This window comes from Spinacia oleracea, chromosome 3 (assembly GCF_020520425.1).
Source record: "Spinacia oleracea cultivar Varoflay chromosome 3, BTI_SOV_V1, whole genome shotgun sequence".
Taxonomy (NCBI): Eukaryota; Viridiplantae; Streptophyta; class Magnoliopsida; order Caryophyllales; family Amaranthaceae; genus Spinacia; species Spinacia oleracea.
The window spans coordinates 27,784,173-27,856,261 of NC_079489.1; the positions used below are offsets into that span (position 1 = coordinate 27,784,173).

The window sequence follows — 72,089 nt, forward strand, 5'->3', positions numbered from 1 at the left end:
CTTTATTGAACCTCGTTGCGAACTCGCTTTTTATCGTTTCACTAATCCTAGAAAGATTGTTAATAGTGGCACCATCTTTATCTATAAATTTTTTGATAGTGGCTTTATTTTTTCTGATTGTAGCATGAGCTTGGAAGTATTTATTTATTCTTTTTTTAACAACTTAAATTTCTGGGTTATATAAGGGGGGCATGGAAGATGAGAGGTTGATGGTTAATTGGGAAAAAATGTTTATTTTTCTTGTACTATTATTATTTTTATAAGTCAAGAATTTTAAAAAAACTATTAAGCATTAACTTATTGATACTAATATAAATTATTACTACGTATTGTTATTGGTATGAAACAATACGTAATTGATTAATCACAATTATGTTAGCTTATTGATTAGTGATTATCTAAACTTTTATTATGAGTATCTTTTGAGTTGTTTATGTTCTTTTATATACATGAATTTAATTTCTTTTGAGTTTTCTCTATTTTAAGACTCCGTATAAGTAGGGCTGTCAAAAACTGACCCGGTCCAACCGATTTCTGACAAAAATCGAGGTGACCCGAAAAAAATTACACATTGAATCCGCATAAGCATAATGGCCTCTTACAATTACATTATCCGATTATAGCCGAACCGATTATACCCCACCCGTAACAGATCGATGACCCGATTTGACACCCCTACGTACAAGTAAGTATTAATATTGGATTAACATCAAAATGAGTAAAACAAAAAAGAAAAGAAAAAAAAGAAAAACATGAGGAAGATAATGGAGAAGGTTTTATGGATATTATAGTTAGGTTTGGGGAAAGTTTTGTGCCGAAAAAGATCGGTAAAAATAGATACATACTTTGTTGGGAAGGCGGGCTTGTTTATGTGAAGAAAAAAGCAATTGTTTCTAAGATCACAGTGCAATATCTTAGGGAAGTTGTTATACATGGTTATGTGTTTCATAATGTGAAAGTGCCAAGGAACTATAATATCTGGTATAAAGTGAAGGGGGGGGGGGACTTTTACAACCAGTAAAAGAGTAGTAGTGAATGATGAAGAAGTTAATGGGTTTTTGGAGACGTTAAATAAGGAGGGTGTTATTGAACTATTTTGCACTAGTGAGAAGATACTTAAGCCCCAAGAATATCCTACACCAATATCCATCGTTCCACCTAAAAGTCAGGCCATCCAACCCCCACTAAATATCACACCAGAAAGAACCTCTCCTAGGGTTAAAACAGTTGCTAGGAAAGAAAGTGCAAAGGGTAAAGTGAAACTGAAATTGCAAGCAGCAGGGGGGTCAGGTGATTTCAGAGGGAAAGGGGAAAGGGATTGCAGAGGGTACGGGGAAGAGAGGAGCTAAGAAGAAGTTGTTTGTCGATGAGGAGGTGATTCTAAAGATGGAATTGTGTCTGAATCAAGCACCGATTTCAGTGATCTTAACATAAGTTGGGAGGTAGGGGAAGAGGAGGGGTATGGAGATGGAGAAGAATGTTTTAGGAAATCTACAGGGAACATTCTAAATGAGATTCAAGGTAGTTTTGGATCAAATTCAGAAGATTCTGGTTGGGAGGTAGTGAAGGATCCTAGGTTTTCACAGATTCAAGAAAACTTAGATTGTAATTAAGTGAACATCCAAACTGAGATCGAGGGTGATTCTGGTGAGCTTAGGAGTTTGTCGGGTGATTCTGATGAGGAAGTGGAGAACAATCCATGGTTCAATGGAGAAACTGATTTCAAAAAGCCTATTAAGCTAGTGGAAAGACTTAAGTTCAGAGATGTGTACGTACTTAGAAAGGCTTTGAGAAATCATGCAATTGAGCATAGGTATAACTACTACTTCCTACATAATGATCGTACTAGGATTACTTCTTGTTACCGAAGTAGATGTGGTTGTGTTTATAACAAAAAAAAAAAAAAATGTAAGATGCCTAAGTGTACTTGTGTGGGGGGGTGACGTGTTCTTTTAAGGTTCATGCTGGTAGATTAGTGAAGAAAGAAACGTGGCATATTAAGAGTTTGCAATTGAATAATATTGGAAGATAGATCCCAATCAATGTAAAATTTTTTTTGCGAAAGATAACCAAAGGCAAGTTTCCAGTTGACTGAGCATTTTCGGTCATTGACTTGCACGTGAGCAACATGTGTGGCTTTATTTTGTTATAAAAGGACCTTTTATAACCCAAATTTTGCGAGGAAAGACCTTATATATATAATTTTTTTTTGCGAAAGACAACCGAAGGCAAGTTTCCGGCATTGTCTGAGCTTTTTCGGACATTGACTTGCACGTGAGCAACACCCAATTTCTTGAACGGTACTCCAAACCCTCATAGTTCCAAATTCTCTCTCCCACCAAATCCATCAAAAATTCTTCAACAATGGCGGCATCAACCGTGGTGCTCGACCCTAAACCAGACCCACCACCACTACAACCTTTAGAACCACCAGTAACTGACTCATTTACTCTCTACGGCCGATTGAAATACCTAGAAAGACAAATCTCAGAAACTTCCATCTTTTTAAACTCTGAACCAAAGAATCCCCATTTTCTCCAACCAAAATATGGCAGGTCAAGAAGAAGAGAACACATCCGAGCTAAAATTGGGCGAAGATAAATTAGATTTTTCCCAATTTTCTAAACTTCTGGGACATTTTATTTGTTGCTTGATCAATCAAAATGGTTTTTGATTTAAGAATTAATGAAATCGACCCCTAATTATCTGGAGATTGAGTAGATATTAATTCATTCTTATTTCCATTCTTATTTCATTTTCATTTTCTTTTATGCATCCCTGTGTGAAATTTGTAGGTAGCATTTATTCCAATTCGTTTATCACGAGCTCAATGGTCAAAATACTGGAGAATTTCTTGGAATCACTTGTTAAAATGACACAACCTCGATGAAAGATGCAATTTCTAGATTACAATCAGTTTCTGAAGAAGACGTATTTTCAATATAAAAAAATGCACTTTCTAGAACTCGCTTAGATTCAGAAGTAGATAGAGAGAAATTGAGTGTGGATAGCAAAATAAAGCCACACATGCTGCTCACGTGCAAGTTAATGGCCGGAAAAGCTTAGTCAATGCCGGAAACTTACCTTTGATTGTTTTTCGCAAAAAAAATAAAAATAAATTAAGGTCATTTCACACAAAAAATTGGGTTATTTCTCGCGAAAAAATTCAAAAAAAAATTATATAAGGTCATTTCTCGCAAAAATTGGGTTGTAAAAGGTCCTTTTATAACCAAATAAAGCCACACGTGCTGCTCACCTACAAGTCAATGCCCGGAAAAGCTCAGTCAATGCCAGAAACATGCCTTTGGTTGTCTTTCACACAACAAATTTACATTAAGGTGTGATTTCACAAAAAAAAATTGCATTAAGGTGTGATTTAACAAGAAAAAATTATATAAGGTCATTTCTCGTAAAATTTGGGTTATAAAATGTCTTTTTTGGCAAATTTTCCTAAATGAGATAAATATTAGACAAATAAGGAAAGATTCCAAAATAGACTAATATAAAAGAACAACTCAATAAGGAAATGAACTAACATTCAAGAACGGAGGGGGTAGTTTAAATATCATCCGAAAGGAGTGGTGCAACAATGTAGTTTGTTGGTAGTAAGCAAAATATTATACAATAATTGAAAATAGCAATGACAAATATTATTATCAAATATGTAGTATATTACAATTGTTAACATAAATAATTACTTAACTCTATAGTTATTTCATTTTTTAAATGTTTAAGTGAGGCAAATCAGAGAGCGATATTTCCAACTCCGCATCGAATTATATAGATGCACTTTTTGTTTATCTTGTTTATTTTACAAGGTAGGGATATTAACATTAACTAGCTTTTGAGCCCGTTCTTTGAACGGGCGGTTGTAATTGTTCGACTGTCTTTTGAGGTTTAATTAGTGAGGAGTTGTGATTTTTGGTAATATAGAAGTATGAAATAAATAATGGTCTAATTTGAAGGTTGAAAAAATATAAATTATATGTTGAATTAATATTGAATGTTTGAGGGTGGAGTGGGGTAAAAGAGGCTAATGAGTATATTGGACTATTGTTAACTTGATGTTGAATAAGGAAGATGAAATGGAAGAGGCGTTAAAGTTGCAAAACATAGACACAATAAAGAAAATTGAAAAGAAAACAAATTGATGGATGAAATGAGAGATGGTACATGGCTTTTAATGATCTATGGTTTTCTTTGTTAAATACTAGGTATAGATAACCCGAATAACAACAATTATTTTAACGGGTTTTCATAAAATACCCCTGAAATTTGACGAAATGCACGAAATACCCTCAACTTTTAAGAATTGAACAAAATAACCCAGAGATTTTGTAAAAATGCACAAAATACCCTTTTGACTAACGGACATTGACGTCATTAGTCACCAACCTCTAACTATCCTAATTAATCCTAACCTCTAACTAACACAACAACCCTAGTTACCGCGTACTTAATTTTATTTTTAAGTAATATTTTATATATATATAAAAAAATCCCTCCCTTCAATCTTTCCTCTCCCTCCCCATACAAGCAAGTTTACCACTGCCAAAGACAACACCGCCATCACCCGTGTCGTCTGCAACCACCAACAGACTTGATGTCGTTGCACCTGCACTTCCACCTCTCATCACTGCCACTACCAACCATCACCAACTCTTCTCCTTTCTCTCTCCGTCACCCATCCACCTCCACCATCGCATTCCCTTCTCTCTCCTTCCCTTATATCTACACCCCCTTTCCCTACCACTCTGTCCCAACCAACCCCAACCTTCAATATTGACCTGACAAACTCAGATTATTATTACAAACCTCAAACAAATCAAATTAGGAGAAATACAAAAAAATCAAATTGGGGAAAATTGGACACAAATTAAATAGGGCAAATAGTGCAAACAAAGCAGATTGGGAAAACATGATTAGTATGATGCAACTTAATTATACAACCCTCATGAACATGCTTGCACGTTATCATTACCTTCAGATGCATGATGTAGAATCTTGGCTTCTTTGCTTCCTAGACATGATTCTTTCTAAAATTATTCCTACATACTAACACAGCGTAAAAACATAGTTTAGAGCAAAAATCGATTAAAATATGTGTATAAAGACAATATTAAGTGAGTTAGTTAAGAGTAGAGTAAAAGTGGAAAATGAGAAAGAAGTATAACATTACTAAGCAAAAAATAACAATAAGGGAATAAAACTAGCTAAATTGCTAACCTAATCAATTAATGCATACAAATTAAAAGGTACATACGAACGATTTTGACAAACAAGTATAATCGTGCCCCATACAGATTAGATTGAAATATTTTATTCCAAATATATAGAGGGAGTGCAACATTTTATTATTTGATTACAGCGTTGCAAAAGCAAAATAAAAAACTGAAAACATACTACTCCGTATAATTTTATTAGTAGAAATGATTTTATGAAGATTGAAGTTACTAATATGAAAATTTTCGTGAGAGAGGTATGTGGCCCCTAAAAACCAACAGATGAGGACTAAAATTAAAAAGTATTCCGTAGCAGAACAATGATCCACATCACCTACCGAAGAGATAAACGCCAGCACTACCAATCATCGTGTCGTGTCGGCCAAGCCTCCGGCATAACTGCATTGCTCGTGGGGCGTGGGCTAGCCATGTCTAGCCCACTTTCATGTTTAATCTCACACATCTCACCCGTAGGGTCCGTGTCACATACTTTGAGCAAACTTGTTCCTCAAGAAGCAGAAGCAGAAGCAGAAGCAGGGCTTTTCACCTAAAACAAAAGTAAAGCAAAGCTTTTTATTTTCTCTCTCCATTTCTCACTCACAGTACAAGAACCAAATTCCCCAACTCCTCTATTTTCCCCAAAATCAAACTTCTCAAGATTCGAAGATCGAGAAAAAATGGAGTGCGTTTTCGGATTAGTAGGCAACGGATTCGCAATAATTGCAGCAGATACATCGGCAGTTAACAGCATTTTGGTGCATAAAACCAATGAGGACAAGATCATGAAGCTCGATTCTCACAAGCTCATGGGCGCCAGTGGAGAAGCCGGCGATAGGTTTCTCTCACCTATTTTTTGTAATTTTTTCAAAATTAATTCCTTGATTTGTCAGTTTTTGATGGTTAATTTGCTAATATTTTTTTTCTGGATTTGTTCGGGGATCCACAGAGTTCAATTTACGGAGTTCGTTCAGAAGAACGTTTCTTTGTATCAGTTCAGGAATGGAATCCCATTGACAACTGCTGCCGCTGCTAATTTCACACGGGGTGAACTGGCTACTGCCTTAAGAAAGGTATATTAGGGCATTTCTTATATTTTTGGGGTTTCCGTTAATTCGAGGTTTTTCATATTTGATTTGAAATGTATGGATGTGTGAAATCTAGGATTAGGGGAGAGTACATTTAGGGTTTGAATTGTTTAGTCAGCCTAAGGTTACTGTAAGTGTTGGTGATTTGATTAGTAAATATGGGGTTTTGTTCGGCGAGGCAATTTGCCGAAAGATGTCTAATATTCCGTGGGGATTAAATTAGATTGCTTTTGCGTAGGTTTATTTGAAAAAGAATAGTGAGTTCTTCAAGAGGGTTAGGAAGAATCCATTTTAGCTCATCAAGCTGGGTTTGATTGGTATAGTGGTGGCTGGTAAGATGATGTACACTCTAAGCCGTCTAAGGTAATGGAAGATTGCTACATTCATAAAGGGTTGGAACATGAAGATCAAGGGGTTGAAAGATCTAGAGTTTGTTCTAACTTACTAGTTTGCCACGGTTGAGTTGTCCAACTAAAACAATAGATTTGATAGAGAATAACACCAAACATTTAAAGAATTATATCAGTTCTATGCTTGATTGAGAATTTTGTCGTTGGTTTATTCTTGTGCATTTTCTTCAGGAATAAATAAAATTTTGATCAGTAATTATTCAGGGTTTATGCTTTTGGTTTCTCTTCTATATAACTCTGTCATGGTATTTTCAATGAATGTTGTTAAATTGGATTTGGTTGTACAAATTTTTTAGGCAAACTTGTCATATCTTAAGATGTTTATCTGTCCCTTGCACGTCACTCAAGTTCTTAGATGGAAGCCATAGAACTTCAGATTTGCTTGATACATAGAGTCCATCTTGCCTTTTTAGAGCATGTTTGGTATAGTGTTATTAAGTGATGGAAATGGAATGACTTAATTGTTTCCATTACCTAATGGTTGGTATAAGAGGTGTGATAATAAATTCCATATCCTCAGAATAACCATTACCACCCATTTTATCCTTCTGAGCCCTATGCTAACAAAATTGTACCCTCCTCAATCCCCATTTTAGTACAAGTGATTCCTGGTATATGTCAAGTTTAACAAAGGATGTTTTACTTAGTGTGCAATGTGAAATTTAATTCAGTGAAGGGTATATGTGTAACCTGGTATTCCGAATAATTAATGGTTCACCAGCCTAATATTCGGAGGAAGTTTTAGAAATTCTTGAGAATAAAGTTGTTCCAAGGACAGAATATTTTGGCTATGCTTGTCATAATAAACCCATCAACCATGGATCTCTTGGACAAGTTTCTATGTAGTTTCTACAGTCATTGTCTCAAATTTGTGTGGGAGACCCTCTACTATGTTTTATGCTCAGATACTTGAACTATCCTAAGTCCTGATTTTTTTGTAGTTTCCTCAATGATTATGCGTGGTTATCGTTTAGCTGGGTGATCAGGTGAATAATTGATTCAGAGGTATTTATTGGTTCCAAGGGTGAATATTAGCTCCTGCCTTGATGATGTTGACAGACATGGCAGTTACAACATCAAAATCATTTTATAATGTAGCTGTTCAATGCATATGTGGGGTAATGATAAGTTGATAACCACGATTAAGTACATTAACAAGAACTATGACAATTTTAAAAATAAAAAATGAAGGATAAGGATGAAAAGAGGATATAACTGGTGTTTTAGTTATACTGGGAGGGTGAAAAAGTATTTTAGTCAATGGTTTGTTTAATTGTCCAAATGACATTAGGTCATTTATACCCCTTATGCCCTTGTCACTTCTGAGAATTTACAATTGAACCGGTCTTAGATGTTATAAAGGTACTCCATGGACTTCACTTCAGTTGCTTTGATTCTCTTGCCCTCTCTCTCAACTCCGGTTTTGTGACCAGTGATTTCACTTCAGTTGATATGTTTGACTTGTTGCATCTGGGCATCACTTTTGATCTTTTTTTAACATATCTGGTCTGTTTTCTTACTAACCTTCCTTACCATATACTCCCTCAGTTTCTTAAAGATTACCCCGTACTCAATTTTCACTTCATTAAGACTTGGGTAAAACTGTGCACATGGGTTGGTAAAGTTGGGCAAATGAGGAGAGAGATAGAGAGAGAAAGCAAGTGGGAAAACATACCAAAAGAGGTATGGAGCAAACTCAAAGGAGCATCTCAAAGTGACATGGGGCAGTAAAAAAAGGGATGGAGGGAGTAATAGGTGATAACCTCTGTGATCTTACTTCCTTGTCTTGGATCCTCTTTAGCCCTCCATGATGTCGTTCTCTCACTTTGCAGCTAGCGACTTTGTATTTCCTTCTTTTCTAAGTTAGCTGTGAATTAAACTTACATCTTATGCACAGGATTCCCTTTTCTAGGATCTTGCATTGGTGCTTTAAAGACTGAACATGACATGGAAATTCTAAGCTACTTTTCGAGGAATTTGGTTATACTATACCCTGATGTATTTTTGTAAAGGGACTTGTAAACTATCTACTTTTGTGACTGATAACTTTGATGGAGCTGCGTTTTGGGAGTATTTGCATTTTCTTCAGGAGAATAGGAAAGAAAGACACCAGAATATACTATCTAGTAATAGATGATTTCCAAGTCATATTTCATTTGATGTTCCTTTTACGTGCTCCCCTGTGCTTTCTCTTGTGAGATTCAATATGTCGAGAGGTTGGATTACTTTTTTGTGCAATCTAAAGTTTGCCTGGGAACACTGTTTGTGTAAACCGGAATTTTCAAGTTGACAAACAGTAAGACATTATAGGTGATAAAAAATGAAAGGTGTTTTGGGTGGTAGCCTTGCTGCCTTTGGTCGGTTGAGGGATTGGAGATGAGATGCAAGGTCATATATTTTTGTTATGGGGGGTTTTCAGCAGTGAGTTAATACCGCTAGAATGAGGTTGGCTACAGTGACATGTGAGCCATTAGTGAGCCAACAGTTCTATGCATTCCAGTTTTAAGCATTGCATACAAAAATTTATCTCAATAATACTCCCATCTTAGCCAATTTTTATTTTTATTTTTATTAACTGATATTTATTTTGTGGTGGGGATTTTTACTAGCTGCATGAATTGATAATTTGTTTAAGGGGTTTGGCATACGAATATTTTTGGTCCAATTGATCTGCCTGATTAAAGTTTCTGTCACTTCTAGAGAAATTAGCTTAGTCAACACAAAATTTGTTCTGATTTGTGATGATACGTGGTCCAATTGGGATCATCTCCTTTGTGTAAGAGGGAAATGTGTAAAAATCTAGTCTTCTTGTTTCTATTTTGATAGTTATTGTCAAATGTATTAATCACACTGACATGTTGGCAGTGATAGTTTTGTTATGGGGGGTTTTCAGCAGTGAGTTAATACCGCTAGAATGAGGTTGGCTACAGTGACATGTGAGCCATTAGTGAGCCAACAGTTCTATGCATTCCAGTTTTAAGCATTGTATACAAAAATTATCTCAATAATACTCCCATCTTAGCCAGTTTTTATTTTTATTTTTATTAACTGATATTTACTTTGTGGTGGGAATTTTTACTAGCTGCATGAATTGATAATTTGTTTAAGGGGTTTGGCATACATATATTTTTGGTCCCATTGATCTGCCTGATTAAAGTTTCTGTCACTGCTACAGAAATTAGCTTAGTCAACACAAAATTTGTTCTGATTTGTGATGATACGTGGTCCCATTGGGATCATCTCCTTTGTGTAAGAGGGAAATGTGTAAAAATCTAGTCTTCTTGTTTCTATTTTGATAGTTATTGTCAAATGTATTAATCACACTTATTTCACCTTGGTTTCCGATTTACACTTATCTTAAGCTGAATACTACGACGTCTTTAACAGCTATTGTTTTAAATATGTGGAAAATGTACTGTGATAGATTATTGTTTTATCCTACCATCTATTCCGTTTCTATATGGAGAAGTTGTGTTGAGAATTCGGATCCTCTACACTAGCCCTTTACTTCATTGTCCCAGCAAATAGATCTGGAGAAAATCTGCCATCCTCTTTTGACATGTGCAATCTGGACTTTCTGGAAGTGTTGATTAGTTTCCAGTATACATCTCAAGTTTTTCTGTAGTAATTACTCCGTATATATTTTAAGGATCATGTGCATATCTCATTTGAGTATGTCACGAAAACTGGAGGGTTAACATAAAAGAGCTTTCTTTACCAGTTGCAGGGGTTAGGAAAAAGGGTTGCCATGACACTACTGATGAATAGCGTAAAAAACTTTCTTATGGGCTTATGGTTTATAAAGAAGACTGACTCATTATTTTTCTTTTTAATGGGGTTGAAGGTTTATTGATGAGTTTGATAGATGGACTGGGTAGAAAATATTGTCCACCAAGGGGGAAATGACACTCTCTTCTATTAAGGAAGTCATCTTTTTCTCGTTGACAAGAGGTATGGGATCCCCCAAATGTGATACGGGTAGGAGTTGAATCTCGTCTTGGGGAAGAAAGGTGGCATGATAGCCACATCCCTATTTAAGCTACTAAGCTGTGCATATATAGTTCAATTTCATGATAGCCACATCTCTAGTTGAACTTTGTGCAAGCTAATCTTGAGATCATTCAAGTCTGATGTTGTAGCTTTAATATCATTTTAGAACATGTAATGTTATGATTTCAACATGCGAGAATATTGCAACTTGATAGCACAAACTATCATAATGCACGAATGACTTCACATCTCATTTCCAATCAAGGTTACTTCAAGAGTAAAGTTCTGCTTCATGGCGATTGTGTTGGTTATAGTAACTATTCCACTGTTGAAGAAAAAGCATAAGTGTGTTTAGTTAGCTCATTTTGGACTTGTGGAGTAAATGCTTGTCCGTAGAAAAGTAGTTGCTGAAAGTGCTGTTTGGCTAATTCCCTTTTTCAGTTCTATGTTCTGAAGAAAAATTTCCTGTCCGTAGTCATGATTGATTGGTTTCTGATTGCCTATTATGGTTAGTGTTTGAGCTGATAATCCTGGGGCATGCTACATGTCGCATATTAAACTTTGAGGTAAATGTCAAGTATAACAGAAAGCATGTGAAGGTTAAATATTATAGATGTCCCATTTATCCTTTCTGATAAAAAACTTCCATAATGTCTTCTTTGTCTCTTGGAACTTCTTCCGTATTTCTTTGCACATCGCACTGTCATGTGGAAACTTCCATAACTTCTGTTATTACGGCGCTACCAGAAGAAGTGCCCGATATTGCCACCTTTCATGCCGAATATGGATCCAGACTAGATTTGTTTTTGATGAAACTGGATGTGATCTTGACCTCTCGCCTCTACCACAGTACCACTATCCTATGACTGCGTTTTTCTTTTGGGCTAGATTCTCAGTGCTAGATAAATTTCATATCAAAGATATAGCATTTAGTTAACACCTATTTTCATATTGTTTTCAGTTTGGGCACTGGGGAATGTGGGGATCAGGCGAGGGGCATAAAGCATAGAAGGAGTGAAGGACAAGTAAAAGTAGATGGAGATGTTTTTGTCGTAGGCTCTATTATGTTCACCTTATTTTGACTTTTTCAGGTCTAATAAGATAATATAATACTCGTATAAGATAAGATAAGCTAAGATAATGCTCCCTCCGTCCCAATTTAATTATCACGCTTTATTTTTCCATCTGTCCCAATTTAATTTTCATAATTCCTTTTATGGCATGAACCTACTAATATTTATTACCTCTCCCTTCCCACTATCAAAAGTTAGTCCGACTCCCCTTTTATTCAATTAAAATATTGATCCACTATCTCCTATCACTCCTATTTTTGTGTTTAAATATTATAGTTAAGTCAACATCTACTTATCGCATAAAATTCCGTGAAAAGTTTAGTGCGACGATTAAATTAGGACTGAGGGAATATAAGATAAGACAAGCTAAGGGCCAATAGATAAGATAATACAAATGAAATTCAGGTGAATAGAATGATAGCTAAGTTGCTGCTGGCCTGCTAAATATATATATTGCTGGTCAGTCAATTTTCAAGATTTGTCCTCCCTTGTCAAATTAAGAAGGATGGAGGGAGGGAGAACAATTGGTAATATCAGTTATTAATTCTTACCTGTATTTATCTTTCGTCTTCCTACTTGGTGAAAACCATTTTTAATCTGATGTGAGTTCCACCTTTTCTCCTAATAGTCTGCTACCTTACCTTCCCCTATCACATGAACTTTTTTCTCACAGTTCCTATACTTTTCCTTACTACTGTTTATTACTATCAATCCACTTTTTTTGTCACATATGATCAATTTTAGCTGACCCCTAATATTTTTTCTGGGATGGAGGAACTATCTGTTTTTCTAATATTTTCTTGATTGACAAATTCGGTTTAGCATATATCGGTCTCTGGGAAATGATTGACAAGATTCTCTATCAAGTTCACAAGACTTTGGGAAAGTTAAAATGCGGTTTTATTGATAGTGAGGTACAAACTATTAACCTAGATTCGACTTTATCACCTTGATGTGGCTTTTTGGCCGTGGAGTTAATTTATTGATGATGGCCTCCCTCAATTGTGTATATGCCGGCTCACACTATTGTTGAGTTTCTGTAAGTAGTTATCCTCAAATGACTTGGGATATCAAATGGTTGTAAACCTATCTATCAAGTTTAGATGGTAAAATGGTACACAATTTATGTTGCATGTCTCATTCATTACTATTTTTGTTGGATGGGATGCCAGCTTGAATACTTACCACTATTGCGGACAACCATGGTCCATCATATTTTCTGTTTGATGCATACTTTGCAATGATCAGTTCTAGGGAATATGCGGTTAGAGGATGATGTTAGTTATGCTTTTCAATTTTCATTGTCCATCAAGTTTTCTCTTCCAAGTGCTATATGCAATTTTATCAACTCTATGTTTTGACTTTATTTTAGTGCGCCGATTTTATTTTGATATATCAACTCTATGTTTTTGGGACTAAGGCTTTGTTGTTGTTGTTGTTGTTGTATATCTCAGACTTCAGAGCATTTAGATTGTGTTATATGTGTATTATACATTCAGTTGAAAAGTTTTCTTCTATTAATATTGGGATTTGGTGTGTATTTTTTGTTTTTTTGACAGTAGTGTAATTTTGATGAGAACCATAAAAAGAAAAAGTTTCTGAATTTAAGTGATTTCGGACTCATATTAGGGTACACCTTCTCAGTGGCTTCGTAGTTAGGGATGCCTTGAGAGACAAAAGACTGAAAGAGGATATTTATTTTAGTATTAAGGACTTTTTTGGCTTCCTATCAAAATTAGGCTAAGCTTAGATTGTTTTTTCCATAATGGTTACATTATTTTTGGTGTAATCATTATTATTGAGAAGAATTGTCATTATTTTTGGTGTAATACTTACCCTGACATTCTTGATGTCTTTTCCATACGGTACTTCACTTGATTTTTACCCCCCCTATCAGAATTTCTTCTATCCCTATCTTCATCCGCTGTATGCTTCTCTCCCTTAATCTGGATCATTTGATTTTATACATTCTGTTCAAGAATTATTTGATTACTCATAGCGTTTCTCTGACGTTTTCGTTGTGTTAAATTTCAGAATCCGTACTCCGTCAACATAATTCTAGCTGGCTTTGACCAAGACACTGGACCATCACTGTACTTTATCGACTACATTGCAACTCTTCACAAGGTAGATAAGGCAGCATTCGGCTACGGTTCATATTTTGCTCTTGCCATGATGGACCGACATTACCGCAGTGACATGTCTGTTGACGAGGCCATCAAGTTGGTTGATGAATGCATAGCAGAGATCAGGACTAGGTTGGTTGTGGCTCCACCAAATTTCGTTATCAAAATCGTTGATAAGGACGGAGCTCGGGAATTCGCATGGCGCCAGTCCATTAAAGATCAAGGCGTTGAAGATGCAAATGCTGCTTCTGCCTGAGTAGCGGAAAATAGGTCGTTATCATACTTTCTGAAGCTGGTAGTATTGATGTAACAGGATAATTGACTATGTTTGAAACTGTATACCCTTGTTACTTTGGAGTTGTTATCTGGTGGTTTTCCCCCTCGTTATCATTAATGCTGAACTATATCAAATTGATTGTCCTGGTGGAATATCAGTAAGCTACTGTTTATTTTGGCTGAGGATCACGTCCGTAAGATATGCAGCTCAGTAAGGAGGTAGTCTTACCCTTGGGGAAGAACGATGTGCAACTCTTCTGGAGTAGAGTAACATATACTCCGTATTACCTTCGTTCCTTGAAAGTTCTTTACGTCTTGAAATATGTCTAAACAAGTTTGACCGTAAATTTCACTGTTGTCTACGTCAAAACAGTATAGATATTGTTAGATTGATCTCGTTATGTCTTTTCATGATGTCAACTTTTTATAATTTCTTCACGTACAAAATTAAATATATAATTGGTTAAATATTACATTGAAATCTGTACAAATAGTGAGCCTAACGAACATTAAGGAACGAAAGTAATACTAACACTAACGGTGTGTAACGGAAGTAATCTATTTTACTATATACTAAAAGAGTCACCAGGAATGACACATGTCATTTCCTGGATAAAAATGAAATAAAATATAATTGGATTACCATTGATAGAATATGCAGTTATTTTGTAAATATTATGTATTAATTAGATTCCTAATTAATAGCCTCATATCACGCTATTGTACAACAGATAATTTATATATATACTGATGTCCTTCAAGTACTGTCCCGCTACTAGATTGCTGATATTTTTACCGCGTACTTTTTAATGATTTTCGGGAAAGTCTCAACGTACAACAATCTCCCGCTTCGACTGCAGGGGTGTGATAAAATATGCAGTTATTTTGTAAATATTATGTATTAATTAGATTTCTAATGAATAGCCCCATATCACGCTATTGTACAACAGGTAGTTTGTATATATACTGACAATACACTCAATGAAAGTTAGGGGAATTAAATGTAACTACGTAGTACATGATATATTACTGGAGGAAAGATGAATCAATATTATTTTCTCCTTTACAATTTGATTTTATTTATGTATTGTTATAATTTTTTAATTAAATTATATAATATTGAAGAATTTTTTCTAATGTTAGTCTAATAACAATACACGGTGAGTATGGATGTTAATTAAAATAATAATAAGTGGTAAATATACAACTATATAATTCATAACTTTGTACTCCGTGTTGTACTAATATGCATATTTAGCTTATTTGGATATTTATTTTATACACTATGAATTCATAGTTTTGCATATATTCTTTTTACTTTTACGTTTTTCTAATATCACAAATCTTTTTTTTATATTGAAATAATAAAATATTTTAATAATAACCGTGTGTTGCACGGGACCTAACCTAGTACTAATACTAACGGTGTGTTCTTTACCTGTGTTATAGTAAAATACTTGAAAGAATCATGCTCTCGGATCTTATGTATGAGCATTGAACAATATTGTTCAACTGATTCAAATATCGGAACTCTGCTGTCAGATATTTTGAGTTGTTATTCCAATCATCGGAAGTACATTAGAAGATAGCAAATATCAGGGAACAAAACCATAACGATACAGTATTTATTTAGTTTACAGTAGTCTGGGAAAGTTCAACCTTCAGACATTGACATTCTCACAACTCTACCATTAACCACACTTTGGAACTATTTAAAAGCCAGCAAAGTCCAAAAGTGAAACTATGGGATTCTGCTGTTGTTTTGGGCCAGCCATGAAATAAGATTGCCTCTGTCTCTGAAACATCTCCTGTACATCTCTTGCTGGCAGATTGAAAGATAACTCCATCGCTTGTTCATCTAGCTGGTTTATTATGTTCTCTTGTCCTGCAAGGAAGTTTCTTTGGTTGTTTTTGGCATTGATACCAAACCCGATAGTCTTAAGGCTCTCGTTCTCTGATGCTACTAAAGCAAGTGGATGTCCAGCAGGAACGATAAAAACATCACCCTTCGTTAAGCGAGAGCTCACTTTCTCGTACATCTGGCTGCTACCTTGTTCCTTCTTATTACTTGTGTTTTCCGTGAGTGGTCGTGCAATTTCAAAATATCCACTCCCTTCCTCCACCAGAACAATGAAGGTTGTCCGAGAATTATAGTTTGGTGCCATCATTGACCCCTGTTAATCGCATAAGCTTACAATTAAGTCAGATGAATTCACATCTTTATTAATCTACACTACAACTGAATTTCTTTACCTGTTTGATGTCACAGTATGCAACAGAGACGTCAAGATCTTCGAGCAGCTCATAATCATTTGGAGTAACCTCATAAAACTCCCCATGTTCATTCGACATTTGTGGCCGTCCATCCAACAAACTGAATTTGCCTTTGGATTCTCCAAATTGTCTTCTGGACATCCCATGACCCAACGCTCTCACTTGCTCTTCACTGGCTTTCACGATTGCTCCTTCCTTCTGTTGATTTAAGAGCTTCTCAAGCTGCTCCCTTGGTATCTACATACAAAGTCAGCTTTAGTAAAGGTTTTCATTGCAGTTTCAGTCAAGAAAAATTCTGGATAGTAGAAACTAAGAAAGGACTAGTGGTAAAGAACACACATTCAGTGCAGCTTGGAGGATTTCTGTACTGAAGCTGTTGAGGAACGATTTGGATTCTTCACCGCCTATACCGAAAAATTGCTGCATCGAAAAAGATTTCATTATTACGTACATCGTATGGTAGTGTTACTAATAATTATAACATAAATACAATATAAAAACATATTATACAAGTACCTGATAACGACCAGGAATATTAACAGGGCGTAATAGCTCAGCTATTTGCAGCTTTTCATCATTTTGAATGTTAGTTAGGTAGGCTGTTGTGCCAGAGGGAATCATCAGCACATCTCCACGTTCAACATTGAAGGTCTTACGGTTTTCTTGCTTCAAAAATGTCACAATGGCTTTTCCTATATTTTGAGTCACAGCAGAGTAAGTTGTATGCAAAAGTTGAGACACATGATATATCAAGTAAATAATAAGCCATTGATAAAATGATGTTGTTAATAACAGAGTGAGAGTATATTAGTATATACCTTTGATGAAGAAGAGAACGGAGTCAGCATCCCAGTGATGAGGAAGCATGAAAGTGTTAGGATTGGCCTCATAGATACCAATTCTGAATCTGTCAATTCCAAGTAGGAGGTTTGACTTCTCTGAGAACCTTTGGAGTACCTTCATATGCCCTTCTCGAGTTGAATAACGTGACTCAAAGCTCTTAGAGTTGAAGTAGTAAGGATTAACAGCCTCTTTACCCAGTTTGATCTTGTTAAGGATATTAAATCCCTTTCGACGACCTTGCTCGCCCCTTCGATGATGCTTGTGCCCCTCACGATGACGACCAAATTGATCTTCACAATCCAATTTGCATTGTCTTTGTCGTGGAAAACCTTCCTCCTCGTCCTCACACCTATGAAGACAATGTGTGTAGTCATGTTCTCGTGGATGCCTGCCCATGAGTTTCAGCAAAACTGTCATATTGTCAATCATTGTAATCCGTTGTTCAAGTCTTTGAACTTCATAATAAGTTGGTGTTATAATTACTCCCCCGGAATAGGCACTTAGATACTCTCTTATTACTAGATGATCTAGTTACTAGGTGTTGGTAAAGGATATCATCATATTTCAAATGCATCCTCTGACTGTGTATGTGTAATCTCATTCATCAAATTGATTAGCTTTATTTACCAATAAATTTGATGGTCAAATATCATCTAATTGTCGTGTTATTCTTACCTTTTACTTGCTCAGTCCCAAATACGTAGTCCACGGTTATATTTTAGTCTGTCCTAAATGTATATTTAGGAAATCGATAATCTCTACTTATCTACTCTATACGGCGAGACTCGAACCTAAAACCTCTCCTGAGCGAGGTCAAGCTGCTTACCACTTGAACCAATCATATATAGGTTGGTGCCAAATGCACATATTGATCTCTCTAACTAACAAGTTTAACACGTACAAGACTACAAGTGTACAACCTTTTGAAAGGATGGACTCCTTACCATGTACGATTCTTATAACGTACTCGGTAACAACCCTAAGCACAATATCTTTGGAAGAGAGTAGTAACAATAAAATATACTACTCCCTCTGTTCTTAAATGTTCTACCCATTTCAATTTGGCGCATTTACCAATGTGTATTTTACATCATTAATATATTTAATTACGTATTATTAAAAATTATAAAATTTTTATATTGTCAAAGTGCTCATTGAGACGAAACAAACAAAACCCCGCATGACTATATTTTTTCTTATATATTGGCAGTAGTTCAAGGAGGGTTTCTAAACCTCATGTGACTTGTGTCCATACCACATGGACACAAGTGATCCAAATACAATCATCTTGAGTACCAATACATAATATGTCAGTACCAAAATGCAAAATTGCTTAGAAATACCACCAATATAAGTCATATGTGTTATTATTGGTATTCACATAATTTGTATTGGTACTAACATATTCTGTATTGGTACTCCAAATTCTGTATTGGTACTCACTTGTGTCCAATATGGACACAAGTCACTTGTGACAAAGATTTCCTCGTAGTTCAAGAGATTCCCTTTCATTGTGAATAATGTCAAGATTCCAAATGGATAGAACACTAAGGAACGGAGGGAGTACCTAATTTGCTTCATAATATTACTTACACTGAGTTTTATACTAATTTTTTTAACATGAAAAAAACTTACCCTGTCCCAGATTAGTTGTTATACTTGTCTTTGTACAAAGTTTTAGATGATAAATGGTTATTTGGTTATCGATTGTTATTTTATTGAAAAGTTAGATGTGGTAGGAGTTAATGGGGTATTTTTTTAATTGAACGAGAGAGGGTGTAGGGACAAAAAACAATTTAGTGGAAAGAGTGAGACAATATAATAATTATGGGGTCATTCCTACTTTAGAAGTGTAAAAACTAATGTGGGACAAACGAAAAAGAAAAGTGTAACAATTAATCTGAGACGGAGAGAGTACGAATTTACCACACAACAGTGACCCATTTCCGGCCACTCTACTTTACCTCGTTCTTTTTTACTCCATACTACGTATGATACAACTACCCACCTTACATTTACCGCCCTCTCTTACTAATTTGCTTTAATAGGAAAAATAACATTGGTAGGTAGGTAGCTAGTCAAATTAAAGTCAAAATAAACACGAGAGATGGGATTGTTGGCTAACGCATAGACGGATGTTACTCAAAACTCAATACTAACACTTCGTAAGCTAAAGCACGTGCGGATGCCCGGCCCAATCAGTAAACTAGTAATCGGAGGGAGTATACCTCCGTTCCCAAAATTACGGTATTGTTTTCTAAATTGGGCGTTCCAAAATATTTCTAATTTTGGCTATTAAAATCCCCATTTTATTATGTATTATATTAATTAAAAATGCATTATAATCCATCTTTCTATGTACCATATTCTCTTTCCCTTATACTTTATTCCATATTTCCATGCAACTTGATCAATCATTGTTTGTAATTTGCTGCACTTTTTCATGTACTATATTCCCTTTTTCTTAAATCCGTGTTTTTATCAAACGGGACTATAACTATGGTACGAAGAAAGTAAGTAGTAGATAGAAATGTATATACGTACCGATCTCCTCCACCGCCATGATGATGTTCATGGTCCGGATCTCTTTCCCGATCATGTTCATCTTCATCTTCATCTTCATGCTCATGCTCATGATCGTGTTCATGTCCTCTTTCTCTTTCTCTCTTCAAAGCTGCCTCATAATCATCTTGACACCTCCTCTGGCATTCCCACTGCCTCTTACCCGAGCCGGGACATGTTTGTTGACAAAGCTCATATTCCTCCTCTGCATCATCATCTCTTACATTTCTTCTTTCTACTTCCTGAAAGTGAACCTGGCATCTTTGCCTGCACAGATGCTCCTCGAAGTACGGCTGTTGCCTTTGGCACTGCTCCTCACACCGCCTAACCTCTTGCTTTCTGTCGGATGCGGAACCCAAAGCAACAACAAGGATTGAAAATGTTATTAAGATTGCTAATGAATACTTAGTTTGTACCACTTTCATTGCACCTATCTAGCTTCTCTTTACTTGTTTACTAATTTTGATGACTTTATTTTGTTGTCTATGTAGGAAAAGCAAACAGAGCGATAAACTCAAATTATACAAGATAATTTTTAATTTGGGGAAATAATAATGGTATTTTTTTCAAATATTTGGACTTCATTTATTTTGATTTACATGCATCACGACGGGTGTGTTTTGGGATCCAAGTCTTTATGCCACGTTCACAACATGCTACTAATCCTTTCGTTTTGGAGAAACATATCAAAGTTATCTAAAGGGAGAAACAGTAAAGTATTTTCTTTTCCCCTTTCACTCATACTAAGAATTGGACTGCGCGACGCGAATGCCCGCCACATCAAACGTTAAAATTTATTTGTGGAGAAGTGGGTGTCAACAATGTACTATGTAATAATACATAATATCGTTACTACCTTTTGAATAGGAGAGTGTACTAAAAATAACCAAATCTAATTGTAGGTACGAAATTTTTGTAAATGTGCCACGTCGGATGTTATTAGAGTCAATAGTCAAGGTATTGACTCAATAATTATTTGACGGTCAATAAAATTAATTAATTTGGTTGCATAAATTTTTTTGGCCCATTTTAGTTATTTTATCAAACCCAGATATTTTTAATGGTGAAACCTAACCAAATAGGTTAAACTGTTATAAACGGGTCATGACTCTCAAGTCCAATTCAAAAATCCCAAAACACATAAAACCCTAAAAGATCAATTCACTCTTATAAATAGGAGTTTCCTGCATCATTTGTGGGAGGAGGAGAAACAGACGGCAAACCTAAATCTCTCACATATTCTCCTGCCAATAAAGTCTCATCAAACTCTCTCTCCCTAGAAGAAGAACATCAAGCATTCAAACGACGTGCAGTTTCATTCTAGAAGATCAACCTTGGACGAGATCAAGCCCAAAGGCCCTTATTCAAGAAGATAAAAACCCGTTTGTGAGCAACACCAAATCGACATCAAATCAGCCTGGTGGAAGAAGAACAACAAGCATACAAAACTGACGTGCCGTTCTATTCTACATCAACATTCATGAACGAGATCAAGCCCGTAGGCCCTCATTCAAGTACAATCAAATTAGTACGTGAACCAAGTCAAATTCAAAGTGGAGATCGAATCAGAGGAGAAAATATTAGAGACTGTACCCAAATTCATCAAAAATTAATAACATTATTTTGAGTTCGTTATTTTGCAGACTCTGAAATTTGTGTTTACAAATTTGGCACGCTCGGTGGGACGATTTCTACCTCTCATCTCTTTCTCCACAATCAAAGTACTGACGCACTTTCGAGCCGTAAAAGCATGATGATGAAGAAACAAGATCCAATCATGGCGGCCAACAAAAGATCCCGTTCATTTTGATGCAACTTTTTCATCGCTAACAAACCTTGACGGCGGCTACAAAAGCAACAAGTTCTTCCCTCCAACATCAATCCAAGGCCCGTCACAGAAGGCAAGCAAAGATGCGGTCCAAGATCCATCAAAGGAGCCAATCAATGGAGCGGTCCAAGATCCGTCAAAGGAACTAACCAATGGAGCAATAGACGTCGTTGTTGTAAATGTCATGGTGATTGAAGCAAACACCATCGAGGAAGAATTGGCGAACATGAAGAAAATCATTGAAAATCTTGTCAAAGACGGCGAAGAAAAAGGAGCCCACATCAAACGACAAGAAGAAAAAATCGCCAAATTGACCAAGAAGCTTGAAAAACGTCCCATTGACGAAACACACAAAAATGGCAAAACCGAAAGTGAAGGCAAAAGCGATGAATCTAAGTCGACTGCGAAGCCCAAGCCAAGAAGGAGAAGAAAGCCCCATGGTGATTCGTTCTGCTTCCGTCAAATTCAAGATATGATAGCCAAAACTATCAAACACCAGCTTGACGTAGATCCTGACGAAAGTGGCCATTACATCAAACCTTACACAAAAAGGATTGATGTCTTGGAGATGCCTAACGCTTATCAACGTCCAAAATTCATGCTTTTTGATGGAAAAGGCAATCCAAAACAACATGTTGCACATTTCATTGAAACGTGTAACAATGCAGGGACTGAAGGAGACTTGCTCGTGAAGCAGTTTGTTCGATCGCTAAAAGAAGTTGCCTTTGATTGGTATGCCGACGAATTAGAATCTGGATCGATTGATAGCTGGGACCAGATGGAAGAATTGTTCCTGAATCGCTTCATAAACACTCGTCGCATTGTCAGTATGATGGAGTTAACATAAACGAACCAGTTTGAAGATGAACCGGTCGTGGAATACATCGACCGCTGGCGGACACTAAGTCTTCAATGCAAGGATCATTTGCGCGAAACTTCTGCAGTTGACATGTGCATCCAAGGCATGCATTGGGACTTGGTTTATATCTTGCAAGGAATGAAGCCCAAAACATTTCGGGATTTGGCATCTCAAGCTCACGAAATGGAGGTTGCGATAGCCAATCATGAAGAAAAATCAAATTAGTCGGGCGTTTGTTGAAACTTCGACGATTTTGGTCCACAAGTCAGCAAGAAGTTTCAACAATGATCCTGGGGGCAAAGGTGAAAAAGATCGTCCTCAAAGCTCCTAAGCACGAGCCTAAACTGCATAACAAAAAACAAAACAAACAAAAAATTTTGGAACTACGTATGGCTTGATCCAAAAAGTGTAAAAAAAACAATCACTTTATCTGATACGTAGGCATCTTGGATAATCAACAAATTCAAGTGCAGTCACATCAAAAAAATGAAAATCATTTTTGGAGTATAATTTAAATTTTGAAATTGTATTCCATAAAAAATATTAAAGAAGTACGTATGTTTTGAAAAAACACAAAACGTTTTTAAAAATGAAGTATGACATTGGGGGCATTAGTAAAAGAATTTAAATTTTGTTACTTTGTCTTCAAAATTTATTTTTCGAATGATGACCATTAAAGTTGTCGTCATTTACTCAAAGTTTGGAGAAAGCTCAAAAGCACCAAACACCTCGAACCAGATCGATCTGGAGAAAGCTTCCAAGCACCAGAGGTTCAACTACATTTAGAAATGAGTAAAAGAGATAGATCGAAGGATGGAGAAAGCTTCCAAGAATCATCATGTATCAAAGCTCAAAAGGATCAATACTTCACCAAAATTTGCTTGAACCAGAATTTGTAAAGGGAAAATTGAAGGATGGAGAAAGTTTCCAAGCACCACCACATATCAAAGCTCAAAGCATCAAAACTTCCCACCAAATTCTTTTGGAGGCCTGGAGAAAGCCGTCACGCACCAGGGATTCGCCAAAATGTCAAGCAGGAAGGGACCAAGCAGTTCGTACTAAGTTTCATACATGAGAAAATAAATGACTCAACAAGGAGATACATGATTTACGAAGATCACTATTTCTGGATCATTTTGTTTCCGTTTTATTATTCGACGCTCATGCGAGAATAATACTCAATTAAGGAGTAAATCAAATGTATTTACGTGTGAATTATATTTTTGTTTTTGAAGAAAAAAGACAAAAAAAAAAACTTTCGGGCCCATTATAATCACCCATCATTTTGATTTATTATCAAAAAAAAAAAGGAAAAAATAAAAAAGATGATAGTGGGCATAACGGACAAAAGCACACATGAGCTTTAACTTTCATACTCCACCCGTATTACTCTTTTCCTCATTGTTTCTTAGCAAGCAATCAAGCATACATGGAAGTTGCAGGACAAAGGGCTTAAATAAGCAAGCAGACCAAGCCATAGTACTAGAATCAATCAAACAGAGGTATACTTGAAGGGCACAAAATTTTCGGACTGCTCCATCATCGAGATTAACGACTGGATTGATTTGATAATGTTGCTTGCTCGGTTCGGTACTCGGTAGCGGTGTTCGGTGTTCATAGCGTGGCTCTTCTTTATGGTAGAAATTATCAGCCAATCGACTTCTCGGTAGCTTAGCAGGACCAATTATAAGTACGTGCTTCAAGCAGGACTGAGGTGCGGACTCATTTTTCGATCATGCTCTTTGACTTCCTCTTCATGGCTCCTCCTTCGTGATTCGTGATGGCATCTCTGTTTATGCCAAATTTCGTATGGACGACCTTTGGTTGGGACATAGACGACTAGATAAAATAATTATGCAAATGACAGGAAATAAATGACGGAAAATAAAGAGAGACGAGACAAGAGATGGTGACGCGGAAAACCCGAAAGGGATAAAAACCGCGGGTGGCAATGAGTCCACCAATCCACTATGTTACTGGCATAAAAAGCCTCGTTGAATACAAGTACATTGTTTATTCGCGGGTATGTAAACGATGCTAATAGTAAAACATAGGTAAAAGATAACAGGGTGTACGAAGGGAATACATGAGTGGATGATATTCTTGGGGAGGGCTTGTTGTGGATGAGCTTCGTATTACGGCAGTACGTTTGTTGTTAGGGGAAGGAAAGCTTGCTATTCTCTTCTGATCACTTGGATACGGGGAAGATAATAGAAGTAGGAGATGATTAGTTAACCGTAGGTGGTTTGGGTGGTTTTCGAACGGTTTCTCACAGGAGGGTAGATAATGGGATAATGTAATATCTTGGGATCGGAGAGGATCCGATGCCTTTAGGTCTTGGATGATGGTGGTATTTATACAGAACTCCAAGTCTAGTATTGTTGAGATAGTTGTGCTAGTAATTCTCCTTGAATTGCTCAACTGATTCCACGATCTTCTAAACCGCTTCCTTGACCTTCTCTAACTGATTTGACCTTGACTCAGCCACAACGACTCCCTAAAAGTAGGAGCTAACTGGTACGATCTGATTCACGTTGACCCGTTCATGCGTCGATCTCACGTCATACAAAACGACCCATAACAATAGCCCCCATTTTCCTAATTGTAGCAAGCCGGAAGTTAGGAAAATAATCTTCAAAGCTTGTCACCATGTTCGTTTGTTATCGACGCTAATCTGTCACTGTCTTCGGCTTGTCCGTCGTCTTTCGTACTTAACCTTGTTCAATGTCGTCACCACCTGGTGTCATCCACGATTTCTGATAGCACTCGATGTCATCACGCGTATATTGGTGTCTTTATATCGATGTTGGTGTCCTCAACTTAATGAGATGTAAACCTGACATCTTGTGAAAGAATCGTTTCTCTCAACAAGCGTAAGACTACATAGCGTAATTCTTACAAAACTTTGCGAAAACATGTTAAGACATAGCCGTTAGTTAGGTATCCGGCGTCATGGCCAACTTTTGTATCTTCGTCTGTCTTTTGATATTTGCGGGCGTCGCGGCCGACTGTTGTACCTTAGTCTGTCGTTTGATGTTTACTGCGTCATGGCCAACTGTTGTATCTCAGTCTGTTGTCTGATGTTTACAGGCGTCATGACTAACTGTTGTATCTTAGTCTGTCGTCTGATGTTTACAGGCGTCATGACCAACTGTTGTATCTTAGTCTGTCGTCTGATGTTTACAAGCGTTCCTCTATTGTCGCCGTTGTGTGACATTCATCGTATGCAGGCGATATAAGCCTCTTCGTTTGTTCGTAGTCATGCGAAGAATTTAGAGATGGAAGTTACGTCGAGTGGGCACAAGGCCGAATCATTTTAATCAGATGTAATGCCATGTGAGGGTAGGTAGCAGGCGACTAAGTTGAATTTACAGGTAAATGAAGTGGATTGTTCGAAGCAAACTTATGACGAATGTCAAGAAGAGTCGAAGAGTTGTGAGGTTTCCTATAACATGAGGACGAGGGATAAGAGGCTTCGATGGTGCTGTCTATGGAAGGAGAGTTTAGCCTATGGGATTTTCGGAACAGTAGTCTAAGTAGGTTTTGAGTATTCTGGCTGGCTTCGTTTGTCGTCGGTGTTGAAGGGGAAAGACGTGTGTTTTTCTATTTTGTATTTGGCGATTGGTTAGGCGTTTGGACAAGCGTCAAGGGTGCATACACGTCGTTAGATTAAAATGTTGTTTACGCTGTCTCTGTTGTTCGTTGTGGAATAGATGACACCTGTGAGGTACTCAAAGAGCGAAGTTATGTGCACATAAATAGTACCTGCGTCGTCTGTAGTGGTTGCACTTAGAAGCGACATGTCGTCGTTGGGATCCAATAAGTTTAAGGGTCATGACCATGGAGACGTTGTCGCTTGTAGTTGATAGCGTCGTTCGTTGATGTCGTCTTCTGATGATGTCGTACGTTGCTGTTGTCGTTGGTGATATCGTCAACAAGTGATCTGTGGAGAATAGAAAAGGTAGAGGTGGACGTTCTCTTGATGCGATGTTAGCGTTGATTTTCAAATAAATAAGATGAAACATAAATATAATATAATTGCGTTTGGAAGGATATATTCAATGCGACAGATAACAAAAACTGAAATTGAACTTTAATCGCAGTGTAGTGAAAAATGTAATAAATTAATCAACGCGCGAAGTAAGTGTTAGATATTACTTAATATGGGCTCGTGTAACGAAATTACGTCGTGTCGCTGACTGTCCCTTGATGACGATTCTACAATCAACAGCATTGTCCTGATGTTGTGACACCTCTCGTCGCCGATCTTGTTTTTGTTCCTGAGATCATTGTCATCGCTTGCACCATCGTCATCACATTTGGCGTCGTCCCGTCACGTTGAATGATGACGCATCGCTGGTCTTGACACTGTCCATTCCAACGTTGGTCGGCTTATTGGTTGATCCTCGCAATGTGGCACCAGAAAGAACATATGGTTAATGTGAATTCCTTATACTGTCTTAAGAAGTGGACTTTTTCTTAACGTCTTTGGTAAAACCATTTGACAAACTTACATTACAATATGTCGTAAATTAAAATACATGTGAACTCTTTATAAATTACCTTTCTTGTTAATCGATTGACGTCCTATCACTTGTCGTCTTTGGGAAACCCAATGACTTTTCTTTATCCGCCTATTTCGACATGTGATAGTAGTTGAGCCCCCAATGTTTGTACATTTGTCTTAGCGTCGTACCTGTTACCAAAATCTTACGACAAGATCATCATGAAAATAAATTGTATCACATCGTCAACTAAATTTCAAAGTTGTAACAAGTATATTAAACTGAACGGGAGTATGTACTATCTTGCCCCCCTGTGGCGGCTTTAGGAAGATATCATGACTGAAGTCGGCCACAGATATGATGACGTTCGTTTATATTTGATGTCGTACATGCGTGCCAGCATGATGCAACCTCTAAACGTCCTGTCAAGTCAAATTACCTCAAAACGATTTGATAAAATGGTTTAGTCATTAGAGAAATTGAGACATTCATGGTGCGATGCAAAAATTTATTAGTTAACTTGATGAACGTTGAATACGAGACATATTAATACAAGAGAACAACAATGAATGAATTGAAATGAGAAAGTGTGTGAAAAATAGTTTAGAAGTTACTCATGTGTCATCATGGTCATTGATGATGATTATTCGACATTCCGATTTCCTTAGCTTTCTCGGTAGTCTGGTGGCGTCGTGTCATCGGTCATTGCCATCTCGTGGCGTCGGGGCATACCATCATGATCAAGGTAATCTGTTGTCATTAATATACATACTAACGCGTATAGTCGCGGCATGTCGTTAGTAAATGAAAAATAGTTATCACGGATGATATATGAGAAAATTTCAATAGGATATGAGGTGTTAGTTTATAAAATTTTGACGTCACTAATAAATGAATTGAGTCACTCATACCATTCGATTGTGTTGATGACCCTCACGATCTGCGATGTACGTGGCAGCGACAATACGTGTATATTATAAATAAAAGATAACTCACTTCGAAAGTATGTTCGTACCTTTAGCCCCCATTGATATTCATGTATCAATCAACGATCTGTTGGCGAACTTACGAATAAATATATTGTTAAAATAAAGATGTTCGATAATTACTTCTACGTACCATGTTTAACGCCAAGAAACTTCTTGTCGTCATAGGGGTAACCAGAATGGTCGCGTCCTGCTGTCGTGACTTGCTGTCGTGGCGTCATGTTGTATCGTCGTGACCTCATGTCGTGTCGTGACCTCGTGTAACACTTCTAGCGTTGGTCGCCTGCTTTACTCACGACCTTGCCAAGCGATACGTCAGTACCTGTAGACAAGAAAGTACCTTGTCACCTGCATTCTAACGTCGGTCGCCTGATGTACGCATGACCTAGCCAAGCGACACGTCAATACCTGTAGACAAGACAATACTTGGCGACACGACATGATCAAACGACAAGTGGTGACGATGTTAGTACAAAAAGTAGGATAACAACGTATAACATATATTTCAAAGTGCTTTTGGAAATTAAAACAAGCAAAGTATACTATATAAAAAGAAAATCAAGTATACTATATGAAAATTAAATGAGATAGAGTATACTATATGCTCCCCTGTGGCGACTTCAGGACAACTACAAATTCTCCTATTTGATACTTGGACTGAAGTTAGCCACAAAATCTAGTATTGCCGACAATTTGTTGCTGAATCTCCATTTGTCGCCTTCGTTTTTGGAGACGTCGTCGACTGATGTGGAGGTGACGTCGGACGAAACTATGTTGACGTCATGTCATTGGTGGATGACGTCACGTGTTCGCATCTGTTTTAGTGACAACAAGGACTAGAAACAATATTAGTTTAAATTAAAATCACTGGGGTTGAGTTTTATACCATACTTCTCGCGACGTCAAGTGATCAAATCGTCTCGAGATCTTATCAAGGTACGAGACAACTCATATTGTATCTTGTTTGTGGTGACATCTGCATGATGGTCCGTGACGTCTAGACCGAAACCTGTCACGTATTCGAAAACGAGGCCAAACGATTAGAGTTGAATATTATAAATATTAGTACCTATTTTCGATGTCATCAAGCGTTGGTGTCGTTGTTGTCACGATATGCATCATCTAGGTTGAATTCGACCACTCAAACGCGTCGCTTCTAGCGATGACACCTGCTGATGTCGACACCTGATCTGGCGACGACATGTACCCTGACGTCATTCCATATTCCATCGACTAACGAGCCTGGCGACGACACCTGACCCGTCGACGACACCTGACCCGTCGACGACGCCTGACCTTCGACGACACCTGACCCGTCGACGAGACCTGACCGTCGACGACACCTGACCTTCGACGACACCTGACCCGTCGGTGACTCCTGACCGGTCGTCAACACCTGATCCGTCGACGACACCTGACAGTCGACGACACCTGACCGTCGACGACGCCTGACCCGTCGACGACACCTGTCATGTTGATGACATGTGCCCTGACGTAGCTCCATCTCATGGTGGCGACAAAGTATGACAACAATCCATAGCCTGACGACAAATTTATTGGTGAACCCAAGTGGGTCGGATATTGTGTTTGAGAGAATATTTGTGGATATGTGTTTGAAGATAAATCTAGCCATCTCCCCACAGACGGCGCCAAACTGTTTATGCCAAATTTCGTATGGACGACCTTTGGTTGGGACATAGACGACTAGATAAAATAATTATGCAAATGACAGGAAATAAATGACGGAAAATAAAGAGAGACGAGACAAGAGATGGTGACGCGGAAAACCCGAAAGGGATAAAAACCGCGGGTGGCAATGAGTCCACCAATCCACTATGTTACTGGCATAAAAAGCCTCGTTGAATACAAGTACATTGTTTATTCGCGGGTATGTAAACGATGCTAATAGTAAAACATAGGTAAAAGATAACAGGGTGTACGAAGGGAATACATGAGTGGATGATATGCTTGGGGAGGGCTTGTTGTGGATGAGCTTCGTATTACGGCAGTACGTTTGTTGTTAGGGGAAGGAAAGCTTGCTATTCTCTTCTGATCACTTGGATACGGGGAAGATAATAGAAGTAGGAGATGATTAGTTAACCGTAGGTGGTTTGGGTGGTTTTCGAACGGTTTCTCACAGGAGGGTAGATAATGGGATGTAATATCTTGGGATCGGAGAGGATCCGATGCCTTTAGGTCTTGGATGATGGTGGTATTTATACAGAACTCCAAGTCTAGTATTGTTGAGATAGTTGTGCTAGTAATGCTCCTTGAATTGCTCAACTGATTCCACGATCTTCTAAACCGCTTCCTTGACCTTCTCTAACTGATTTGACCTTGACTCAGCCACAACGACTCCCTAAAAGTAGGAGCTAACTGGTACGATCTGATTCACGTTGACCCGTTCATGCGTCGATCTCACGTCATACAAAACGACCCATAACAATCTCCTCCTCGGCAATACTTAAGGACATCAAGTAGCATATATGGCCTCTTCTTTTCGGTACTTCTCAAGTACAATAGGTCAAGAACGAGACTTCTCTTTATGGAACTTCTGCGGACCGTATCTTCAAACAGCACGACAAGGACTGAGGGAACCGATCGTATCACCGAAAGATTGAGACTACTCATTCATCGAGAACGTATCGTCTTCTTCAAGGTGGAGGTAATGTGGCTCGACTGCTCGGTAGCGATGCTCGGCTTGGCTTCACGGTAGCAAGTGTCGGTGTCGGACAAGGCCTCTCCTTCTCGGACTCAAGGAATAACGAGGACAGTAAGAGTGATGGCAACGGACTATAGCACGTCAAGATTAGATCCTTCTTCGGTCAGACTCCAAGGCGGTATAGTGGTTGAATGATATGCTTCTTTTCCAATGGCCGTAAACCTGCAAATGAAACAAAAATAAAATAAAATTATGGACTGCTGGCATAAAGACGGCAAGGACGACTCCTCCCTTCCAACTCGTCAAGGTCAAGATAATGGCCTCAAATAGGCGACTAGGTGGCTCCTTCAACTACGAAATCGGATCAAGTTCTCCTGTATTAAGATCACCTTCTCGTCATCTCCTCTACGAAAAAGAAATTCACATTTTCTTGGGCTCTTCACGGGTCTTCAAAATATAATGAAAGGACCTCGAAGGTATAAAATGGTAGCTGCGTTATTATGTGATCTTTTTTCTCCGTCAAGATGGCTCTTCCGTCTTGGTTGTACGTTCCTGCATATTGTGGATGTCGAGGTTTGGTTTTAGCTCCTATCTCCTCTTTGGCTCCGTATAAAAAACAATCATCTCAACAGTTGTATTTATAGCTTCAACTCCCCCAAGCTGCTGTGAGTTAAGATAGAGTTTCGAGAAGGTTAGTTAAGTTAAAACTCCTAATAATACATGTACGGAGTAGAAGTAACCTAGCAGATCATCCATGTCACAGCAGACCATCGGACATCTGATAAGACAGATCAAGCAAAGCAACCGCAGGAAGTACCTATTGAAATTACCACAAGTCCTCAAGAACCGCGCAGACCCTCAGGTCTGCGGGGAAACGACCTGCTAGATGACAACATAGATACGTCGTTAAGCAAAAGGACAAACAACAAGTACATCACTAGCGTACACGCGGCAACATCTGAATAGGCCAAAGTACTGAATAGTACGCCTATAAATACTGCCGTCCCCATTCATTTGCGGACACGTTCAATACAAGTACAATTCTTAACTCTCTCTACTTTCTCTCTCTAGAGCATTATCTCATTTGCTGACTTAGGCATCGGAGGGGGTTTCCTCGGTTAAACCCCCGAGGTTAGCTTACGTTCGTTCTGTCTGACAGGGCAACATCACCAGGCAGGGCTCCCCCAGTTCCATACTCGGAACAAGTGGCGCTAGAAGGAGGGGAACCTCCCAGACCTCGCTCTTTAAAAACCTACCCTCCCACATAATGACCGAGTCAAGCGAACCGGTAATCCAACAGATAGAACCACCCACCTCAAAAAACAACCAGAAAACCACAAACATACCCTTGTTTGGCATGCCTCAAAGTCTTGGTCCGCCAAGAGAAACACCACAACCCAGAGCTATGACAACCCCCAGCCAGGCCCAAGGTATCCCAATTCCGACCAGTGCCTCGCTAGCACGGCTGGGGGCACAGTTCTCACCTGACCAGATGCGCACAGCAATAGAAGTCCTGACATTCCTTACTCAAACAACCCCACAAGCCCAGGTCATGAGAACAGCCCCAGAGGTTGAGGTTGAGCAGAGGAGAAAACGTCCCAGACCCCAACATAGTCCGAATGTTTGGAGGAGGAACCTGCAGCAAGACATGGAAGGGGCTGACAATCAAGAGTATGAAGCAGAGAGTATCACACCGAGCAGAGCTCAACCCCGAGCAAGGACTGAACAAGCACCCAGTCATAGACACCACTCCGTGTCAGGTACGCCCAATCCCATCCGAGCAGTAGTTAAGCCTGATAACTCCCCCTTCTGCGATGAAATACTCTCTGAAAGAATGGAAAAGATAAAAATGCCACCTGCAAATACTCCGGAAAGACAGACCCAACGAATCACCTCTCTGCCTTTGGGGGACACATGATGCTATATACCAACACAGACTCTATGTGGTGTAAGGTCTTTCCTTCCACTCTAGAGGGGATGGCACAGAGCTGGTTTGGTAAAATACCCAAAGGCACCATAACCTCTTTCCGGCAGCTAGCTATCTTGTTTCGCACCCAATACGTGGCAAACATTGCCAGAGAAAGGATGACAGGGGAGCTGATGTCAGTCATCCAGGGGCCTCAGGAATCTCTGAGGGAATACATATCCAGATTCAATATGGAGGCGTCGAATATACCCAAGTTGCAGCAAGAGGTAGCAGTCCTGGCCATGATGACTGGTCTGCGGGATGGAGAGTTCAAGAGTTATCTGGGCAGAAAATCATTCACAACTCTGGCAGAGGTACTAGGAAAGGCAAATGAATTTATAAAGAGTGAAGAAATTGGCAGAGCAACCTCACGTCGATATGTGGCAAGTGAGAACAACTACGGTAGTCAGAGCAAGAAAGAGCCATACAAAAAAGAATACCCAGACAGAAGAGAAGACCCACAGCCCAGAAGAGACTGGCAGGGACCAGGCAGAGGCAGAGGTAACGAATTCAAAACTGAAAAAAGGGGGAAGTTCAATGAATATACCCCCTTAGTGGCATCCAGAACTCAAATTTTTGCCATCAGCAAAGAAGACGAGAAGTGGCAGAGACCTCCCAAAATGTACAACAAGTACAGGGACCCAAAAAAGTACTGTGACTTTCGCAGAGATCATGGCCACCTCACAGAAGAATGCACTCATTTGAAAGATAATATCGAAGATCCGATCCGGAGGGGATACTTGACTCAGTTCAAAGCAAAAAGCTCGTATAGCAGGACCTATGAGAACAGAGATAATGATAATAGGTCCGACAATAAGAAGGTGGAACCCAAGCAAAGCTACCCAGCAGACCAAAAGAGAATGGGCGACATTTTGGTCATAACAGGAGGGCCAGTTTACGCAGGAACCACTGTTAGCGGGGCCAAGGCCAGTGTGAGCGAATTCAAACACCAGGTTAATTACCATAATTCTGGCAGGTGGCCTGCCCCTCCAAAAATCCCGCAGTGCACTTTCACAGAGGAGGACTGTAAAGGCATAATATACCCCCATGACGACCCTATGGTACTAGCCCTGAACGTAGCAAACAGAAAAATCCACCGTATTCTGATAGACGGAGGTAGCTCTGGAAACATCTTGTTCTGGCCTGCTTTCCAAGAGTTGCAAATTGATGAGAAATACGTAAAGCCAGTCAATTACCCAGTAATCGGATTCACAGGAGCCACAGTGATACCAGAAGGGATAGTCAGTTTGCCAGTGCAGATTGGCCAAGGGAAGGATATCAAGGACATCATGGTAGACTTCATGATTGTGAAAGTCCCTGCAGCCTACAACGTCATTCTTGGCAGACCATTCATTCATGACGCAGGGGCTGTAGTCTCTACTTATCACCTCAACATGATGTATACGACAAATGATGGCCGCTCAGCCAAGGTCAAAGGCAGTCAGGAGCAGGCTAAGAAGTGCTACCACACAGCGCTAAAACAACCACCTAGACCCCCACCACTGGCAGAAGAAGAACTTCCCCAATCTCGAAAAAGAAAGAGAGCAGAGCGCAAAAAAAGACAAGTTGCTAAGCATGGAAAACTTCGAGCATCGGGAGGAAGGTCTGTTGGAACCCACGTCAACTGACGAAACTGAGGAGATAGAATTAGAGGAAGGGTTGACAGACAGGACGGTTCGAATTGGCACAGACGTAGATCTATCCCTCAGAGTGAACATCATTGGTCTGCTGAGAGAGCACGCAGACATATTTGCTTTCTCAGCAGACGAAATGCCAGGGATTGACCCTAGTGTTATGGTCCATAGACTGAATGTCAGCAGAGAAGTTAGGCCAGTGAAACAGAAGAAGAGAAATTTCTCGGCAGAGAAGAATGTAGCCATCCAAGAAGAAATCAACAAATTGCTAGCAGCCAAGTTTATAGAAGAGTGCGATTACCCAGAATGGCTGGCTAACGTTGTGATGGTAAAGAAAGCAAATGGTCAATGGAGGATGTGTGTAGACTTCACAGACCTAAACAAGGCCTGTCCGAAGGACTGTTACCCATTGCCCAGAATAGACCAGCTGGTTGATTCCACCAGTGGACACGCTCTCTTGAGTTTCATGGATGCATTTTCCGGCTACCATCAGATCAGTTTACTCGAATCAGATCATAAGAAAGCTGCTTTCATCACAGACGCTGGAGTTTATAACTACAAAGCTATGCCATTCGGCCTAAAAAATGCGGGTGCAACTTACCAGAAGCTTGTAGATAAGATATTCGCACAGCAAAAGGGCCGGAATGTGGAAGTATATGTGGATGATTCCATAGTCAAGAGCAAAAAAGAGGCTGATCACATCGCAGACTTGCGAGAAACATTTGCTACGTTGAGACAGTACGGCATGAAACTAAACCCAAAGAAATGTGTGTTCGGTGTTAAGTCAGGAAAATTCTTGGGATTTCTGGTCAGTGAAAGGGGAATAGATGCCAACCCAGAAAAAGTGGAGGCCATACTCAACTTGCCAGAGCCAAAAAACATACGAGATATACAGAGATTAACGGGAAAGATGGCAGCACTCACTCGTTTTATCAGTAAATCTGCAGATAGATCCCTCCCATTTTTCCAGGTACTGAAAGGCAACAAAACATTCAAGTGGGAAGCAGAGCAAGAAAAGGCATTCGCAGAGGTAAAGAATCATCTGAAGAGCCTCCCAACAATAGCCAGACCAGAAGTAGGAGATGTTTTGCTGTTGTACATCTCTGCCTCCAAAAAGACTGTAGCAGCAGCCTTAATAGTGGAAAAGGACAAGGCCCAACAGCCAGTATATTTCGTCAGTCACATTCTCAACCCCGCAGAGCAAAGGTACCCCCTGATTGAAAAAATGGCCTTCGCAATTATGATAGCTGACAGGAAGCTGAAACCATACTTCGACGCTCACAAGGTACAAGTATTAACAAATCAGCCTTTAGAGAAATCATTGCGAAGGCTGGATACCTCAGGCAGACTGCTGAAATGGGCGGTAGAACTCTCAGAGTACGATATTGAATACAGGCCAAGAACGGCCATAAAGGCACAGACACTAGCAGACTTCATAGCTGAGGCATCTTACGAGGAGGAAGAGGAGCCTCTGGGGACCTGGCAGATATATGTAGATGGCTCAGCCGCAGTTACAGGGTCAGGAGCAGGCATTATAATGACTTCACCAGAAGGTAATGTCTTTGTATGCCATAAAGTTCAAGTTCAAAGCCTTAAATAATGAAGCAGAGTACGAAGCAGCGATCGCAGGCATTCAAATGTGCAAGGCAGCGGATGCTAAGAAAATCGTGTTGAAAACAGATTCCCAGTTAGTGGCCAGTCAGTATAGAGGCGAGTATGAAGCTCGAGAACCGTCCATGCAGAGGTATCTGGCACTGATGAAAGAAGCAGTAGCCCAGTTGGAAAGCTTCGAGATTCAGTTGGTCCCCAGAGCAGAGAATAGCCAAGCAGATGCTCTCTCAAAATTAGCAAGCTCTTCGCTGCAAGACCTTGAAAGAACAGTGATGGTGGAAGTACAGGAAGAAAAGAGTATCGATAAGAGGCCTATGGTAAATGCCATCAACACAGAGCCTCAGTGGTACGACAGTATAGTATCATACAAGCTTGGCAGGGGTCTCCCTACAGCAGAGCCAGAACAGAAGAAGATAAAGCGAAACGAACACTGGTTTGTGATCTACCAGGGCAGATTGTACAAAAAATCCTTCTCCCTACCCCTGCTGAGATGCGTCTCAACAGAGGAATCACAGAGAATCATTGAAGAAATTCATGAGGGAATATGTGGTAATCATATTGGGGGTAGAACACTAGCCTTAAAAGCTCTCAGAGCAGGGTACTATTGGCCAACCATGGTGAGTGACTCGCAGTCATACGTGAAGAAATGCGACAAATGCCAAAAGTTCGCTCCAGTAATCAATCAGCCCTCAAATGATCTGCAACCAATCATCAATCCCATACCATTCGCTCAGTGGGGAATGGACATCCTGGGTCCGTTTACAGCCGCGAGTGGAGGAAGAAGATACTTGATCGTGGCAGTGGATTATTTCACCAAGTGGATAGAAGCAGAGCCCACAAAGAGAATAACAGCAAAACGAATGAAAGACTTCATCTGGAGAAACATCATCACAAGATTTGGCATCCTAGAAAGTTTGGTCTTTGATCACGGGACACAATTCGATTGCACACCGGTAAAGGATTATTGCGCAGAGCTAAGAATCAAGTTTGCCTACGCATCAGTATGCCACCCACAGAGCAATGGACAGGCCGAGGCGGCGAACAAACAGATCCTTGGAGCTCTGCGAAAGAAAATCGAGGATTTTAAGGGTGCATGGGCAGACCTCATACCAGAAATTTTGTGGTCCAATAGAACAACTGAGAAAGAGGCGATAGGAGAAAGTCCCTACAAGTTAGCCTTTGGAGCAGAAGCAGTATTACCGGTAGAGGTTGGCCTGCCCAGTTTCAGAGTGCAGTACTATGATGAAAGCACCAATGAACAACTCATGAGGGAATCATTAGACATTCTGCCAGAGGTAAGGTTGCTAGCAGAGCTGAGACTCACAGCAAACAAAGAGAGAATGAGCAGAGCTTACAATAAAAGAGTCAAACACAGACCTATGCATGTGGGAGACCTGGTGCTCCGACGAACAGCGGCCACAGGAAAGGGCAAGGCAGAAGGGAAATTCACTGCAAATTGGGAAGGGCCATACCAGATCACAAGGGAAATAGCCCCTGGCTCATATCATCTCATGACAATGGATGGAAAAGAGTTAAAGAACAGCTGGAACGCCAACATGCTCAAAAAATACTATGTTTAGTATAAGTGATCTATACAATGATAAGGCAAGATAAGCCAAAATTATCCCCTTTTGTACTCCTTTTTACAGAATGCATATAATGAAATGAGCTTGGCGGTTCCAGAAAAAGATATGATGATAAGCAAAAGACATTGTAACTTAGAAATACACCATGATACACACATTCAACAGGTAACTTGACTTGATCACTCAAGTTAGCTGGAGAACAGTGCCATGATGAATTTCTAAGCTAGAATATCGCAGAGTAATTTCCGAGTTTTGCCTTGGCCAAAGCCAAGGCAATTCAAAATTGAAAGCAGCCCAAAAGGTTAGCTAAAATATCGCAGAGTAATTTCCGAGTTTTGCCTTGGCCAAAGCCAAGGCAATTCAAAATTGAAAGCAGCCCAAAAGGTTAGCTAAAATATCGCAGAGTAATTTCCGAGTTTTGCCTTGGCCAAAGCCAAGGCAATTCAAAATTGAAAGCAGCCCAAAAGGTTAGCTAGAATATCGCAGAGTAATTTCCGAGTTTTGCCTTGGCCAAAGCCAAAGCAGTTCAAAATTGAAAGCAGCCCAAAAGGTTAGCTAGAATATCGCGGAGAAATTTCCGAGTTTTGCCTTGGCCAAAGCCAAGACAATCCAAAGTTGGAGGCAGCTCAGAAGGCTAGCCAGAACACCACAGAGCAGTCCCTGAGTTTTGCCTTGGCAGAAGCCAAGACAGTCCAAAAGGGGAGGCAGTCATGAGACATGCTATAAAGCTTGGCTCTGATCGAAACCAGAACTTTCCAAAAGGCAAACAAAATATCAGAAATTGGCTAAGTACTTAACAAAATATGCATATCAATGCCGGCGGCTATACCTTCATTAAAACCAAGAAAAAAGAAGAGATAAAGCACAGCCCTACAAAATGGCTCTGGGCAGTAAACACACCAGCCTAACTCGAAAATATCTAAGAAGAAAAGCAGAAATAAACTAACTGCAAATTGTTCCAAAAACAGAGTGGCACAAACGCCACCACCCAACAGGGTAAACTCTAAATAATATTGTTCAAAAACTAAACTATTACATAACAGGCCCAGTCACACAAGAAGAACAGGGGGATAGCCGCCACACCCATTATTCGTCATTGCCTGCAACATCATCTTCATCTGAGAAAGGCAAATCTCCTGGGTGAATGTTCTCGACGCAAAAATCGGGCACATCACTAGGCTCTGTGGCATGACCCTCAGCAGCTTCAGCCTCTCGCGGTTCCTTAAGAATGGTAAGGTGCAGACCAGCGAGCCAATCCTCTTCGATCAAGCTCCAATCGAACTGCGGATATTTGCGCTTGATTATAAGAGAGGCCTCTTTCCACCCACCATCATACCTCTGCGTCAAAAGGGCATATTGAGCGTCAGATCGACAAAATTCCCGCACAGCAGCAGCCACCTCCTTCTGCACAGAAAGGCGAAGGTCTGCCAGCTCCTCAGCATGCCTCTCCTCAACAAGGCTTAGCTGCTCCGCCAAATCCTCAGTACGCTTCCTCTCCGCCTCTATCTCCGCCTGAGCCTTAGCTAAATTCTCCCCAGCTAGGCGCAGAGCTACAACCTCATTAACCAAGTTGTCTCTCTCGACAGATATCGCTTGAACATTGGCATTGGCAATAGTAAGGGAAGAAGATGCTCTTTCGTTTTCCAGGGTCAGGTCTCGGATCTGCCTGTCCCAATCTTCAAGAAGAGCAAGATGTTCATCATGCTTCCTCTGATAGAAGAAAAAGAAGTCGCAGAGCTCCTTCACAGCAACCCCAGCCTGCAAATGGAAAGCAACGCAAAAAATAAGGATAAGTTATAATAAAAACACGCAAAAAATGGCTAAGTATAAAAACAGCATAGATTCATAAGCTTCTTACCTCTAGCACCTTCTGGCAGGCGTTAGCCCCAGGGGTATAAACACGCTCAAGAGGGCGGTCGGCTGGCAGTGTTAATCCCTTCAACATCCGGTATGCCAACGTTCCGCCTTTCTCTGGGAAGCTGGCATACAAAGACTCGTTAGCTCTAACGTCCCAGTGAGGAACAAAGATGTCATCGCTAATCGGCGCAGGGGAGAAGCAGGCAGCCAACTCAGGGTTCACCGCAGGGCGAACATCAATGGTCTCCTTCTCCAGAAATTCTCTGTTCCTAATGTTCACAAAAGAAGGAACAGAAGACTCAGGCAACCTCAGCTGCTCCTCCAAGTAAGCAGCAAGAGCAGCAGATGAAGTAGGGAGAGAAGCGGTACTTTGATTAGCAGGGGCAGAAGCTTGGGCCTGCTCCTGCGAGCGAGTACCCTCCCCAGTGCAAATGCGCTTACCTGGGCGCTGCACAAAAGGGACGTCCCGCTCTTCGGTCACGATCTCCACCTGCTCGGAGATAGAGGAATTCACGACCTGATCAGGTTGAGCAGACCGCAATTGATCTGCGGCAGTTCGCGTAGCGTCAACAGAAATGCTTTCCGTCTCAGGGCGAGGCCGACGTTGGCCCACAATATTACCCTCTCCACGAGTGGTCTGACCACGCCGAGCAGAGGCAGATATAGAAGGTGCAGCCCGAGAAACAGGGGCAGAGCGCGGCGTCGAGGTGCTCGCCCCAGCAATTATTCCTGCAGAGCCTCCCCCTCTGCTAGTGCGGTTAGCCACAGAGCCCCCACCTCTAGCAGTACGGCTAGCAGCAGAACTCCCCCCTCGAACAGTCCGTCGAGAGCTTGCTCTGCGTCCGCCAACAACATCAGCTATAGTACGATAAGCGTTGGCGGGATCTTCAGCTGGCTCGTTAGTCTGGGGGGTTCCATCAGCAGTTAAACCCAGGGAGCTCATATCAAGGTGTTGGCGACCTAGCAGGACAAAGAAACACAAGAAAATGTTACATAAAAAAAAAAAAAAAAAAAAAGAAAAACAGCTAAGTACAAAACAAAAAGAGCAAAAAGGAAAGAAAAATGTACCGTGAGGATGAGTGTTGCACAAGTGCATAGCGGAAAGAACATCATTCCGCAGAATATACATTGACTGAGGCAGCCAGTTCTTGGGGGCGCGGCCGATGTCCTTCCCGTTCGCGTCGCGCTTAATCACTGAGTCAAACCACTCATAAGCAGCGTCCTCCAAGTTGTGACCAACCAGAACCTCCACACCCTCCATCTTGCCATTTGGAGAGACAAAGGTGCGAGGCAGAGGAAAGTCAGCGGGAACTCGAAGCCAGAAGAATCGACCCTTCCAATCCCTCTGCCCAGTGGGATTGCCCAAGCAGGTCATTTTGCCCCGAGCAGTGTAGGTGGTAAACCAACCAATGCTTCCCTCCTTGTTATCGCTGCTTCGGACACAATGCAGCCGTTTACACAGAGAAAGGGTCTCAGGGAAACCCTTGAAGCGCACCACCCAGAGGTAGCAAATTAGAGTCCTTACAGCGAAAGGATGCAGCTGCGCCAAGCAGACGTTGAATGCCTTCAGAAACTTGGCTAAGGTTGGATCAAGGGGAAAGCGCAGACCGAAATCCAAATGGTATGAGTACAGCCCAATATGACCAGGAGGAGGAGCAGTAATACGGGCATCGTCTGCGGGAACGACCAACTCATACCCAGGAGGAAAGGCATAAAGCTCCTTTCCAACGCCGGGATAGTCATGCTGGCGAGCTGCCTTAAGCCAGTCCGTATCTGGCGCAGCGTTTAAAGGGCCAAAAGAAACCTCAGGGCTCAGATACTCATCGGTCGGACCAACGGGCACATCCTCCTCAACATACAGAGGAAAGGGACGCAGATTCTCCACCTCCTCGAGGATGGGATTTTCTACATGACGCTCTGCGTCACCGGAAGCACTGCCGGAACCGGTTGCCATCGAAGAACGTCTGCGGTAAACATGCAACGACCCATCAATACTCCCAATAAAAGGCTCGTCTAGTTGATCAAAACTGTCCAACCAAGCTAGTTCTGCCAGGGGTTGGATGTCTAGCCCAACAGGGGCATTAGGGGGAGGGTTCAATCGAACCGCACTGGCCAAATGCTCATGGCGCAGTTCTCTAAGACGTTGACGAAAGGCAGGAGTAGGCCCTGACACAACAGGCGTAGCCCTGCCAACAACGGGGGACCCACCCCCAGAGGAAGAACCACTGGAGATAGAATCACCGCAGGCTCAGAACGAGAAATGACATCATGCATAGACTTAGTCCTATTCTCTGCTATTGTCCTAGCCTCTTCATCAGAGGGTAAAGAGACAGATGAAGGGGAAGAAGGAGAGTATGGCTCGGAGGAATCACTCATATACCCAGGGCTACTAGGGTTGGCACTATCAGAGGTATCAGACATGTTGACTGAAAGAAAAAAGAAGAAAGAAAGAAGAATAAACAAAGGGTAGAAGGAGAAAAGTCAAGACAAAACGTAAAAAAAGCACTACAGAATACAAAACGACAGAGAAAAAAGAGCAAAACGACATAAAAATATACATGTAATATAAAAATAAAAATAAAAAAAAAGAGAAGGAAGAAGAAGAAGAAAAGCTCCAAAAGGCGCAGAAATGGCGAAGCCAAAAACACAAACACTCCCACATTTCACTCAAAGAACACATACCACAAAAAACTCGCAGAAACTACTAAAACAGTTGAATGTACATGCAAAACCAAAGAAAACAACAAGGAAAAAGCAAAAGAATTACCTGGAAAAGAGAAGGGCGAAGAGAGAAGTTCAACAATGGCGGACTAGAAACCCTCGAAGAAAAACGCGAACCCAAAAAACCTCGACAATTTCAGAAGAAAACGCCACCACCAACGGATGCGCAATCGCCGGAATAACACGAAAACACAAGAAAGCAAAGAACTTGGAGTTGGAGCGCTCGGAAAATGGTGAAATTGAGTTCGAAGCGAAGTGAAGTTAGAGGAGAGTAAGAAAATGAAGAAGGTAAGAAAGAGGAGAGAGAAGAAGAAAGTGACTGAAAACCCGTATTTAAAAGAAGAAATAAACGGCCAAGATTTGAAGACCCTTCAAGTCACCTACCTGGATGAAGGACACGTGGGGCGCAATAAACCGTGACGATTTATTTTCCTTTCAAATGCTAACTACAGTAAAACCACGACGGTTTAAAAAAAAAAAAAAAATAAAAATAAAAATAAAAAAATAAAAAAAGGGCAAAGATACATACAGCCAATCGCGCAGGTTATGACCAGAAAAAGCAGGCCTAACTCCAAGTAGTCAGCCCTACTCTTGGGGACTAGTTGTACAGGATGCAGCCAAAAAACACAGAAAGAGCAGGTCTAACTCCAAGTAGTCAGCCCTACTCTTGGGGACTAGTTGTACGGAGTAGAAGTAACCTAGCAGATCATCCATGTCACAGCAGACCATCGGACATCTGATAAGACAGATCAAGCAAAGCAACCGCAGGAAGTACCTATTGAAAGTACCACAAGTCCTCAAGAACCGCGCAGACCCTCAGGTCTGCGGGGAAACGACCTGCTAGACGACAACATAGATACGTCGTTAAGCAAAAGGACAAACAACAAGTACATCACTAGCGTACACGCGGCAACATCTGAATAGGCCAAAGCACTGAATAGTACGCCTATAAATACTGCCGTCCCCATTCATTTGCGGACACGTTCAATTCAAGTACAATTCAAGTACAATTCTTAACTCTCTCTACTTTTTCTCTCTAGAGCATTATCTCATTTGCTGACTTAGGCATCGGAGGGGGTTTCCTCGGTTAAACCCCCGAGGTTAGCTTACGTTCGTTCTGTCTGACAGGGCAACATCACCAGGCAGGGCTCCCCCAGTTGCATACTCGGAACAATACAGACTTTATTTACGGAGTACAAATTCTATCTTCAAAAGTTATTGGTTAGGTCGGTGACTCGGTGAGTTTAAGAAGTACGTAGTAGCAAGTAAGGAGTCTTCAGCAATCACTGATCTATCAAATTAAAGTTAAAAATTAAAAAAAAAATAAAAAAAAAATATAAGGAAGAAGTTGAGCATTTCGTGAGAAGTGGGAGTTTAGTTCCAGCAAGGACTCTTTCATAAAAAAAATGAAACATCATTTGTTGGGTTTGGAAATCTTAGTTACTAATTATTTCAAGCAAGCCTGCATTATTTCAGAAAAGTTCGGCCCATTCAAAATTATAAACTGTGAAGTCAAGTCCATGTTACAAAAAGGTGGGTTCGAGACTTACTCACGAGCAAACACTCAAAATCGTGTACGTGACTCAGTCTCGAGAGGGCAATTTGTAGGCACGAAAATTTTGTAAATGTGCCACGTCAGATGTTATTAGAGTCAATAGTCAAGGTATTAACTCAATAATTATTTGACGGTCAATAAAATTAATTAATTTGGTTGCATAAATTATTTTGGCCCATTTTAGTTATTTTATCAAACCCAGATATTTTTAATGGTGAAACCTAACCAAATAGGTTAAACTGTTATAAACGGGTCATGACTCTCAAGTCCAATTCAAAAAGCCCAAAACACATAAAACCCTAAAAGATCAACTCACTCTTATAAATAGGAGTTTCTTGCATCATTTGTGGGAGGAGGAGAAATAGACGGCAAACCTAAATCTCTCACATATTCTCCTGCCAATAAAGTCTCATCAAACTCTCTCTCCCTAGAAGAAGAACATCAAGCATTCAAACGACGTGCAGTTCCATTCTACAAGATCAACCTTGGATGAGATCAAGCCCGAAGGCCCTTATTCAAGAAGATAAAAACCCGTTTGTGAGCAACACCAAATCGACATTATCAGCCTGGTGGAAGAAGAACAACAAGCATACAAAACTGACGTGTCGTTCTATTCTACATCAACATTCTTGAACGAGATCAAGCCCGTAGGCCCTCATTCAAGTACAAATCAAATTAGTACGTGAACTAAGTCTAATTCAAAGTGGAGATCGAATCAGAGGAGCAAATTTTAGAGACTGTACCCAAATTCATCAAAAATTAATAACATTATTTTGTTCACATTATTTTGAGTTCGTTATTTTGCAGACTCTGAAATTTGTGTTTACACTAATATATTATATATATAAAGAAGGCATATTTGCTGAACTATTAGAGCGCCACCTAGGATTACTAATGGTTTCAGCCAATGAAAAATAAGATTCACTAGTGGAAAAAGGGTCATATGCATCGCACTTTTAAGCACATTTGCGTCGCACATTGTGCGTGGCAAAAGCACTCGACGCAAATGACTAAAAGTCATTTGCGTTGCTTATTTGTGCGACGCAAATGACCCTTATTTGCGTCGCACATTAAGCAAATGTGCGTGGCAAATGACTTTTCAGGCACCATGTTGAAAAGTCATTTGCCACGCACATTAGCTAAATGTGCGACGCAAATGACTTTCAGGCGCCAAAAAAAAAAGTCATTTGCCACGCACATTAGCTTAATGTGCGACGCAAATGTTTTTCAGGCGCCAAAAAAAAAAGTCTTTTGCCACGCACAATAGCTTAATGTGCGACGCAAATGACAATTTTAGCGCCAAAAAATTAAGTCATTTGCCTCGCACATTAAGCTAACATGCGTGGCAAATGACTTATTTTTTTTTTTTTTTAAAATTTGTTTTTCAATATTTTAGTTGGAAATTCCGACATGATCATCTTTGAAATTAGACCTTTCATTCCCAATACCGGGAATACATTTATAAATAATACCTGTCACAAAAGTTTACAACGTAATTAACGTTCCCAATAAAAGGCAATTAAATTCGTCATAGATCAACCAACATGTTACAACAAACATAAAATTATTACAACAAAGGTACGTAGCTAGCTAGAGATCGAGTTCATATTACAAATTAAGCTAAAAATTCGACATTGTTCATGAAGTAATCTGCCCAAAGATCTTTCACCTCATTAATCTCCTCCGGTGAATAAAGCAATGGTCTTGAAAAATCCTAAAAAAGTGTAAATAATTCAATTTATCAACGATCGATCAATATAATAGTTTTGTGTACTTCAATTCATTATATAAAGTACGTAGTTTATGAGAACATACCTTAGTAAGATCTTGACTATTACCGTGATTCATTTTTATGTTGTACATAAAATGCTTGACGTAGTAGCCACAATCTAGTGATCACGGTTGTTGAGCACACTAAATGCATTAAAATAAATAACACGAGTAAAATTTCTATCACATTGTATGTTATAATTTTGAAAAACTTGCTTCTTAGGTAAATAATAAACTAATTATACCTGTGCTGGAATCCATGTTAATTTAGTTCCCTTAGATTGTCCAATTAGTCTCTTGTAACTCCGAAAAGCACTACACATTTGATAAAATATGCAATTATATATACTTTGTTTACACATGTAAATGCAAAGAATATTTTACATGTAAGTGCAATTATAAATCACTACTTTACTTGTTTCCTTGGGTCATATTTAGGCAAAAATGAAGTTTTCAAACCCAACTTTGAACTAAAGAACCTAAGGAATGTTTTCAAACTTATTACACGTCTCATATGCATAGTTATAACTTTCTAAGGCTCTTTACAATCTATTATTTAACATTTAAGGCTAATTGGGTCGTTCTAGGTCATTTTTAGGCAAAAATGATGTTTTCGAACCCAACTTTGAACTAAAGAACCTAAGGAATGTTTTCAAACTTATTACACGTCTCATATGCATAGTTATAACTTTCTAAGGCTCTTTACAATCTATTATTTCACATTTAAGGCTAATTGGGTCGTTCTAGGTCATTTTTAGGCAAAAATGAAGTTTTCGAACCCAACTTTGAACTAAAGAACCTAAGGAATGTTTTCAAACTTATGACACGTCTCATATGCATAGTTATAACTTTCTAAGGCTCTTTACAATCTATTATTTCACATTTAAGGCTAATTGGGTCGTTCTAGGTCATTTTTAGGCAAAAATGATGTTTTCGAACCCAACTTTGAACTAAAGAACCTAAGGAATGTTTTCAAACTTATTACACGTCTCATATGCATAGTTATAACTTTCTAAGGCTCTTTACAATCTATTATTTCACATTTAAGGCTAATTGGGTCGTTCTAGGTCATTTTTAGGCAAAAATGATGTTTTCAAACCCAACTTTGAACTAAAGAACCTAAGGAATGTTTTCAAACTTATTACACGTCTCATATGCATAGTTATAACTTTCTAAGGCTCTTTACAATCTATTATTTCACATTTAAGGCTAATTGGGTCATTCTAGGTAATTTTTAGGCAAAAATGATGTTTTCGAACCCAACTTTGAACTAAAGAACCTAAGGAATGTTTTCAAACTTATTACACGTCTAATATGCATAGTTATAACTTTCTAAGGCTCTTTACATTCTATTATTTCACATTTAAGGCTAATTGGGTCGTTCTAGGTCATTTTTAGGCAAAAATGATGTTTTCGAAACCAACTTTGAACTAAAGAACCTAAGGAATGTTTTAAAACTTAATACACGTCTCATATGCATAGTTATAACTTTCTAAGGCTCTTTACAATCTATTATTTCACATTTAAGGCTAATTGGGTCGTTCTAGGTCATTTTTAGGCAAAAATGAAGTTTTCGAACCCAACTTTGAACTAAAGAACCTAAGGAATGTTTTCAAACTTATTACACGTTTAATATGCATATTTACAACTTTCTAAGGCTCTTTACAATATATTATTTCACATTTAAGGCTAATTGGGTCGTTCTAGGTCATTTTTAGGCAAAAATGATGTTTTCGAACCCAACTTTGAACTAAAGAACCTAAGGAATGTTTTCAAACTTATTACACGTCTCATATGCATAGTTATAACTTTCTAAGGCTCTTTACAATCTATTATTTCACATTTAAGGCTAATTGGGTCGTTCTAGGTCATTTTTAGGCAAAAATGATGTTTTCAAACCCAACTTTGAACTAAAGAACCTAAGGAATGTTTTCAAACTTATTACACGTCTCATATGCATAGTTATAACTTTCTAAGGCTCTTTACAATCTATTATTTCACATTTAAGGCTAATTGGGTCGTTCTAGGTCATTTTTAGGCAAAAATGATGTTTTCGAACCCAACTTTGAACTAAAGAACCTAAGGAATGTTTTCAAACTTATGGCACGTCTCATATGCATAGTTATAACTTTCTAAGGCTCTTTACATTCTATTATTTCACATTTAAGGCTAATTGGGTCGTTCTAGGTCATTTTTAGGCAAAAATGATGTTTTCGAACCCAAGTTTGAACTAAAGAACCTAAGGAAAGTTTTCAAACTTGTTACACGTCTCATATGCATAGTTATAACTTTCTAAGGCTCTTTACAATCTATTATTTCACATTTAAGGCTAATTCGGTCGTTCTAGGTCATTTTTAGGCAAAAATGAAGTTTTCGAACCCAACATTGAACTAAAGAACCTAAGGAATGTTTTCAAACTTATTACACGTTTAATATGCATATTTACAACTTTCTAAGGCTCTTTACAATCTATTATTTCACATTTAAGGCTAATTGGGTCGTTCTAGGTCATTTTTAGGCAAAAATGATGTTTTCGAACCCAACTTTGAACTAAAGAACCTAAGGAATTTTTTCAAACTTATTACACGTCTCATATGCATAATTATAACTTTCTAAGGCTCTTTACAATCTATTATTTCACATTTAAGGCTAATTGGGTCGTTCTAGGTCATTTTCAGGCAAAAATGATGTTTTCGAACCCAACTTTGAACTAAAGAACCTAAGGAATGTTTTCAAACTTATGACACGTCTCATATGCATAGTTATAACTTTCTAAGGCTCTTTACAATCTATTATTTCACATTTAAGGCTAATTGGGTCGTTCTGGGTCATTTTTAGGCAAAAATGATGTTTTCGAACCCAACTTTGAACTAAAGAACCTAAGGAATGTTTTCAAACTTATGGCACGTCTCATATGCATAGTTATAACTTTCTAAGGCTCTTTACAATCTATTATTTCACATTTAAGGGTAATTGGGTCGTTCTAGGTCATTTTTAGGCAAAAATGATGTTTTCAAACCCAACTTTGAACAAAAAGAACCTAAGGAATGTTTTCAAACTTATTACACGTCTCATATGCATAGTTATAACTTTCTAAGGCTCTTTACAATCTATTATTTCACATTTAAGGCTAATTGGGTCGTTCTAGGTCATTTTTAGGCAAAAATGATGTTTTCGAACCCAACTTTGAACTAAAGAACCTAAGGAATGTTTTCAAACTTATGACACGTCTCATATGCATAGTTATAACTTTCTAAGGCTCTTTACAATCTATTATTTCACATTTAAGGCTAATTGGGTCGTTCTAGGTCATTTTTAGGCAAAAATGATGTTTTCGAACCCAACTTTGAACTAAAGAACCTAAGGAATGTTTTCAAACTTATTACACGTCTCATATGCATAGTTATAACTTTCTAAGGCTCTTTACAATCTATTATTTCACATTTAAGGCTAATTAGGTCGTTCTAGGTCATTTTTAGGCAAAAATAATGTTTTCGAACCCAACTTTGAACTAAAGAACCTAAGGAATGTTTTCAAACTTATTTCACGTCTCATATGCATAGGTATAACTTTCTAAGGCTCTTTACAATCTATTATTTCACATTTAAGGCTAATTGGGTCGTTCTAGGTAATTTTTAGGCAAAAATAATGTTTTCGAACCCAACTTTGAACTAAAGAACCTAAGGAATGTTTTCAAACTTATTACACGTCTAATATGCATGTTTACAACTTTCTAAGGCTCTTTACAATCAATTATTTCACATTTAAGGCTAATTGGGTCGTTCTAGGTCATTTTTAGGCAAAAATGATGTTTTCGAACCCAACTTTGAACTAAAGAACCTAAGGAATTTTTTTAAACTTATTACACGTCTCATATGCATAGTTATAACTTTCTAAGGCTCTTTACAATCTATTATTTCACATTTAAGGCTAATTGGGTCGTTCTAGGTCATTTTTAGGCAAAAATGATGTTTTCGAACCCAACTTTGAACTAAAGAACCTAAGGAATGTTTTCAAACTTATGACACGTCTCATATGCATAGTTATAACTTTCTAAGGCTCTTTACAATCTATTATTTCACATTTAAGGCTAATTGGGTCGTTCTAGGTCATTTTTAGGCAAAAATGATGTTTTCGAACCCAACTTTGAACTAAAGAACCTAAGGAATGTTTTCAAACTTATTACACGTCTCATATGCATAGTTATAACTTTCTAAGGCTCTTTACAATCTATTATTTCACATTTAAGGCTAATTGGGTCGTTCTAGGTCATTTTTAGGCAAAAATGATGTTTTCAAACCCAACTTTGAACTAAAGAACCTAAGGAATGTTTTCAAACTTATTACACGTCTCATATGCATAGTTATAACTTTCTAAGGCTCTTTACAATCTATTATTTCACATTTAAGGCTAATTGGGTCGTTCTAGGTAATATTTAGGCAAAAATGATGTTTTCGAACCCAACTTTGAACTAAAGAACCTAAGGAATGTTTTCAAACTTATTACACGTCTAATATGCATAGTTATAACTTTCTAAGGCTCTTTACATTCTATTATTTCACATTTAAGGCTAATTGGGTCGTTCTAGGTCATTTTTAGGCAAAAATGATGTTTTCGAAACCAACTTTGAACTAAAGAACCTAAGGAATGTTTTCAAACTTATTACACGTCTCATATGCATAGTTATAACTTTCTAAGGCTCTTTACAATCTATTATTTCACATTTAAGGCTAATTGGGTCGTTCTAGGTCATTTTTAGGCAAAAATGATGTTTTCGAACCCAACTTTGAACCAAAGAACCTAAGGAATGTTTTCAAACTTATTACACGTCTCATATGCATAGTTATAACTTTCTAAGGCTCTTTACAATCTATTATTTCACATTTAAGGCTAATTGGGTCGTTCTAGGTCATTTTTAGGCAAAAATGAAGTTTTCGAACCCAACTTTGAACTAAAGAACCTAAGGAATGTTTTCAAACTTATTACACTTTTAATATGCTTATTTACAACTTTCTAAGGCTCTTTACAATCTATTAATTTCACATTTAAGGCTAATTGGGTCGTTCTAGGACATATTTGGGCAAAAATGACGTTTTTGAACCCAACTTTGAACTAAAGAACCTAAGGAATGTTTTCAAACTTATTACACGTTTAATATGCATATTTACAACTTTATAAGGCTCTTTACAATCTATTATTTCACATTTAAGGCTAATTGGGTCGTTCTAGGTCATTTTTAGGCAAAAATTTTGTCAAAAATGGCATTTTCATATGCATACTTTACTTACTTGTTTAGTGGCTCCTTAATCATCAAATTTCTCTTCTTCTGTTGAGAATCAAATATGTAGACCTCACGTTTAGACAAGCAAAGAACTAAAAGCATCCAGTGACTCCTACATACAAACAATAAACGTATGTAGTTAGAAAAAAAAAGTTAAATTTATAACAATCAATTAAAAACGAAGTTCAAATTAATTTTCATACTTTTCGTAGTATGGACATAAGATGAATGTCTTAGAACTAAGTGCACTCATGGAGCTCGTCATGTACAATAGAATTCGATCTGCATCGGTCTTTAACATGGTGGCCGAGATCATCTCCGGGCACATGAATCCAATACTATTGGGGTGACAATCATCGTGAAAACACAACTCACTCAAAGCCCTATAATATATAGTGTAAGAACGTTAAGACAATCATAAAAATCAAATTTAGGGGCAAAATATGAATTTAGGTAACTCACATAACAAAAACTTGTATTATCGATATATTGAGCCATGCTCCCGAGAGAAGTTGATCGGTGTTTTCAACGGTGACACTAATTTCAAAGTCCTTTTCCATATTGAATTTCCTTTTAGTGCCATGCACCTTAACGTGCTCCCCTTCTTTTAATTCCAACATCATAGTTTTCATCACATTGCACTTACCACTCAAATATTGCACTTTATAATTTTCAAGGAAATAGGTTTTTGATTTAGTGTTGGACGCTTTTGTTCCACTTCCCCCAAGCACTATCTATTTCCCTTTGTTCCCTTTCCCTTTAGGCTCTTTACTTGTAGGCTTGTTTACCTGAGGTATGATTTTCAAATAACGATATACATATTAGTGAGTATACATGGTATAATAGTTCTACTTCAAATTATCATGCATATGTTAGTTACCTCCTCATTCGTAAGCGACACCAAATGCTTTGGCCACTAAGTGAAGGTACCATGAGCTTGAGCAAGTTTCTTAATATATTGAGAAGGAACGGGGACGGGAGCTTCTTTGTACGCGGGCTCAAAATCATCAACGCTCACTTTCACGTTATCGGAAGTGACGTCGTTGTGGTGATCAAGGAGCAACTCTGGACATATGGTACCATAGGCAACAAAGACTTTCTCGGAGCCTATGTTCAGGTATATATGGCACGGGACAGGTTCCTTATTATTTATTTTGAACAATAACGCAAATACAATGTAACATGTTAGAAAACTTCAATAGAATTAACTAGAAACAAATTACTTGAAAGACACAAATTATCATACCGTAATGTCGACAAATGGATCTAAACCCCCGGAACGACAACTACTATGAACATTTGCGTCTATCCTCATCTGGCTTGGTATTTGGACACCAAGTTCTTTAGCAAATGTGATAAATTTCTCCATAACCATGGCATCCATCTTGGAGTTCATCTCTTGTATTGTCTCATCTTTGACCCTTTTGGTCACTCTTGCTTCCATTTCCTCCATCTCCGCATCTCCATACCGTCGAGAGCTACGCCGCTCTCCGGTCCCCCACACAGCTTTGATCCCTACTCCACCACCAAATGTTATTGGTCTCCCTTCTTTAGTCTTACCAAGTGCACGAGATAAGACATCATCAAGACTTTTAGGAACAAATTCCCCTTCATCTTGTTTCCTTTTCCATTCATCCTACATGAAATCAAATGGTTTTGAGAAAAGTTCAACACTTGGTTTCATATTTAAGAACATAAATAAAATTAGAGGAATCACAACATTACGCAAAATTGTTAAATGAACTTACAATATTTTCTTTGACCTTTTGTGTGCCCTCATCCGGTAAGTAAGGATTTCCTTTCTCATCTGGTACCGATCTTGCAAGAAGCCATAAACATGTCCTACTCGGCAAACTTGAAGAAATTGTAGACGCAGAGGAACCTTCAGATGACGAAGAAACTGAGGGAATGTACCCTTTTCTTTGCCATTCACTTGTCATTTCAGCATATGATTTCTGTCCCATATGATGAGGATATATGTTGAAAGATTGACTCTGTCTTGCTTTCTCACTTATTTCCTAATTTTAGGGGGGTACAAGAAATTATTACAACAAAATAAAACTTAGATTATTGTGAGGGGGTCGAAAAAGCACGAGGCTAATGCGTGACCTCGTCCCTCGTGGGCGTGACGTTTCTTTTTGTCAAATCAAGTGTATTTGGATTTCCTGTGAGATTACACCCAATTGACTAGTAATATAGGAGTCGCCATTCAGTTTTTAATGACAATGAGAAAAACTGACAAAACCCGGTTATCGTGACATAAAGGGAGTGCAATTATGTTTGACCACGACGGCCATAGGTTCCCTTGTGACCCCTGGTGTGGGGATCGCTCAATGTACACCCGCAGGGTAGAGATTGAGGGTTCAGGGGACTGTAACTATCGAGAGGAGTACTCGCTCTTCGATAACTCCAGAGGCAGGATATCCTTACTAGCTCAGCATAAATAATTGAAGGGACATGCGTTAACTATTAAACTAATCTGAATTGATTTTAACAATATGCAACACATAATACTAGATCGATCGTGATTATCTTGTTTAGATTGATTTAAGGGACCTAGCATGATAGTTCAATTTCCCAAGATATTATCTTTATTAGGCGTGATAGAACAATCAGATTTAATAGTTTAACAGTTTTATAAAAGGGCGAGGAAAGCGATTAAATCATGCAAAGGGACACATTACGACGCACCCTTGAGAGGTGCGCCATGGTTTTCAGAAAACTAACCACTTTGGCTTAGCTATCTCTCCTTTTATTTAACGAATCTCAAGTTTCCGGGCAAGGTTCCAGTATCCGGGCTTAATTCTTCAGCTACAAGGGTCAGGATACGTTCTGTTCGATTTTTGGATCGATTGCGACAGAACGCGGGATCAATTTCGCAGCGTGAGGCTTAGGCTTAGGGGTTGGAGTCAATACTCAGAATATGAATTGTGTGTTGTGTCCTTTTCACGTCGAATTTGGGGCTGTATTTATAGGGAAGAGTTCGTGGAAAGATAGAATTTTAGAGAACTAATCCAAGAAGAATTAGGAGAGAACACGTATCCAGGTAATTTCAGCGCCCAGGGCTGGGCGCCGAAGATTTTGGCACCCAGAGCCAGGCGTTGAAAATAGGGTCTGGGTCGTATTTCCTTGTCAGATTTGGACTCGTGGAATACGGAGTCTTTGAGACTTATCCGAGTCTTTTAGTGCGTATTAACTTTATGACGGAATGCGTCTGGGCCTGTTACGAACTCTAGGCTCGTTAGGATTTTAATTAATACGTAACTCTTATTTTCGAATTATACTAGGAATAGGATTCCTCTTGCAAATTCTATCTCTTTTAGGATTTATGTTGGAGTGCAACACCTAATTCTGACAGGTTTCTATCTTTTATGTCTTGCCACTTTTAGCAACTACCCGTTACGACAGTTACTATTTTTAGCAGGTTTCTATGAATAACAGTTTTGGTTGAAATGAAAAGGGTGATTGAGATTCGTTATTTTATAGGAGATGCGTTGCCAAGTGGAGATTTATGTTCTCATCATCGAACCTTCCCTTTCGGGAATGGGGACAAAAGTAGGTGTCTACAGTTAGCCCCCACTTTGACTGAGTCTCGGGATGAGACGATGGTCAAAGTACTAGACGGAGTGCGTCACACAAGCCATGGTGTATGTGACCTGTTTTGCGAGGGTCTCACGAGCCCCCGAGTGATAACATTTGACTTAAGGGTCATCACTTGAAGTGTCGAAATATCTCTCACGTGTCATTGGGATTTGTCAACGGATAGTATAGAAACTCCCTCGCTTTGTCATTGGAAGTATCTAAAGATGTGTAGAAACTCCCTCGCTTTGTCATTGGAAGTAGCTACAGATGTTTTCGAAATCAAAGCTATAAAGTGTAATTGGGCCTGGCCAAGCCCAATCACGAGGTAAAAATGTTTTTAAAGATTCTCATTTTCAGGGTTAGCTAAACGAGAAAACCCCCTTGTTTTTATGGGACGTAAAACGAAGGAAAATCCGGCACATCGTTCTTTTTTGGAAAAACGGAAAACCAATCCTTTAATTTTTGGAAAAAGGGGAACCAAAAAAATTTATCGCTGCAGCGACTAAGGACCTGCGCGGTTAGTGACGCAGACCCCGCCGGCTAAAGATGGCGAGCCTGTCCGCTAAGGGTGGACACCCCGTCCGATAGAAGTGGACGAATCTGTTTTGAAGTTTGTTTGTTTTTTTTTTTTTGAAAATAAGGACCTACGCGGTTTGTGACGTAGACCCCGCCGGCTAAAGATGGCGAGCCTGTCCGCTAAAGGTGGACACCCCGTCCGATAGAAGTGGACGAATCTTGTTTTGATGTTTTGAAAATAAGGACCTACGCGGTTTGTGACGTAGACCCCGCTGGCTGAAGATGACGAGCCTGTTTTTTTGTTTTTTGAAGATTTTATTTTTCGAAAACTGAGGACCTGCGCGGTTAGTGACGCAGACCCCGCCCGCTGAAGGTGGGCGAGCCTATTTTTGAAGTTCTTACTTTCTTTTCATTGTCGAAAACTGAGGACCTGCGCGGTTAGTGACGCAGACCCCGCCCGCTGAAGGTGGGCGAGCCTTGTCCGCTAAGGGTGGACGCCCCGCCCGCTGGAGGTGAGCGAACCTGAATTCGTCTTTTCGATTTGGGACTCGCGTGGTTAATGCCGCGATCTTGCCCGATTGAGGTGGGAAAGTCCCTATTTCATTTGTTCTTGGGATTTCTTTTGAGAATTTCTTTTTGTTCATTCTAGTAAGAGCGAATTCTTTCGAGGGATGCTCGGATTTAGTTGCAACCTGAATGTGGGTTGACAACGTGCTTAGACGGACCATTGTCTTGTGGTCATCATCTTTCCATGGTTTTGAGCTAGTCTTTACGGCTCAATTTTGCCACTACCTGGGTCCTTGATTAGGGGACTATGTATAAGTATCAACGGCGACCTTTGTCTTGAGGTCGTAATCCGGTTTTATATTTTGAGATTATCCAAACACGGGACTTCGTACAGCGTAGTCTGGCAATATTGTTTTACCTTTGCATAATATATATTTTCTTTCGAGCCCCCAAGCACTCGTGCTTGACGGTCATTTCTTGTCAAAGAGGTTCCTTGGGGATACGCATTTTGTAATGTCCTTGATCGTGTTTGGGATTGTGCTCGTAAGTGCGAGCGACCTTTGTAGTGGTGTGCTACTCTTAACAAAGCCGTGAGGTGCGACTTTCAGAAATCGGCAATTTTCGAGTCGAACGGATACGGCAGGGCCCTATAGAAGTCAGGGGCCTTTTTGGGTTTGGGATCATTTTCGGCGCCCATGCCTGGGCGTTAAAGATTTCGGCGCCCAGCTCTGGGCGCTGAAAATGATTTCTGGCGAGGTTTCTTGATGACACAGTTGGCCTCTTGTTCGTTCGTTTTCTTTTTTTTCTTTTCGTCTAGAGATTCTTTTTTTGGAACGAACCGTTCATTTGAGATCACCGTTGATTGGTGAATAATTATTTCTCGAGAAACCGTAGCCTAATAGTGGACCAACGGTGTTTATTATTTCCTTATTCGTTCGCCATTTCTTAGCTTAGAACGATTGTGGGATTAATCTTCAACGCCCAAAGTCAGGCGTGGGATTTGGCGTCGGAGTTGATTATTGGGCAGATCTGCCTCTTTTCCGTTCGCTTATTTCACTTGGAGATTCTACGTATTCTCTTCTCTTTTGTTTTTCTTTATTTTTGGAACGTGGAATTTTATTAGAGATCACAATGAGCTGAGCGATCGTGATGATTTCTCGAGAAGCCGTAGCCGATTGGTGGACTACGGTGTTTGTCGCTCTTAAGGCGTACAGTTATTGCAATAGTCGGACGAGTCTATATGGCCCGAGGAACATACCTTGAGGCGTAAGACTTTGATCGCCCTTGTTGTTATTTTGAACGTATATATATTTTTTTCTTTTGAACGTGTTCGTGAATGTTCGATACTTAGAATGTATGTGCGAACGAGCGTTCATAGAATGGCCGTTGCGTGCAGTCCATTAATCAGCTCGCTTGAATCATTATTTTTTTTGAGCAATGACGGATGTTGAATAGTTTGCTTAGAAGCTTGATAGGGTTCAGGCCCATTCATGAAGTGGGCTCAAGCATCGTGCCCTTTTTTATCGTTCAAACATTTGCTTTAAGACCCTTTTTTTTTTTTTTTTGCTATGGTCGTTTCGTAGCTTGGAGTCCCCAAGTATGCATGTTGGGATGCTTCCTTCTGGCGTACGATTTTTGTAGGTTCTTTCGAGAAAGATGCCTTGGGGTTCCGCTCGTGTAAGTGCGAGCTATCCCTTCCGTGGTAGGTAATGTTTTGCTACCTTTAATCCTTAATGTAGAAGTCGTGTGGCTTGCATTTTGAATTTGTGCGATAAGTAATCTTTGCCTCTTTTACACATGCTCTTGGTCGTGCCCGCATTAGTGCAATATGCCTTACTCTTTTTTTTAGACTTGTACCGTGGGATGGTTGAACTTATGGTGTGACGTAGGCTTGTGTGGCCTAACGGCGTGTCTTAGAACATTCCTCCAGGTGTTGGGATATCATTATTATTTTTTGCATTGGAGTACTTCATCACGCCTCGTTCAGGTGCTCGAACAAGTGTAGCACCTTCTGCGTGGGTGTGCACGGCTTATTACTTCGTTCGATGCGAGGATTCATAGATGTTTTTTTTTTATATCTGGGCAAAATTTGGCAAGCAGAGATATTCAGCGCCCAGGCTGGGGCGTTAAAGATATCGGCGCCCAGCTCTGAGCGTTGAAAATGATTTCTGGGCAGAATTTGACAGTTTTTATCCTTGCTTTTTCTTTCGCTTTTGCTTTGGAACGACGTAGACTGTGTAACGGGCGCTTATAGGGCGAGCGTTATGTGCAGTAGTTTGATCGGAGTTTTGGTGACTCGCAATTTTCAGTTACCCTTGTTAGTGGGGTGACTTTTTATATTCTAAGTGGTGCTTAGAATTTGGGAGGGGTTGTAGCCATTCTAAGGCTCGTTTCACACGATTGGCCTCAGGATTGTGCCCCTATGACGTGTGTATAGCATTAGCGTCGAGAATTTGCGAATAAATCGTCATTTCGAGCATTTTTAGAGTGTTTTTCTCAAGCCCCTAATTGTAGCTACGGGATTGGCTTGGTGCTATAATGCTTGGCATACGTTTTTATGCATTCATGGTGACATGGATCATGAATAGTTTGAACCAGACTCGTTTAGTGCGAGATACGTTCGAGTAGTGATTTGCTACTTCTCTTGTAAATGTCGTATTGTGCGACATTGCCATGGTCAAGGTAGTCACATGTTGAAGTGTGCCTTGACCAAAAGCTAGGTGCCTTTCTTTACCCATAACCATATTTAGAAATCTTTTGACTCACTTGCAACATCGAGAAAAACGCATACTTAGCCAACGACACTTTATTATGTTCGAAGAAGTCTTTGAAAATTATTTGAAGTCCGAGTCCTGCTGTGTACAATCCGAGGTGTCCTAAGTAAGTTGACTTATAGAAGGGTTCGTGCAGGATTACATGAGTGAATCAAAATACTGTTACGATTTTTGGAATGCTGTCTAAGGATTTGCTGGAAGCCAGGGTGGAGGCGTCAAGGTATTACTTGTGCCCGTGTAGCACATGTTTTAGGCTTTTAGGGCCATCTTTTCCAGAATTGCGGGAATATAAAGCGTTTTCAAATTGACTTAGATTTACTTGGTGTATGTCTGCACAAAAAGTCAAGGTATACTTAGTTCTTTCCCTAGCTCTTTCATTTCAATTTTTAGCCCCCTGTTGATGTTATGTCTTCTCATTAATGATGCTTTCTGATTTCGATTTTAGATGCCCGTGTCATATGTCTGAGTAGGGTGAGCCTTGGTTAAGTGCCAAGTCCTATTGACAATGTCTGATTTTTTTCAAAGGGGATTCGCAAGGATTTGAATTACCATGAACGGGTGCCCTGAGTTCGAAGGAACGATGGGGCGATGCCGTAGAACAATCCTTTTTATTGCAAGCTTATTGCCTTTACTACTTGTTGGCAACTATGACTGTGTCTAGTGGTGAAAGAAGGTCTTTAAGTGAGTTACTTTGCTTTTAGGGAGGGTCAAGTCGAGTCCTTTTAGAGGTCATTGACGCTCGCGCTAGCCCCCATTCAATTGAGGCAAAGCGATCTTTTGAGTATTGGCTAAGTGCCTAGGAGTGTGAGTGCTCCTTCTGGCAAGGGTACGTGCCCCTATTATTTTTCGATGTGTGCTCGTTTTGGCATCTTGATGACTTGGATTCTTTTTTTGACTTAAATTTTTCTTTCGACTTGGATTGCAAGTAATTAAATTTCAATAAGAGACTCTATTTTTTATTCTTGTTATTATATAGGCTTTGACATTTTTGCATCTGTTTTTTGACTGTCTATACAGTAGGAAGTGTCTTTTGGAGGTTAAGCAATGGCTGGGAATACCAGTGAACATTGTTAGATATATGGCTTTGATGAGATGGATACACTGGAAGAGTAGAGGATGCAAATTTCAGAAGCATGTCATGTATGCTGCTATTAATGCAACAGTTTACACAATATGGAGAGCTAGAAATGAGGTTCTTTGGAACCAAAAGCTTCCTACTGTAGATTTGTACAGCAAAGTGTAATAGATAGAATGCAGCAATTAGGGATTCTCAGAATCAGTAGTAGAGTCCAGGATTGGTGGCAGAGTAAAATGCTTGTATAGCTTGGGTCTTTCACATGACTGCTGTCATGTTTTTTGGTAGGGGATGAGCTCTATGAAAGCTTATCCTAGGTTGTAAATTGGTTCAACTTTTTTGCTAATGAAGCTAATCTTACTTATCAAAAAAAAAAAAAAAAAAAACATTTTTGCAAATTGGTTGGAACGAATCATGGATTGCCTACGTATCCGCCTTAAATAGATTTAATTTGGAATCAGGTCTTGCGTAGTTCTTAGCCAGAAAATCGTTTCTTAGAATGCCGATTTTAAACAAGTACGTTCGAGTGGACTCGCAATGTTTGAAAAAGGGTGAAATAAGTGTACGAAAATTTTGGAGCGCGCGTAATTTGCGTATTTTATACGATCTTCTACCCCCCAAGTGTTCGTTATTCTTCCGCATGTATATAGGAAAATATACGAACACTTTTAGGAATTGGGAGTTGAAAAGCAAGAACGGCGCCCAGGGCTGGGCGCTATTATTTTCGGCGCCCAGGTCTGGGCGTTGAAAGCGTGTTCTGGGCTGCCTTTTTGCGCTGCTCCTTTTCGTTTCGTGCCAAGTATTTGCGAATCTTTTTTGTGCGCTAAATGCTTTTTTTTTTTTTTAAATGCTTCTTTTCTCTTTTTTTTTGTGCGCTTTGCAAAGGTTTTTTTATTATTATTATTTTTTATTATTATTTTTTTTTCGTTAAGCGTAGAACGTACTTTTCATTTGTTTTTTTTATTCGTGACTCAAGACGGCTTGAAAGACGGGTCGAATGAGATAGGATAATTTGTATAGGTATTAGTCAAGCATGAGGATTACATCTGTTAGGACTCACAATTTGCAGCCTCGTGCTAGTGTCATGAGTTTACATCAACCAAGGCCAATGAGTAGCATGGGGACGACTCGAGGATGTATCCAAACAAGTTATATGGTCATTATACTAATGGTGGTGTAAGAGCAGGTTTGAGCTTTGGAAATAATGGGTATGCCGCACGTGTCAATGGCCGTACGTAGTTTGCAGTTGACAACAAGTTCAAGAACAAGAGTCGAGGTAATGGTTTCTTGGGTTATGGCAATGAGAACATGGATGGGTTAAACGAGCTGAACAGGGGCCCCAGAGCGAAGGCGTCTAAGAACATAAGGATTGGAAAGGGTAGACATCGTAGAATTTTATGTAGTTTTGGTGGCATGATTTGGATTGGTTGACTCAATTCTTTTCCTTCGTTTACTTGGGTAAATGTTGCACTTTGGGAGGTACGGGATAAGTATTCCATGGCTTGCTCTTTTCGCTCTCCCTTTTCTTTTTCTCTTTTTTCTCTTTTTGCTTGGGATTTCTCCCCCTTTTTATTTGGGCTAAAAGGTGGATGGTTGTGGTCTTAGAGTCACGAGGCGAGACTGAGTGAGCCTCGTTTGGTAGGCCTATAGTGGACCTTTGACTTTAGTAGGCCTAGGGTGGACCTTTAGCTTTAGTAGGCCTAGGGTGGACCTTTAGATTGTCTTACTTTGCAAGCGTATTTAGTCGTTTCTTAAAATGTGCAAATAGCGTAGATTCAAAATGTTGTTTTTACTTTATTGAAATTTAACGAAAGAATTACATCGAAAATAATTTTTTGTTTCTTTTCAGACTCCAGTTTCTGGGATTTAATTGGAAGTTGTGATTTAGACTCGAACTTTCATTAATCTTTCTGATTATAACCCGTGTATGAATACAAGGAGGTGGCCTAGACTCAAAATAATGACGTGGCATAAGCCTATAATACTTGACCAAGCAACTTTCAGACTTAGGCTAATTGGACCATAACTTTCGTTGGTTGACACTTTAGATTTTAACCCTTGGGTGTTCATTTGTCATGCACCATTTTGCTTAATGTTGGCAAGGTAGTTAGTTGGGGAGATCGAATTTTCATTTTTGTAAGACTAGAATCATTAGTGCGGCTTCCCTCTTAGTGTGTATTGCTTTACCCCAATGGTAGCCTTATGGCATGCCGATTCGGGTATCTTATTTATTTCTTTTAAATGTTAGGAAGGGAGACTCAATATGTTTTAACCTTTTAACTTGCAGAACGACACCAAGCATTAGGACCGATTCTATGTATAAGACCACTAAGACTTAGGATTTAGATTGTACTTTGGCATAGCCTAGTCTAGACTCGGATTTACTTATTTTTTATTTGAACATTATTTTTTTCTTTGAAAACTTTATTCGAACATCATTTTTTTGAATACTTTGCCCATGTGACATTCAAGGTTATTTTAATTAGCATGCTCGGTTTTGGTGCCGAACATTGTCGTCATATGAGGCCTAACAGCGACACAAAGAGTTATTTATTATTATTTTTTTAGTCGCTTTTAGATTCGAGTGCCTTTTCATACGCCCTTGCAGCAATTTTCACGAATTTTCTTTTACTGCTACGTATACTTTATGCGCGGGCACCGAGGCTGTTGTGCCTGACCCAAAGGCCATGCAGCAACTTCAGCGCCCAGCGGTGGGCGTGAGAAATACTGGCGCCCAGCCAGGGGCGCTGAAAATGCGTCCCTGATTGGTGCTCTTTTTCTGTTTGCGTATATTTTTTGTTTATGCGACTTGATTTTGCGTGCTTGCCTAATAACGTCCTTTACGCGTTGTGCAGCGTTTGTGGGATTCGTTACGGGCCATCCCGAGCGTCGCTTATTTTGTGGCGATCGTTCGGGTTTGCGGAACACGTATTTTGGTATAACTCTTTGGCTAATTGGTTTAGGAATATTTGGGCAATTTTTAAGGTCGTTGGTTTTCTAACATTATTTGTCACACACAATCACATAATTCGCTACACATAACTAACATTACATCATGAGGCAAAATAATAATGTGTCATGTAGTTTATGATAGGCTTCTATCGTAGATCCAACACATGCCCCGGTCGAGGTAGTGCCTTCAACAGACGAATTTTGCCCAAGAGGCCAATCACGATGTAAGCCAAGGGGGCATGCACCAATGAGAGGGACCTAGTGGGCGAGCGATTGGGTTTGGGACGGGTGTACTACTAGCGAAAAGTGCCGAGTGGACAACATTCGAAGCGTATGCACCCCCCGGTTGGCGATGGGTATCCTTAGTCCCAACTCCCGAGATGAAACATCCAAGGGAGCCAAGATTCGTTATGAGGTTCTGTCCGTTCACATTAATATGCTGATTTTCAGGTCGTCCCAACTTGATGGGGAAATAAACGCGGGGTAGGATTGTTTCACCCTTCTTCTATTTTAATTACCTACGAGCACGAGTATTTCCTTCACTATCCCCAGTGGAGTCGCCACTGTGAGGGGGTCGAAAAAGCACGAGGCTAATGCGTGACCTCGTCCCTCGTGGGCGTGACGTTTTTTTTTGTCAAATCAAGTGTATTTGGATTTCCTGTGAGTTTACACCCAATTGACTAGTAATATAGGAGTCGCCATTCAGTTTTTAACGACAATGAGAAAAACTGACAAAACCCGGTTATCGTGACATAAAGGGAGTGCAATTATGTTTGACCATGACGGCCATAGGTTCCCTTGTCATCCCTGGTGTGGGGATCGCTCAACGTACACCAGCAGGGTAGAGATTGAGGGTTCGGTGGACTGTAACTACCGAGAGGAGTACTCGCTCTTCGATAACTCCAGAGGTAGGATATCCTTAGTAGCTCAGCATAAATAATTGAAGGGACATGCGTTAACTATTAAACTAATCTGAATTGATTTTAACAATATGCAACACATAATACTAGATCGATCGTGATTATCTTGTTTAGATTGACTTAAGGGACCTAGCATGATACTACCTCCGTTTCAGAAAGTTCTTTACAGTTACTATTTGCACGGACTCCAATGCAATATTTAACAACTAATATATCCAATTTCGTATGTTGAAAAATTATAAAAAATTGATATTCCAAAAATACATACCGAGACCAATCTAATAAAATCTTACATGTAACATTTTGATATATATAATAGTGAGAATTTGCGGTCAAAGTTTTCATATTTTGGACACGTATTCCAAAGCGTAAAGAACTTTCAGAAATGGAGGAAGTAGTTCAATTTCCCAAGATATTATCTTTATTAGGCGTGATAGAACAATCAGATTTAATAGTTTAACAGTTTTATAAAAGGGCGAGGAAAGCGATTAAATCATGCAAAGGGATACATTACGACACACCCTTGAGAGGTGCGTCATGGTTCTCAGAAAACTAAGCACTTTAGTTTTGCTATCTCTCCTTTTATTTAACGAATCTCAAGTTTCCGGGCAAGGTTCCAGTATCCGGGCTTAATTCTTCAGCTACAAGGGTCAGGATACGTTCTGTTCGATTTTTGGATCGATTGCGACAGAACGCGGGATCAATTTCGCAGCATGAGGCTTAAGCTTAGGGGTTGGAGTCAATACTCAGAATATGAATTGTGTGTTGTGTCCTTTTCACGTCGAATTTGGGGCTGTATTTATAGGGAAGAGTTCGTGGAAAGATAGAATTTTAGAGAACTAATCCAAGAAGAATTAGGAGAGAACACGTATCCAGGTAATTTTAGCGCCCAGGGCTGGGCGCCGAAGATTTCGGCGCCCAGAGCCAGGCGTTGAAAATAGGGTCTGGGCCGTATTTCCTTGTCAGATTTGGACTCGTGGAATACGGAGTCTTTGAGACTTATCCGAGTCTTTTAGTGCGTATTAACTTTATGACGGAATGCGTCTGGGCCCGTTACGAACTCTAGGCTCGTTAGGATTTTAATTAATACGTAACTCTTATTTTCGAATTGTACTAGAAATAGGATTCCTCTTGCAAATTCTTTCTCTTTTAGGATTTATGTTGGAGTGCAACACCTAATTCTGACAGGTTTCTATCTTTTAAGTCTTGCCACTTTTAGCAACTACCCGTTACGGTAGTTACTATTTTTAGCAGGTTTCTATAAATATCCGTTTTGGTTGAAATGAAAAGGGTGATTGAGATTCGTTATTTTATAGGAGATGCGTTGTCAAGTGGAGATTTATGTTCTCATCATCGAACCTTCCCTTTCGGGAATGGGGACAAAAGTAGGTGTCTACAATTATACCAAGACTTTAAATAAGAATAATTTTTTTTACCTCAGCTTCTTCGGAGGTACGTATCTTCACAAATTCCTTCCATATATCCTTAGTTATATAACTATACAAATCATATGGCATCTTTTCATCTTTTGGCCTTTTTCTTGTACCCCGGATCCAACTAGTCGCTAATCTTGATTTGAATTCCCTCCAACGCTTATCACAACTCTTTAAGACAACTTCTTTCTTAGTTTCATCTGTGATATGAAATTCTCTCTAAATGAAAGAAAAAGAAAAGGAATAAGAAAGTCTTTTAGCACATGAAAAAGACACGTAGATATGTACAACTGAATTTCCAAAATAAAACCGGTTACCTTGACATCTTCCCACAAAGTGTCTTTTATTCCTTGTGAAACATCTTCCCAGGTTCTGATCAATATTGAAACTTTTGCGCTACTTATCTCGCAAATGTGATTCTTGTAATCCGTTGCCCATTTCCGTGTGGGTCGGTCCAAGTGATCCCATTCAATTATTCTTGTAACCCCGGGCATGGATTTTATTCCTTTTGTAGGGCCTCTTGGCTTCCTTTTTTGCTTTTGGGGCACTTGATTTGGTGATTCGTTAGATGGACCTGAATTTGCATGTTGATCTTCATCCATGCCTGACGCTACTGTAGTTTGGAAAATCATCAAAATTAATTACCTTCAAAAGCAGGATTAAAAAATAAAATAAAGAATTGACCAATTCTGTGCACTGATCTGCACAGAACTGATCTGAGCTGTGCAGATGAGTGCACAGAACTGATCAGAAATGACCAGTTCTGTGCACTGATCTGCACAGTTCTGATCTGAGCTGTGCAGATCAGTGCACAGAACTGATCAGAACTGACCAGCTCTGTGCACTGATCAGAACTGACCAGTTTTCGAACCCAACTTTTAACTAATCTACAAATTAACTTGGTGAACAAAATAGTTGCCAAAATAGTACCTATCTCACTATTTCTCTTTTTCAACATAAAATCCTTCATCATGATCTCGGCGCGTATAACTCATGTCAACATCGTCAATCATTTGAGGGATATGCCAGGAGGAAGGTGGAATCTCATTAAACTGCTCATCATACTCTTCTTCATCATCTACATCCTCAACGCCAAGTATTCTTCTTTTGCCTTCCAGAACAACTGACCAACTACGATCGGCAGGGTCAACCATGTAAAAGATTTGTTTTGCCTGTGATGCTAATATGAAAGGATCTGCAAGATGCCCAACTCGACTAAAGTTTACAAGTGTCAGGTACCCATGTTCATCCTTTTTGACACCGCGACTAATATCAACCCACTTGCACCGGAATAGAGGAATCTTAAAATACTTATATTCCAACTCTAATATTTCTTCAACGACTCCATAGTAAGAGTTCGTCTTATCTACAAGTGTTCTATCTTTTACACTAGCATACTCTGAAGACAAACATATTGCCGTAACACCACTATTTTGCATCGTCGTTTTGTCATCTTGTCGCTTTGTGTAAAAAGAATAGCCATTGATGTCGTACCCCTCATAAGATATGACTTGACATTTAGGACCATATGCCAACCATCTCACCATGTCAGATACCTCATTAGGCGTGTCGGAAAATTGATCCATCACTCGACGCTTGAACCATGTGAGGAATGAACTATTATGCTCTTTTATCAGTTGAGGACCATTTTTTGAAGGATATTGCTCTCTAAGAAAGTTCATGTGCTCAGCCACGTATGGATGGACTTCACTAAGACTTTGCACCACAAACAGCTCAAACTTACACATCATTTCAGAACCGATTGATATCCTTTTCCTGCCAGTTGTACCTTGACCCCCAAGTCTCCCATCATGTCTAGACTTTGGTACTCCGACTTCTTTCAAACGTGCCATATATTGAGAAACCCATGCAGCAACTTCCTCCGCGACGGTTCGTTGGACAATACTAGCTTCAGGTTTGGCCGGATTCATCACTCTATCTTTCAAGGTACCCATTTCCCGTTCAAAGGGATACATGTACCTCATACAAACTGGCCCACAAAGCTTAGTTTCACGAACAAGATGAATAATCAAATGAGGCATCATGTCAAAGAATGATGGCAGAAAATACTTTTCAAACCGACACATGGTATCAAGTACATCGGCCTGCAAATCATCCAGTATTGTTGGATTGATCACCTTGCTACAAATTGTGTTGAAAAAGAAACACAATCTTGTAATGGTATACCTCACTTGTGGCGGCAATATCCCTCGAATTGCAACCGGCAGCAATTGTTGCATCAACAAGTGACAATCATGAGATTTCATTCCAACTAATTTCAAGTCAGACATGGACACAAGTCTACGAAAATTTGAAGAGTAACCAGCAGGGACATTTAAGCCATGCAAAGACTCACAAAAGCTAACTTTCTCCTTTTTAGACAAGGTGAAACAAGCTGGGGGAAGGTACCAGCGTTTTCCCCTTTCTTAAGGTGCCAACTCGGAGCGACCCATAGCAGCCATATCTTGTCTAACTTTAGGCCCATCCTTTGTTTTCCCTTGCATATTCAACAATGTCCCAACAATGGCATCACAAACATTTTTCTCAATATGCATTACATCCAAACAATGCCTAACTTCCAAATCTCTCCAATATGGGAGATCCCAAAAGATAGACCTCTTCTTGTAACCACCACTTGGCTGACCTTTATAAGGCTTACCAAACTCTGTCTCAATGTCTTTAACCCGTTCATAAACCTCACACGCACATAAGGGGGCAGGAGCTTCTCTCATCTCCAATTCTCCATTAAAAGCTTCCTTCTCTTTTCGAAATGGGTGATCATCAGGAAGATACATCCGGTAATCCATGTACACATCTTTCCCACAAAATTTTAGGCGCCTCGAGACCAAATCATCATGAAAAACTGGACATGCCTTCTTTCCCTTTACAGAATACCCTGACAAATTTCCATAAGCCGGGAAATCATTTATCGTACAAAAAATCATGGCACGTAAAGTGAAATTGGTTTTGGTGTATGCATCAAACATCAACACCCCTTCATCCCACAACAATTTCAAATCTTCAATGAGTGGCTCTAGATACACATCTATGTCATTTCCGGGTTGTTTAGGCCCAGAGATTAAGAGCGACAACATGATGTATATACGCTTCATGCATAACCAAGGAGGAAAATTGTATATGGTGAGAAGAACCGGCCAAGTGCTATATTGGGTACTAAGTGTCCCAAATGGGTTCATTCCATCCGTGCAAAGACCAAGCCTGAGATTCCGAACTTCTTCCCTAAAGACCTTGTACTTTCGATCAATGTTCCTCCATTGTGGAGAATCAGCAGGATGCCTCATTAACCCATCTTTCTTCCTCCCTTCGGCATGCCACCTCAAGAGTTTTGCAGTTTTCTCTTCTGAGAAAAGGCGCTTAAATCTTGGTATAATTAGAAGATACCAAAGCACCTTAGCCGGAGAAGGTTTCTTCTTAGTTGATGTTGCATCATTCTCCACGATCTTGTAACGGGACAATCCGCATCTTGGACACTCATGCAGATTTGCATACTGCTTTCGATACAACACGCAATCATTTGGACACGCGTGTATCTTCTCATAATCCATACCCAAAGGACACATAAGCTTCTGGGCCTCATAGTTAGACCTTGGAAGTTTGTTTCCTTCAGGAAGATTACCGGACGTGGCCTCCAAAAACTGTGAAAAACTCTTTTTGGTCCAACCGTTTTCCACCTTTAAGTTGAAATATTGGATGACGGCACCAAGTACAGTTTGTGTAGAACCAGGATATAACAGTGTTGCGGAAGCTTTGATTATACTATCATACATACGGGGACGCTCAACGAAATGATGGTCTTCCACATCATGCATCATATCATCTATCCTATCTTTCTCCTCTTCTTCCTCACTTTCAACACCAATATCATCCTCAATTTCATTATCATCACCATTATCACAATTATTATGCTGACTCGAGCTCGGCATACTAGAACTTGCCCCATGATCTATGCTCTCACCATGCCATGTCCACGTCGTGTAGTTACCCTTAAAATTGAGACGAACTATGTGATCAACAATATCATCAATATCCCGATACCCCCTTGAATTATTGCAATCACAACAAGGACACAGAATTAAACTTGATTCATGTTCTGATTGATGTTTCAAGGCAACCTTAATGAACTCTTGAATCCCTTGTAAGAACCTTGTAGAAAATCGTTTACTACCATACATCCAACTCCGATCCATTTTCAACCACTAAAGATAAAAAAATATGACCAAATTTTGTCAAAGGTTAGAATATAAACTAGGCTATTCATATCATTATAAATCCAAAATTTTGTAGCAAACCCAAAACATGATTTCATATATCACCTAAATTCATTTCATAGCCTAAATTCATTTCATAACCTACACAAACCATCTCATAAAACTACACAAACCCAAAACTTCATTTCATAACTTTTAATTCAACAAAACCTTAATGTAATAAACAACTAAAATTCAACAAAACCTAAATCCTAAAATGTACCCAATTAAAATATAATTCAACTAAAATTCAACAAAACCTACAACTAAAATTCATCAAAACCTAAATCCTAAAATGTACCCAATTAAAATTCAACAAATAATATCAACCATTAAAATTCAATTATAATGCATAATTAAAATTCAATTATAATGTCCACAATTAAAATTAAAATGCACAATTAAAATTCAATAAATATCAAAATTAAAATCCAATACCTAAGAGAGGAGAGATGACAATGAACAAGGGCGGCTGAGTGGGTTGCGGCGTGGGCGGCTGCCGTGCCGTGGACGAATTCCTTGGCCGTGGGAGGCAGCTCTAAAAAGGGAGCAGGCAGTACGTGAAGCGTGCAGTGAGGCGAAGCAGTGAATCGCGCAGTACGTGAATTAAGTAGCGAAGGAACGGCCAGCGCGACGGAAGGCGGCGAAGCAACGACAGCAGTGCCGCGGGTGAGAACAAAGCAGCTAGTGTTGGTGTTGGTGGTGGTTTCGTTTGGGAGGGCGCAGTGTTTTTCGAGCAATAACCTAAGTCAGAATGAATTCCTAAGCAATTAGGGTGAGCGCGAATTCGAAAAAAAAAATTCAAAACCCAGTGCGTCGCAGATTTACAAATCTACGTGGCAAATGACTCTAGGAGCATCCTAGAGTCATTTGCGTCGCAGATTAGTAAATCTGCGACGCACTTGATTGAGTAAATTGCGTCGTTGTTTTACTAATCTGCGACGCAAATGACTCTGGGGGGCATCCTAGAGTCATTTGCCTCGCAGTTTAACAAAGCTGCAACGCAAATGACTAAATTTTATGCTAAAATTTGTTATTTGCGTCACAAGTTCAGAATGGCGTGGCAAATGCGGGGATGCAAATAAGCCTTTTTCAACTTGTGATTTCTAATTTGTTTTTGAATTAAAAAAATCGAGTGCCATGTAGATAATTAATTAGGTGCCACGTAGATATTTAAATTAATTAATTAATTACTAATATATACAATTCCATCAAAATCAAACGCTCTAATAATTAAAAATAAATCTAAAATAAAATTCATCAATAATCAAACACTAATCTAAAATAAAATTCAATCTAAAATCAAACATTAATCAAATATTAGAGCGCCACGTAGGAAATCTAATGGTTTCGGCCAATGAAAAATAAGACTTCAAAACTATTTTTGAATTAAAAAGTCGAATGTCACGTAGATAAATAATTAGGTGTCATGTAAATAGTTTTATTAATTAATTATTAATATTTCTTATATACAATTTCATCCAAAATCAAACACTGTAATAATTAAAAAATAAATCTAAAATGATATTCAATCCAAAATAAAAAAAACCAATCTAATCTAATATATAAAATATAGCAGTTGATATATATAGGAATTTTATTAGCGATTAGGAATTGGCGTAAAAATCCATTCTTTCCGCCGCTCTCCCATCCTCTCCCCCTCTCTCATCTTCTAGGGTTTATTTTTTTGGCCGATGTAGGTCGAAAATAGTCTACTTTCTTCGGAAATTAGACTATTTCCGACCCTTTTCCTTCATTTAATTCAGTTACTGTTTTCTAAAGTCAATAAATTTTCACCATGTGGGCGGAGTTCGTCCTTGTTTGTTAGTCTCCCTGTGGCGGAGTTAGTATTAGTATGTTTGGTTTGTCGTTTAGTGGATTTATGTAGAATTAGTTCGTTGGTAAAGTTTTATGCGGGATGACAACAAATATCAATTTTTTGAGTACATTCAGATGAATTAAGTGGAAATCATCCTCGCGGCTACAACAAATCGTTAGACCCTCTCTCTGAAAAGGCTGCATGTTCCAGCGTTATATACGGGAGACGTTCTACAGTGCAAGATTCATTCAACGAACGTAGTTTTGATGAAGGAAACCTTTACTTAATTCAATTTGTCATGTATTTGTTAAATCTATATTTCTCTTGTAGATGTCGCATGACTCTTTATTAATGAATTAATTTTTCTTTCAAAATATATATATATATATATATATATATATATATATATATATATATATATATAGGAATTTTATTTTAATGTAACCATTTAATAGAAACCGTGCATCGCACGGGCTAAATAATCAAAAAAACAAATCTAAAATAAAATTCATCCAAAATCAAACACCAATCTAAAATAAAATTCAATCCAAAATCAAACACTAATCCAATATACAACTTCATTCAAAATCAAACACTCTAATAATTAAAAAATAAAAGCAAAATGAAATTCAATCCAAATATTTGCTGAAATTTTAGAGCGCCGCCTAGGATTATGAATGGTTTTGGCCAATGAAAAATAAGATTTCTAATTATTTTTGAATTATCGAGTTCCACGTAGATAATTAATTAGGTGTCACGTTGATATTTTAATTAATTAATTACTAATATATATAACTCCATCCAAAATCACCAACTCAAATAATCAAAAAATAAATCTAAAATAAAATTCATCCAAAGGTTGCCTATGTTACATTAGAACCTCAAAGGTTCAGTTAAGTTCATAAGTTCAGATAACATAAGTTCATTCAAAATAAGCCGAATATAACGGAGTCTTAGTTTCTACGTTGCCTTTACTTGCCTCTTGATCTATTTTTGTGAATTTTTTTGGTCAAAGTAGATCAAGTAAAGTCGAGTGTACAACTGTATAGTAAATATTGTTCGTGCCAATGAAAAATAAGATTTCTAAATTATGTTTGACTCCATCCAAAATCAAACACTCCAATAATTAAAAAATAAATAAATAAATTAAATTTAAAATCAAACACTAATTTAATCTAATATATAAAATATAGTAGTTGTAATAGAAGTTTTATTTTAACTTAACAATTTAATAAAATCCGTGCATCACACGGGCTAAAATCTAGTAAAAATGTATTTGTGATTGTACTTTTTATTCGTACTAGGGCGATGATAAAGGTCGCAAGTTGCGACAACATTTAGTTGTCGCAATCTTACGTGTCGCAGTTTAATTGGTACATATAGGCGCCACGTAGGATACACGTCATTATAATATTTTTACTATCAATGCAATATTTCTACTATGAAATATGTAAATAAGGTAGTCGATATGAATAAAGAAACAAATTAGAATATTAAGATTTTCCTACTTTTTTTCATAACAAGTATAATAGATAATATAAGTTAAATATTTTAATTTCCA

At 39.1% G+C, this 72,089-nt stretch overlaps 3 protein-coding genes across 3 annotated transcripts; 2 read left to right on the top strand and 1 right to left on the bottom strand.

The window, feature by feature from the left end:
- Positions 1 to 5,752: 5,752 nt before the first annotated feature.
- LOC110800055 (proteasome subunit beta type-2-A) lies at positions 5,753 to 14,365 on the top strand. Its single transcript, XM_022005339.2, has 3 exons — positions 5,753 to 6,057; positions 6,169 to 6,292; positions 13,815 to 14,365. Exons 1-3 carry the CDS (start codon positions 5,900 to 5,902, stop codon positions 14,160 to 14,162), a joined length of 630 nt encoding a protein of 209 aa, XP_021861031.1. The 5' UTR covers positions 5,753 to 5,899; the 3' UTR covers positions 14,163 to 14,365.
- A 1,412-nt stretch (positions 14,366 to 15,777) lies between these two features.
- Positions 15,778 to 20,352, bottom strand: LOC110800058 (vicilin Cor a 11.0101-like). Its single transcript, XM_022005343.2, has 6 exons — positions 19,844 to 20,352; positions 17,275 to 17,687; positions 16,973 to 17,148; positions 16,796 to 16,876; positions 16,436 to 16,693; positions 15,778 to 16,356 (listed from the first exon to the last, which is right to left on the bottom strand). The coding sequence occupies exons 1-6, from the start codon at positions 20,284 to 20,286 to the stop codon at positions 15,895 to 15,897; spliced, it is 1,833 nt and encodes a 610-aa protein (XP_021861035.1). The 5' UTR covers positions 20,287 to 20,352; the 3' UTR covers positions 15,778 to 15,894.
- Positions 20,353 to 32,615: 12,263 nt separating this feature from the next.
- Positions 32,616 to 34,146, top strand: LOC110800056 (uncharacterized). Its single transcript, XM_056838965.1, has 2 exons — positions 32,616 to 34,037; positions 34,093 to 34,146. The coding sequence occupies exons 1-2, from the start codon at positions 32,616 to 32,618 to the stop codon at positions 34,144 to 34,146; spliced, it is 1,476 nt and encodes a 491-aa protein (XP_056694943.1).
- The last annotated feature ends 37,943 nt before the right edge of the window (positions 34,147 to 72,089 follow it).

Bases quoted from the DNA above. Each gene is read 5' to 3' on its own strand.
- LOC110800055 (XM_022005339.2), top strand. From the start codon at position 5,900: ATGGAGTGCGTTTTCGGATTAGTAGGCAACGGATTCGCAATAATTGCA. The intron at 6,058-6,168 runs GTTTCTCTCACC...GGGGATCCACAG, and splicing joins AGTGGAGAAGCCGGCGATAG to AGTTCAATTTACGGAGTTCG. The intron at 6,293-13,814 runs GTATATTAGGGC...GTTAAATTTCAG, and splicing joins TGGCTACTGCCTTAAGAAAG to AATCCGTACTCCGTCAACAT.
- LOC110800058 (XM_022005343.2), bottom strand. From the start codon at position 20,286: ATGAAAGTGGTACAAACTAAGTATTCATTAGCAATCTTAATAACATTT. The intron at 17,688-19,843 runs GTACGTATATAC...ACTCATGGGCAG, and splicing joins CATGGCGGTGGAGGAGATCG to GCATCCACGAGAACATGACT. The intron at 17,149-17,274 runs GTATATACTAAT...CTCAAAATATAG, and splicing joins CGTTCTCTTCTTCATCAAAG to GAAAAGCCATTGTGACATTT.
- LOC110800056 (XM_056838965.1), top strand. From the start codon at position 32,616: ATGATGCTATATACCAACACAGACTCTATGTGGTGTAAGGTCTTTCCT. The intron at 34,038-34,092 runs GTAGTCTCTACT...ATGGCCGCTCAG, and splicing joins TCATTCATGACGCAGGGGCT to CCAAGGTCAAAGGCAGTCAG.